Genomic DNA, 69525 nt, shown 5'->3' on the forward strand with positions numbered 1-69525 from the left:
CCACACACCCATCCCAGACAATACATTCTCCACCAATTTTGATCAACCTAAGTGGACAAAATCCCTCCTTGGATTTTAAAGCTTCAAAATAAAAGGTCAACATAAGTTAAAAAAAATAACAATTCTTATTTTCAAAATGATATTTTTCAAAGTTTAAACATAACAAAGTGATTTAGAATAAGATAAAATTATAATTGAAAAAAAAAAATCAATGGGTGTATTTTGTCCGAGTAAACAAGAGCTATTACTGGAATGATGATGCTGGACAACAGTTTTAAGTTTTAAATCCATTTCTATATAATAGTGATAACAGAGATTGAGTGAAAGTGCATAAAAAATTTAACCATATATCCATTATTTTTTTAAGTCTTCTTCTTCTTCTTCTTGGCGTTCACGATTTTTTAAAGTAAGAATGGAACATGAGTCATTGAATATTTCTGCCAGAGTATTTTGTGTTAGATAATGGCAGTGATGCTGGAATACAAATACAGTTGAAACTGCACATCTTGAACCCATCACGAAATTCTGGTTTTCTTGAGGACAGTGTCAAGTCACATCCCGAAAAAACACATACACAAAATATCACTAAGTCGTATTATTATTACGGTTATCTCAATCAAAATGCTTGGTTTCTTGGAATTTGAGGTACCTGGTGAAGTTTCAACTGCCTTTTAATTCTGACATAAATGTACTGATTAAAATCCAGAGATACAGTGAAAGAGCATCAACACATATTTGAAGACTTTTCAAGAAACAAATAACTGTAATCAAGTGAAAATTATGAAATCATTTTTTCGTAATACTGCATCAGGTTTACTGAAACTAAATGTTAGTACACTGATATTGGTCTTGATCAAATATTATATATTTCTAAGTAACTGCTTTGATATAAATTAACCCTTATCATGCTGAAATCCTATAATCAACTTGTCCATCTTTCAATTTGGACAGTACCATTAACTGTAGACCACAGACACTTGGGGGTCAGCGCCCCTCCCCCTCCCATGCCGCCCCTGACAACCTTCAGTCAATACATTTTTGTTTTTTAAAACAAACTGAGCACATGTCTTGATCATCCAACGACTTCTGTTACCATTTCAACATGTTTGAAAAATTCCCATACTCTATCAATGCTCAAAAAAACTAAAGACAACTTACTTCGCAATGTAAACACGATTTTCTTGTCTATGGAATAGGAGAATAGATCCCAGCTTGATGTTGTGCAGTCAAATTTACTACGCAGAGCCGGGACACAGACGATATCGTTAGCGGTTAAAATAAAAATACTTGCTTAGAGATTCTACAGCCGCGATGGTCGAGATAGTACAGACGCTAGGTTTGAAAGAACTTTTTTGGGAAGGGCCACGGGTTCGCACCGCACTTCGGGCATTCTTTTTTTCTTTTTCTAATATAATATTTTCATTTTCTTTTTAAACAATATATTCTCAAGATATAAAAAAAATACCTAAAAAAGGAAAAAAACAGATCGCCCGTAGTGCGGAGCGAACCCGCGGCCCTGCCCAAAAGTAAGCTCAAAGAACCAGCGTCTGTACTCTCTCGGCCACCGCAGCAGTTAACGTCGTAGGTGAGTATTTTTATTTTAACCACTAACCTTATTGTCTGTGTCCCGGCTCTGTGTAGTAAATTTGACATCAAGCTGGGATCTATTCTCCTATTCCTTGGACAAGCTAGTTTGTGTTGAAAACGCTCGGAGTAAGTTGTCTTTAGTTTTTCTGAGCATTGATAGCATATGGGAGATTTTTTAACATACATGCCATAATTTTTCAGGACATTTCCGGGATTCTGAGTTAAAATTTCCGGGATTTTTACCCTTTGTCCGGGACATACACCGTGACATTAGTATTCGTCTGTTTCATGCATAAATATCATAAAATTACATGTAGTTTCCGGAGATAAACATTGTTCACTCGCTTAGGAATAATTTGCTGCAAATGTCGTCTAGCTTTCTAAGGGAGGTAAATAGGGTAATTCACGTCTATAGTTCGGCACGTGAATTGGTTGCGTTCCCGAGGTGACTTACTACATACGAAGAATTAACCTGGTCATCGTGATTTGGAATCCAGCTTATTTGGTATCATTTTAAAGCTTAAACGTTTATCTAATCATTAATAAAATGGAATCCTCAAAGGAATAAAATAAATCTTGTAGATAAAATCGATATAAAATATTTCGGGTTGGGTCAATTTTCATGGATCGGTCGGCAAAGGCATTCAACAGTCAAAATTTTAATTTAGAATATGTGTGACAATCAATCTACATTTTAAAAGATTACAACCTTTTAAAATAATTATCGTTTAATTGAACGTTTTCAGCCATTTTTTCCATAAAGGCTACATGTAGCTTCACCGCCTACGTGCTAAAAACAACGAGATTTTCGGCTATTGTTCCTAACATCAACTTACCATAAAACTGTTATTGATTGCATAATTCTGTCAATTCATAATCAGGGTCATCAAAATAGCTGACTGTAAATTAATCTGGGTCATCAAAAGATCGCGGGGCGCGTTCAATATATGAGTGTTGATCGGAGCTGGCTTAATCAACATGTGTCCCGCTCGAGGGCATGAAACTGATATCGGATAATTAGGAATAGACAATGTGACACCGAGGACTGTTTATTGTGGTTTATTAATGTAAAATTCAACAATTTATAGACCAAAAAAACTAGTTTTTTGGGGGGTTATTTTTGTTTTCTGTATTTTTAAATTTCCGGGACATTTCAACACTGTCCGGGACACCGGGACGAGTATGTCATTTCCGGGACAATCCCGGACAATCCGGGACGTATGACATGTATGTTTTTTAAACATATTGAAATGGTAACAGAAGTTGTTGTATGATCGAGACATGTGCTCAGTTTGATTTAAAAAGCGAAATTATATTGGTTGAAGGTTGGCAGGGGTGGATTGGGAGGGGGGCAGGTTCTGACCCCCAAGTGTCTGTGCTGTAGACTAGCTCCTAGACTATGATATATATATTTCTGAATTTTCATTTTTGAAATTGTGAATACAGCCAGTCTATATCGTATGTCCAATATTATAATAATAGAATCAGTTGTCTGAGAAAATCTGTAAATTAGACTGGCATTTGCCACATAACATAATTACAAAAAAATCACTTTTTTTTTTTAATTTTGTGACAAATTCCTTATTATTAGTCTAGTGGCTAGCCTGTATAAACTGTTTAAAGGGATGCTTACCAAAAAGATACTAACTGAATGGCTAATAGTGCAGATCTTGATCAGATGTGCAAGCTAATCAAACATCTCAAAATCTACACTGGTCGAAAGGGCTGCATACTGGATGCATACTGGACTCCTAGCATGTATAATGCCAAATTAAAAACCAGACTGAGAGGTAAATCTTGTCACCTTACTTTGCTTCGAAGTTTGAAAAACGTATACATCTTCATAAACGTAAAGCGAAAAAAATGTATTTGAAAATATTTATTAAAAAAGCTGCTCGTAAAATATTCACAATGACTATTAAATGACTACTAAATCGTTTGTTTCAGTCTAAGCTCACCGATTTATATATTTCGGATGTATTGTTTTGCAGAAAAAAAAAAATTACGAATACAAACTGTTCGGCAGTACAAAACCATACTGAAGAATGGTAGACAATCAAGAATGTATTCAATAAGGGTTAATAGGCAAACCGGAGTTATTTTTCTTGTTCCCCCCTCTTCCGAGAAATAACGTGGTAAAGTTATAAATGATTTTCATACTACATTTTTCAAACGCTCTGCGCACTACTTTATCGGCGCTGCGCACCAAGAGCAAGACAAAAATGTGAAAGCATATTGTTTCTACTTTCTGAAAAAAATATAGGAACAATAGGAAAAATTTAAGAATCTCGTATTTGCGTTCTAAAAATTGGAAAAGTAGGTCAATTTCGAGCTAAAAATAGCACATTATTGATAATTAATTAGACTGTGACACAATTCTGAGATGCAGTAAACGCTTGGTTTAGGAGTTCTCTATGAAATACATTTTGTACCAGTCATTTTTCGATATAAACGGAGAACGTATACGAATAAAACAAGCAGTTACAACATCGATCCTGTCAGTGACCAGACAATATATCGTAACTTCAGCAGGTTATAAAAATGATAACTGCTATAAGTTACACCCCTGACTGTATTAGTTCTCAGTTATGATAACTATTATATTTTGGAGGATTTTGATAAAATGGAATAAGGTCAAAGCATAGACTGAAAGGTCAAATTAGATTTCAGATAAGTTTTTAATTACTCGTTTAAACTTTGTTGTAGACTCTACTGTTGTAAATGTTTGAAGAGAACCGTTTTTGTAACTGCGTACAATTCTTTTGTCGCCTCCAAAAAAGGAGAGAAAATACTAGATTCACTTATGATGACCTATAAATTGTTCTTATATTTAACATTTTGATAGCCACTCTGTAAACATAGCAGTGACTGTTTTATTAAAGAGTGTATCCGTGGTCAAGTGGTTAAGGTAGTCGACTTCAAATTACTTTCCCCTCATCGATGTCTCACTTGAGTGGTAGAATTCTTCATATACGTAAACTATCCAGCTGGCTTACGGAACGTTGGTGGTTCTACCCAGGTGCACGCCGGTGATGAAATAATACACGGAGGGACGCCTGTGAGATTACCTTTCATGGTATATGATAATTTCTAGCACACAACGGCCACATTATATTTAATGAATTATACAGGAAATTCACACACATCTGGTAAAATCTACTAACTCCAAAGGCAGATGACCATTTTCCAATAGACTGTTATTGTTAACTTCTTTCTTCCTCCATCATTTTTTTTGGTATATTTGCAATGTTACGTACACAACAAATACGTCAGCCGTCTCGAAAACAACGTCCATATGTGGAAAGATTGTGTCCATTTGAGATTGATAATTCAAAGAAAGCATGTAAAACTTTATTTAAAGCAATGTAAATGATAAAAGAAATAAAGAAACTAAGCGTACATTTAAATCCCTCAAAGATATAAGCTGCAAGTTTATGATGCAAAGTATCATCCATTTCACTGTATAAATCAGTTGACTAAGTTTTCTTCGACTTTGCAATCCGGATATACTTGGTACCTAAATTGAAGTAAGAAACCAAAATTATATCAATCGACAATAAGATCTGTGAGCATTCTCTTTTTTTGTTTTGGGTTTAACCCCGTTTTTCAACAGTAGTTCAGTCATGTAACGGCGGGCAGTTAACTTAACTAGTGTTCCTGAATTCTGTACCAGTACAAACTTGTTCTCCAACTTCCCCACATGAATTATCAGAGGGGGAATGATTTCAGACACAATGTCTTCTGTCAAATCGTCACGGAGAACATACGCCCCGCCAGGGGATCGAACTCGCGACTCCGCGATCCGTAGACCAAAGCTCTAACTTCTGAACTAAGCGGGCGGGCTAAAAGCATAGAACGCAACTAGGAAACAAGAGGTTATGAAATATGCAATAAATCTCACGCCCTTTACCAATTCTTTTAAAACAGAAAAAGTGGAAACTCCACAGGTCGCTCAACACAACAAAAACGAAAATGTTGCAGGCTCGGTTTGTTTGAGCCTGTTCATGGACGGTAGTGGAAATGCATGCTACCGTCCACGCCCTCTAGCCCCGGGTTGAGCAGAACTCAACATTTACACATGCTAAAAGTACAAAAAACAATTTAGAGCCATCCGCAGATGTGTTCATACGGCGGTGCACATGGAACCTTCAATGCTACACTAGTGTGTAATTCCATGAAAAGCGGCATATGGTCCCCAGTTAAAATAATGGGTTTGCCCTAAACGAGAAAACAATGAGCAGAACTAAACAAACTGGAATTTAGAAAGTGGATCTGAGGTTATGGAGCCTGCATATCACAGGAACTGCCAAAAGACAAAATTAAAAAGCAGGCACCATATCCAAGGGGTGATTAAACAATACCCAAAGCTATGAAAGCGGGAGTATTGGAACCACCAAGGCCGAAATGTTTATCCTGAGAAACTAAACAGTACCAGTAACACGACATAAAAGTCGTGCTGAACGATCTGAGAAGATCGAAATATAACAGCCCTGATTAAATGTAAGGGGATACTTTTTTAAAGTGAAATAGAATGTACTCCATGGTCAAACACTGTTCTTTTCATTAAATGGTACAACAGTTCAGAAATGCGGGTTCGAAGTTACCTCACTGAAATGTTTTCCTTTTACTGATATGTATAGATTTATAAACTTGGAAATTTTGAACATTAAACAGTGAATCTATTGAACTATGTTATTTGATCCAAATTACAGACGAACCTTACTTCATACATCAGTTAATAAATATATGCATATCTAATCAAAATGGCGTTAAATTTACACGCGGCATGAACAATGAAATGAATTTCTTATATTCAAATGATCGTTTAAACCAGCATACGTCACGAGATGTATCTGGTTCAGGTTTTACGTAACAAAAATTCTTTGAAGCGTCACACATTAAACAATGTTTCAAGGTATTAGCCATCTATTAAGGTTTATACATGGTTTAAATATAATAATAGTATAGAGTAGAAGATAAAAAGTTACTGGAAAATATGTGATTAACTGTAACGAACCAATAATAACTACACTAAATGTTTTATACATATATAGTTATGGGAAGCGTCTCTATATATTAGAAAAACACAATTCAAGACTGCCCATGCAAAGTTAAGGATAACTTTTATAGTTTTAAGGCTAAAAGGAAAGACTGTAGCAAGTTTATAAAGTGGAGTTTCTGCAGGACTGTTGTATTATCAGTTTAACTTCTTTTATACCATCACAGTGTGTACACAAAGAAATGGTAAGACACGAAGAGAAAAGTAGACTCCGTAAAAACAATAATGTCGAAGCCGTGTCTACTCGTATATTTTTGGAAACTTGCTTGTCCAACGTTTATCTATCAAATGATATTTACAGCAGCGTACTCATAGAAATGTAAATGTTACAGGCATAATCCATAGACAAAATGTGGTAAGCTTCTCTAAATATGTAAACCACTACTAAATACCTTAGCTAACTATTTTTAAAAACATAATGACAGAAAACAAAATGTTTCGACATATACAGAAGGAGTTACATTTTTGAGGGGCCGGAGTTAAATGTTAACCTGTTAATTTCTGTCAAAAATACATTAAACTGATAATGTATTTCAACGTTAAGGTATTTTAAGCTTAAAAATTAAATCATTGCTTCTCATCTCTTAGGGCTGGAAACACAGCTTTAGAATACGAGGAAGCCATCCAGATGGCTCACTGAATATTATACGTTCTACCAAGGTAGCCGTTCCTGCCTTAAGTAATGCAAAAGTAGCACCTTGGTTTTTTGTCATGCAATTTGACCACAATTGAAATAAATAAATACATACCATAAGTCTTCCAAACAATGGTATGTTATAGCAGGTACGTCCAACCCGTTAAATGTTGAAGCCGTACTGAGAGTGTAAGCACCCATATCCTCGTAGTAAAGCCTGTCGCCGACCTCAAGGTTAGGTAACATTACTGACGAGTTTATGGTATCTCCGGGGGCTAGTGTAAATCCAATCACTGTACTCTCACGGTACGCATTATCTCCCGTAGCTTGAAAAATAATGTTTAAGACAGTACCGCCGGTGAGATGATTAGTGCCCCTTTTTTATTCTACTATGGTTTGGATTGGTTTTTTTTATCACAACATTTACACGGATTCCTTCTGGTATAACTATTAATGTGATTTAAAACAGGTTTGTTTCCTTTCATTTCTTTGTTTCCTTTCTTTTCTTCGTTGTTTTCTTTGATTCAGTTTTGCCGTTTTGGTTAAGCTATATATCTTAACATTATCGTATCGTCCGTTAGCGTTTGCTATTTGAACAGCGAACATGTTAAAGTCGCGTGTGACATAAGATGCATGTATTTCATATTTCATGAGCGACATATATAAGCAAACGAATGGTGTCACCCTAGGAATGTTTCGCCTTTACATGTACATGTAGATGAATACATACGTACAAATACTTTTCTTTAAACTTTGTGAAAATATGACCACCCAAGAGTAAAGAATTGATGTTACAAAAAATATATTTACAAAGTACATGTAGATCAATAATAATTGATGAGTTTTAAAAATATCAATGTACGTCAGGCCAAAAATAACATTTTCTTGTAAAATATCAAGTATATAAATTACGACTGGAGACAACTAGTCATAAAAAAGCTTCCATTGTAAAAACAAATATGACGCTGCAGAAAAATGACTTGATTGTAAAGTATTATTTATTCGTACTTTGTTTCTACTTACGAAAATAAGACCCGTACCTTAACAACCTTAGGAATATGTATCACAGATCCTGGCATGTACAACCGACCATACATAAAGTTCCCAAATACACTGTCATTCAGGAAATAGGTTGCAACATTTCTTTTAAGCTGTGCACTGTCTTGACCATTCACATCACCTGGTAAAGTTCAATCGCAGACGTTTTATTTACATGTATAAGACAAAAACGAACTAGAATGAAGAACAATTCTAAAGTCTGTCTCACCTAATCTTGGACCTCCAATCATTTATTTAGACAGTAGGTAAAATTGTCTAATATCTCTTCACATCATTTTGTTGCTTTTTCTTTGAGAGAAAAAAAGAGTAAAATGTTGTTAAAAAAATTATTTTGTGATTTTCCAAAAAACTAACGCTGTAAAATTGAGTGACGTTCATTCCAAGATTGCGCCATCCATACACAAATCATTTGGGGGTTTGATCACAGTTTGCGAGGTCTGATCTACTTATTGTTGAATATCAGACATGAAAGAATAAAACGAACTTTGTGCTTTACTTACTTGTCTTCAAAGTTCAATGTAATTAATGACTGAAAATGTACGGTCTCAATATATTTTAATTGACACAATTTGCCGTGCTACTTGGTTGATTCACAAACAAAAGCTTTCAACGAAATTGCTGAAATAAAGGGTTACTTTTTAACAAATTAATGATTGCATTTTTTCTTTATCGTTGTGGAGAAAACGTAACATCTATATTATTATTGCTGGTAGACATGGTAGATTTACAATGACCGTTTGAAGCGGTATGTTATTCTTCATGCATAATTACGTCAGTTACTTTTATTTCAGATTGACCGGTATGAAACATACCTGCGATTGTCCCGTCCCAAAAGTACCAATACCAAATATTTACTTCTGATTCCATTACATACAATCAATATGATGGGGGCAGGAATTGGTTACATTGAAAATTCCGCAAAAACGCGAAGACTGTGACAGTGTTGCCGTTAAAAGTGATTTTTTTATATATGACCAATCAAGTAGCAGTATCGATATATAATAAAGGAAACAATAGTAATTTCAATTTGACTTTTTAATATCAAAATGTTAGGCGTAAAATGATAAATCTGGGCTCAAATTGCCAATTTTTGGATGATGGATTTTCAGTGTGAAACTTCGAAAATTGAAATGGATATCGATTTGAAGGATTTAAGAGTTAAAGAGAATTCCTATAGTTTTTTTCCTTTCATAGAATTGTTTTAAATTCACATATATGATAGGAAATTTTGTGCTGAAAATAATGAACAAATAAAAACAATAGGTCACCAGGCTTGTTTTTGTGAAAAATTGTTTTGAACACACCCACTGTTGCTGACACTGCCAGCGATTTTTCAACATTTTTATAATTTTCTGCTTTTTTATAAATACCAAACAAAATATACATGAAGACAGCACAATAAGGTTTTTTTTTTTCTTTTACAGATTTTATTATATACTTATTTGATATCATAGTCATATTTGTAATACTCTATCCTTACAATAATAGGTACAAATGAAAAAAAAAATATTGTTTCATATTTACTTTTGTGAACCTTTTTCAGTGAAAAATACACACAGTGAAGAATATTTTTTTAAATTTTGAAAAAACTCTTTCATGGTATTTTTTCCTGTTTTTCTTGTGTATAGATAATTGTATTGTGAGCATAAAAATGGCTAAAAATGTATGGGTCACCAGGCTAAATTTTATGTTAAGAACGCTATAATACAACACCTGTTCGGACGGAAAATGGAGCGAACCTGGCCAAATTGATTACATGTATGTCTGCTAGAAGTTAAAAAAACGTTTTAAAAATTCTTAATTCTTTCTATAATTGAATACTAAATAATCTGAAAGGTGATATTGTCTTATCAGTACTAAGTCAATTATCTTACATTATATGAACAACACTGTCTTTGTACTAAAAAGCGATGTAAAAACACAACCACTAAAATAGCAAGATACCTGTCAGGCATGATACTTGTCAATACAACATAAACCAGTATCAACATTTGATTACTGATAAAACTTATCAAAATGTTATTTCATTCAAGATTCCTCATATTTAAGACTGTCTGTAACATGTTTCAACAAATGTTGACTTCAGTTCAGTTTTCCATAGAAAGTGTCGGCTGCGCAGAAAGATGCGCATAAAAAACTATAGGAATTCCCTTTAAGGGAATTATGATTAAAGGAATTTATAACAGCGAATAATTAGTGACAGGATACTTTCGAGTAAAGTAAAGCAAAGTAAATTATGTTGCTAATTTTCACTTATGCATTTTTCAAAAAAGAATTATATATTCTGTTTAAAACATGGGCGTTTTTACGGAAGGAAAATACCAGAGTGAAAAAAATGCGAAGCGTCCCAACGACTATGTGTATATTCGAAATATAACACGTGTAATTTCCCGTAAAGTTTCAAAACAGAGAACATTTGGCAATAGTGACCAGAAATAAATAGCAGCGACGACTGCTGTTGCAAAAATCCTTGAAATTCCCGAGGGTGACTTTTTTAATTCAAAGAATATACTTTATTTTCTTGTATCCAGTTCCATTTTTTTCATATCAGCCCAAAGTTTAGGTCCGAAATGAGATTGGACAGTTTGTTTGTTTTGTGTTTAACGCCGTTTTTTGAACAGTATTTCAGTCATGTAACGGCGGGCAGTTAACCTAACCAGTGTTCCTGGATTCTATACCAGTACTAACCTGTTCTCCGCAAGTAACTGCCAACTTCCCCACATGAATTATCAGAGGTGGAGGACGAATGAGTTCAGACACAATGTCTTCTATCAAATCGTCACGGAGAACATACGCCCCGCCCGGGGATCGAACTCGCGACCCCGCGATCTGTAGACCGACAGACTTTAGTTAAATAATCGCACAGTAATATTTAATAGTACTATTATGAGACTTCATAAAAACTTGTGTCTTGAAGCTAAGCTTCACTGTGTACATTCCTTTCAAAACAACGTTTATGACATGAACAGTTGTTTCTTAATTTCTTGATGCAATGATTCATTTGGACAGTTTCTCTTATATTGTGAAGAGCATTCAGTTATTTATAACACCAATGTAAAATTAGGAAAAATTATTTCATAGAGAGCTGGACCTATATTATTAGACTGAAGCTAATTATTGTTGCAAGAATAAAAGACCTTACATTCTTCGATAAGCAATGAAATAGCTAAAATGTAATCGGGAACAAATTCTTGACATGTTTAATGATATATTTTGTTGATGAAACTGGTTGTTTGTTCTGTGGAAGTCAAGTCCAGAGATTTTAAAGATCATTTTGACTACCAGGTTTAACAAATTGAAATATGTACTGATCATTCATATTTGTGTAAATTAACAGCTCGCCTGAATGCAAATTCCAACATAACCAATATGTAAGAAATAACATATGGAGCTTTTCATTTAACCCATCTGAAACGAGCTGTCTGATAATTCATAGATATAATGTAGGATAGGAATTTTGTCTACAAGGAATATATGTTTACCATTATATTTAAGAACGTCACGCTTTACTAATAAAAAAGGTGCTTATGGCCGGGGAGTTTTAGTAGTGGAGTCAATTGGAAAATCATGCATTTTATGTTTTTTATGCTGACTGAAAAAAACAACTTAATTTATTTCAAGTTTACTCCTTTGCGATCTTATGATCGAATGCAATGCTTACTCTTGTGATAGCTACCCATTATCAAAGACGACTCCAACTTTGAAGCTGATTTCAGGATATGTTTTATAAATATGTCACGTGTAAACATATATCTATACAACATCTATACAAGATTTATTCAAACCAAAACAAATGTTATCATTATCAGGAAATATATATTGTATGTAAACTGAATAACCCTCTCCATTACCATCAGCACTGCTTTGATAGCATCTTTTGCTCATGATACTGGCAACTACTGTAAAAGCAGAAGCTGCTATATATCGACCGGGTTCAGCAATTATCTCAACGTTGTCCTCCGGCAGGAATAAATCGAGCAAGGTTTTGTTAATGACCTCAGTGATCTGCAGTTTACAAAACAGAATAATTATCGTGCGTAAATGTTAACTATTTTCAACAAATCTAAAATAACGTAGGAAGTAGTGATTTTCAGTCCTATTTGCAAATCAATATCCTAAGAACAAAAATCCTTACCACATAATATTGTATTGAACTCTTACTGTCATTTTCGCCTTGAGTGATACAGATGTCTTTTTTTGTAATTTTGAAATGTTCTATGTTCGTTCATACACAGGATAGTAAGTATCGTAAACAGGATGCCAAGAAATATCATATCAATGCAGTCTTCTTTGTCTTTTAAAGGTTTCGAAGCGAGTACCCAAAGAACAATAAATATCCAAATTCTGGCAAAAATAAAGAGGTATTTAACTGTAGTCAAAAGAAATGAAAATGCACAATAAAGTTTACAAATACTTTTACAAATTTATCTTCTTCGATGCATACTCTTTTCTGCCATGCTATACGTACTTGTACCACAAGAACGTGAAAATATGACTTTTTTGGATATAATATCTTTCATTTTAGACGACACGTCATCATTATCATAATCAAAGGATGAAAGCCATTGACATCCGCATGAAGTTTATAATCTTAATAAGGCAAAGAGCGCTGGTTTCTGTAAAGGCCTATCGGCATGTCTAACAGGTTATTTTCAAGTAGATAGTCCTCAAAATACATTGCCGAAATGTACAGAACAATGTTTAAAAAGTGTATAATGAAAGTGTAATTGGTTGAATCAGCCAATGAACATTATCGAAACAATTTAACACGTATGTTCATCAGAAGTGTCCGGCGTCTTGCTTGATTTTGTAACAAATGATAACTAAGCATATATATATATGATCTAAACTGTTTTTCAATACATTGTGAACACGTTGTAATGAATTATTAAGACATGAGTTCAATTTGCAAAGTGTTAATAACACTTTTTTATTTACAATTTTTGTAAGAAATTATGAATGTTATATATTATGTTTGCAATATTACATTCACTTTGGTCTTGATATAGTATTCAAATACTTTGGAATTAAAATAAGCTCACTGACCTCTTTAAATCGTTCAAAAGTGTTTTGTTCTCCAGGAAATCCTCCGCCAATATCTAGTATATTCATATTAAATCCCATCCGACGCGCAATGTCAAAAACAGATCTGGATTGTTGCAAAATTGAAACATAAGCTCTGGGATCTTGTATGTCACTTCCAACATGAAAGCTGAAGTATTCCCGAACAAGATAATAGCTTAATTTCATAAACTAGTATAACGGTTTTGGCAATCAACATGAATATAACAAAAGACTTTTTTCACATGCTAACTCCCTCCGCACCATCTCTAACAATAGTGATAACAATAATGAGTCTTTTTCTGGGATTGACAAACCAATATATATATATATTCTTTAAATATAACATAATAATTGTTTAAAAGTGCATTCTCTAAGATCATTACGCTAAGTATAATGAAATACCTTTTATCAAACAAAGACATCCGCTTATTCTTTTTTGGGGGGATTTAACGTCGCACCGACACATGAAAGGTCATATGGCGACTTTTCAGCTTTTTAGTGGTGGAGGAAGACCCCAGATGCCCCTCCGTGCATTATTTCATCAGAAGCGGGCTCCTGGGTAGAACCACCGACCTTCCGTAAGCTAGCTGGATGGCTTCCTCACATGAATAATTGATGGGCAATTGATTTGAAGTCAGCGACCTTAACCACTCGGCCACGGAGGCCGCATATTCATTTAAGGTTTGAATATTGAAATATTATCTAACTAAAGCACTATTTTAGCGAGCAAATATAGTACACGTCGGAGTTCCATTAAACGAACATGCATAGGGGTTAGGAAGAAATGATTGTATTTACAGTTTAAGGTATAATCTTAAATTACCTTACTCCAAAGATGTTAAGCTCAAGATCTTTCGCCGTCTGAAGTATGTACCTTACCTCTGTGGAAGAGCAACCATATCTGCCACTAAACTCTAATCTCGCATTGAATTCTTTCTCTGGTAGTAATCGTAACAGTAACCTAAATGAAATCAATATCAATATGTAAATGAATCAATATCTACAAGTGAATTTTACTACAGGAGTGTACGATCATAAATTTCAAAACGACAGACCAGAGAGAATTCCAGTCGAGTGTCCTGGAACTCCGAGTTCTGTCACAACTGACGACGTTTCTTCAACAAAGATGCTGTGAACCGCAATCTGACTGAAGTACATCTCCTATTACGCTACGCATAGGATCTGACAACGAGCTATTGATGGCCTCGTTCTGACAACCCTTCCGCTAGCCAATCGAAAGTTAACTTACAATATTCTGCAAGCTTTAAAAAGCCTTGGTATTTGATATTAAAAATTTTTATGTAGAAATATGTAAGATAGCCGGTTAGCTCAGTCGGTAGCGCATTTGCTCTGTAAGCGAGAGGTCTCGGGTTCGAGCCCTGGATTAACTACAAATTTTTCTTACTCTTTGACATTCGAACAAGTTGTCTGATTGGTTCAAACAAAAATAGATTTGCGAAAATAAAAATAGCAATCTTGGAAATCCAAAATATACAGAAGACGAATGTGAATAGGTCGTTCTCAGATCTTCGTTTAGAAGATCAAGTACTTTAGTCAGATTGCTGTGAACCGTATCTCTTGTACTCATTAACAATCTTAATGTTTAAAAGCAGTTATGTTTACCAAGCATTGTTATTTCTAAGATCAAATAATCGCTTCATCTTGAAAATTTGTATACAAATATATGTCTGGAGGACTATCCTCAACAATTTAATTTATGCACACAACTTAGCCATACAAGTTCCAAATATACTTGTAAACCCAAAATGTAAACGGACGCGTAGCCAGCTACTCTATTCAGTCTATCAGTCAGTTTCAAGCAGACCATTGTTATTTTGTAGACTTGTGTACATTCCTACAAGTTCTAATACAAACACAATAGTAGCACTGTAATACTTTAATATTTCTTATAAATCCTTTTTTTTTTTTTGTAAAAATAATGTACACATAATTTTGTGTGTATCAAGGTAAGAAAACAAAAATACCTGGCTGAAGGATAAGTCTCCTTCACTTTCTGAAGTTCATTTACATTGTCGAAAGTCATCAAAGATACATCACGGCTTTTCGCAAAATTCAAACTCGATACAGGTTTACATGGGTGAGCATACACGATACGGGTAGGAGATACACCAAGGTTTAAGACGGCTTCGATTTCTTTCTAAAATATTTACGACTTATTTACGAATGCATCACAATGAAGAATTTTGCCATACAAATAAAATTCAAGTTTCTAATCAAAGATAATGTAAGTTTTGTTATCGTTATCATACAAGTCCCTATTTTTATATTTCTAGGTGAGAAAGTAGGATTTCATGACTCGTCTACTATACTTTTATCTACTTGGTTGCCAGCCTTGCTCTGGCTTATTATGGATTTGACATGCCTGAAGTGATTAAACCTTTATCATATTGTTTTCAGTACTAAACGTTTATGTCGCATTTGATGGCTTCCTGAATAAAATGACAAAGGTAGGTTAATCCTGTAGAAGTCAATGCATGTTATTTGTAACCTTTTTAAAAGTATAAATAAAACAATAGAACATACTTTACTAATGTTCTCATTGCATTTTGTGTATTTTTGTCATGGTAATCGAGCAGTACTTAAAGTTAATGCATACGTATATTTACATTGCTAAATAATTACCTTGCTTGCACAATCAAACGACGCCCCCATATCTGACAGAACTTGCAGCAATGCTTCATCTGTATTACACTTCACAGCTGTAAGACAAATGTTTAATAATTATGTACATTACGTCTACTAGACGTGTGTTTTAGCATGTGTGTGAAGGGTGGGGGTCCTGTGCGCGTTCATGCTTACACTGTTGTAGCTTTTGGGAGATTATGTGGCTGTTTAATATTCATTTCACTTTTTCCTGACCCACAACCCTACCTGCCTTGTCGGTGCCACATTAAACCTATCGATAAATAAATAGATTCTCTATGTGTTGACCTGTCCTCGCTCTATCCTTTTAGACAGGTCGTTTTGCATCTGTACTGAAAGAAGATGAATTAGCGCCCCGAGTGCCGGCCTTGATAATTATGTAATATGCCCTTGAACGTGTTTATCATTAAAAGAGCGCTTTATGAATCTGGTATTTATTATTCTCAAGTTTAAGGCTTTCATACTTTCTAATTTTGGATGCCCGTTTTATTCTTTTATTTTCATTTCGTGAAAATCGACATCTTTATAGATATACCATGTCACCACAGTGTGGGAGCTCTCATTTATAGCATTTTCAATGTAATTTGGATAATAATGTACACGAGACGGCATCAAGACGAATTTCAAGATACAATTCAAAAAAAGGTTGTTTGCAATTTAAGCCATTGCAAGAACTCCCATTGTAAAAATTGGAACTATTTCAGTCGCATTCATTTATGAACCCTTGCCTAAACGGGAACAAAGCAACTGTATGAAAAATTTTATTTGGCGCAGTCACTGAAAGTATACCTCATACCAACACGTTAGTATTATTAAATATGCCCATGTCATATATGATTGAAACGTGTTTGACCCATTTACAATTTAACCATGTCACGTCTTATATGGATATCTGATATACCGACGATCGTATATCTGAATGAGATTTATCACTAATCCGAATACGAGATTCATGGTTGGTAGTTATATTTCAGCTAGAACGAAAAATAGCTATAATGTATACCTGTATTAAATATGCAGAGATGAAAAGTATACACATTAAGGAAAACATAACATTGTTCATAAAATATAGCGTTTTTAGACATCTTGAGTGCAAATACAATACTAATTCAGTTATTCCTTTAGAGCTGATGTTATGTTAATTGTCAATGAGTTAAAAACAAATTAAAAAAGAAACAAATAAAAACGGAAAAATACACACCGTAGAATAGTTTAATCCTTGGCATTAACGTAACCCAATGCTGAAACTTCTGTATGATGTCTCCAACATCACATACAACAAATCTGTCGTCATCTCCCTTGATCGAGAAAAAAAATGGTACATGAAAAATTATAGTAATCGTATATTACTGTCCTCTCCAAGAATTGATTGTAAAAAGACACATGTAGCCAAATGAATATACTATTAGGATAGCAATGATTAAAGCTAAGACATAGTCTTTAGAAACACGCATATAGCGTTCATGTTTTTCTCCTGTTTACACTAAAATTCAGAATTTTGTGATTGTATCGTTTCACGCGTGCTAACGTGACAATATGAAACGAACAACACGACATAACGAAACATAGAACATGCGCGCCCTTAAAAACATTTATTTTGCGTGATCCATTAATTATGAATATGCATTGACACTATGAAAGGGACAAAACATATTTGTATAATCTCGTTTAAAGACTTAATTTTCTGTTAAGATAAACCTCATCATAATATGTACTTTTCTTTGTTTTTCTGACACTACATTTTGGATTATTTCGTGTGTTGATCTTCTCTCTGGATGCAGGTCAACGACACATCGATCTGTAAGTCTTTTTTTCATTGTATTGACAGTATCAAGTTTACCAAAATATTCTAAAAAAGAAAATCAACATTAAATACGACATATTTTGCCATCCATTACGGATTCGAATTGTTTTATATGAACAATGTACACTCGTAAACAAATGTTAAAATACCGGTTTAACATAGGTTTAATAGTGTACATTCAATGCATGCGTCGACCAAATGAGTTACTTTACCTTTTCTTTACGTAAACACGGCAAAAATCACTTATAATCTAGCTTTTCTCATTTCTGTAACAGTTGTTTTTTTTAATCGTTATAGAGGTAAATTCCTAAAGAATCTTTTTTTTTTCGTCTGCCTGCAAGGCAACTATCATATCAACCCTTATAAAGTTACCTTATTTAGTAAAAAGAACATAGAGATACGAGTATTTGCAAATACCTTCAAATGAACTAAAACATGCAAGTCACATTTTGAATTGATGATATAAACCTTCCGATATTCATCAAAATTTGTTTAAAGCCCAGCGTGTAATAGAATATTGAATATTTTCAGTCTATATTATATAAATTTGTGATTTCGTGTGTTAGCTATATAATATGGATACTTTCTTGTGTCTTATGTCATATATTATGCTGTGTGACTAACGCAACTATTTCGGACTCCTAATTACGGGGACATGTTTGAAGAAATATCAGATCTCGACGTTTCAATCGTTCAATGAAGATGCTCCACTTTTTAAACTAGTTCAGTAATTGATCAAACATTTCTGTTGCATATGCTTCTGGAGCTCTGAGATACGATCAAAATAACTGTACTTGCCTAGTGCAGATTTTGGTACTCCTAGTCCTACAGTTTAGTACATATTTCACAACTGTCATTCATATAATAATTTCTGTTGTAGACGCGAACTTTGACTTCACTGTAAATGCTTTGTGATACCGTGCTCGAATGTAGATTTATATCAACACAAATTTTACCACTATTACAAAAAGTGACAGGTTAACATAATTTGATATCCTTTCATGATACTTTCATAATTCAGACATGTCAGTAAAGAAACTTTAGTAACCTTTAAAAGATTTACTAGATATGATACTGAATCAAGATTAGCGGTCAAAAAGTTTACTGAATTAAAAAGGACAGTATATATTATCAGAAACATTTGTATCATAATCTAAACATTGCTGTATGAAAAAAAGTGTCTACAATACTATGGAAAAAATGGTCGGAGGAAACTGCTTTTAAATGTAAATAGCGAAATGAATACCGCAAGGTAAGACTCTTTACCATTTCAGTTAATTTGGATCTCATTACTGGGTAATATGAACATAAGTTGCAGTGTCCTTGCATTTGTATAACAAAATGAGAAAAAAATCTCTTGGCAGCTGCGTTTGAATAATATAAACAGACAGAAACATTAACTCTGTATATGTAAGGAATTTAAAACAATACAGGAAAAAACAACCTCTTATGTCAACTAGAGATGTATATATATATCCACTTTAAACATTTAATATTCGATAGAAATTATAAACTTAAATTACTCAAATTTAGAATTTAAAACAAAAAAAAAACAGCAAAACTCATTCGGTCAGACGTGTTGAACCTTATAATAAATTTTGTTACACGATCATACATACCATTTATATATTTACCATACTAAAAAGTATATTCGTATAGTTAAGCCTTACACCTTTAATTACATCCATAATGTATGACTCAAATGTACGTCAAACATTGTAGATACAAGGCGATTAAAAAAGCGATTAATAATTATATCAATTATAATTATATCCTTCCGTGGCCGTAACGTAATAAAGTTATTAGCGTCTAGTGGCCCTTTCACGCTTTTCTAGAATCAACATTTTATTACACGAAATACATTCTGAAAATATTTCTGAGATGTCGAGGTTGCAATTGTCAAAGCCGGAAATATCCGATGCATATATATATTGACACTTTTTGACAACAGTATAAAGGACCTTTTGCACGATTCCACAAAGTTCCAAAAATCTCTATACACCCTTGCTCCGTTACGGACCCCTGTTGGATTTTTGTTTGAGTACAAATAGTGTTTCGTAGAATGATAAACTGACATGTCATGCTAAAGCCCAGGTATTTTCAAATAGTTAGAAACTGCTGAAAATTTATTCCCCATAAGCAAACCAAAGTCCACTCGCAAACATGTAGACGGGGCAACCACTACGCGTGAACCCTGCTTATAGACCAATGCAAATGCGAGTTTAGCCTGAGTGCTTTCATTTGTTTACTTCCGGAAAAAAAAACTGAAGGAAAAGTGACGTCATTTTCCGTGTTGTCAAAATTATACGTATACCTACTGAGATTGTGTAAAACGTGCCGGCCGTCCTACGGATATGATGTTATGCAAATGTCACAACAATAAGATATTTCCTTATGGGCCTCATTCGTTTTCATCCAAATTTAATAAGTATCTTCTACTTGCTTTTTTATTTAAACAAAATCAACACAAAATAAAGGAAACAAGAGGGTAGATGTGACAGTTAAACCTAATATATATAAGTTTGGTAAACATTAAACCAATACAATGACAAAAATATTCAAGAATAAGCTATTTTAGTAGCAACAAGGGAATAAATCTATATTTTGTCCACAAAGAACTCCTTACCAGGTGGAGATACTATAAAATGCTCCTAAAATGTGACAGTAACGTTGTACCACAGCAAAGTGGTCTTGGATTTTCCTTACGGTCAGTTATAAAAGAATATACAATAAAAGTTATTTATAACAACATCAAAGGGAAGTGAAAAAATTCTACGTCCGCACAAAAATCCTGATCAGGTAACGATAGGTCAAAATACACCTACATATTGGATGCATGTTGTACCACAGAAAGGGGGTCTCAACTTTTCCCTATGGCCGGTAATAAAAAGTTACAATATAAGCTATATGTAATAACAACAAAGGGAAGTAATTCTAAAATTACGGACCTGGTTCCTGCGCATGACACTCCGTCTCATGGTGGTGAACATTTGTGCCAAGTTGCATGGATAAAGACGAAATTCCGTATAAAGTCTTGACCTTTGACCTCTAAGTGTGACCATGATCTGAGACCTAGGGATCAGATACTTGCCAATGACCTAATGGTGAACAATTCTGCTGAGTAACATCCGGACAAAGTCATTGGTGTATCTGACCTTTGGCCTCTAAATGTGTCCTTGACGTTAGACCTACAAACCTGGTATTTCCGCATGACACTTCGTCACATGTGGTAAACATTTGTGCCAAGTTACATTAAGAAGAAATACTCCGGAAAAAGTCATTCTTGAATTTGACATTTGACCTATGTGTGACCTTGACAATAGACCTAGGGACCTGGTTCTTGCACTTTATACTCCGTCTTAAAGTGGTAAACATTTGTCACATCATAACCCCTCCATGCATGAAGAAGATACGCTCCAGACAACGTCTGCAGACGCCGCCCGACGACACTTCCGCCCGCCCGCCAGGGGCGTTCACATAATACATCACGTTTTTCAAAAGAGCGTGTAATAATTACAAGTTGCTATATAATTTTTCCTTAAACATGTAAAAAAATAGGACAAATGTGAAAGATTCCGGTTTCATTTTTATCACTTTTTTACATTTACGGTATCGTAAGTCAGGCTCAACATACGAGGTTGATAAGGTAAGCTATGAAGTATCGAAATAGTGTTACCTTAGTTTAACCTTAACAATACCGTAAATGACCTCGTAAGCTCAGCGATATCGTAATTTTCGACTTAGCCAACCTTAAATAGTTGAAATATTGTTTAATCCAACATGCTCTGTACGCCCATTCAATAAAGAAATGATGGAGTGATGGCTTATAAGCTCCATACACTTTTCTCATTGAATTAATAAAGTTTGTGTTGTATTTAACTTGCGACAATAATAAAATCCATAAACATACGCTCTCGAAGCACTAAATGCAGCAAAGCAAAATAGCAGCAGACTTGATTTGACTGATTCTTTTCATGATAATTATGCAATAAAAGTGAAACTTCGAGTCACTGCATATTTCATATTCTTTATAGTACCTTTCAATACAAAACTTTAACCTCGAGTTAAAACCCAAAATGAATAACTACAGTAAACATAATCAGTAACTTAAAAAGTTTAATACTTCGAAAATCTTAATTCCTTTAGTTAAATTGCATGTGGCAATAATCATACAAACTGTGTCAATTCACTAAAGTTGAAAAAAGATTTTCACATAAATATCAAAATGTCGAATTTGTATAATTGAAACGGTTAATTACATCGCAAAATAATGTTAATATATAGTTACAGTATTATCTTTCTTTCTTGCCTGACTAAAAATAATATGTCAACATTTTCAAACCGTGGCCTTACTTTATACACCGTGATCATTTCAGATTACTCGTTCGAAAAACAGAAAAAGTATATGATCGTTTTTTATCATCACCTTAAAGCTTCTTTAAAATAAATTTAGGCGCTTGATATTAAATGGCATTCACAAAATTGAACAGAATAACATATCGAAATATGCTTTTTCTATAAAATGCAACTTTCACTTAATAAAATACACGAAAGATACAGTAGCAAACATGGCAACCAGTTTGTTTTAACACCTACGAATTGCAATGTTTCATATTTCTGTCTCCAATTGTTTTTTTTTAAATATACTAATATGAATTAAGGCACCGCCTAGCATGGGGATTTATCTTTTATATATCTACTTACAAAGAAATATTTAACGTTCAAAAGAAAGTGAAACCTCACTCTGAAGTTTACATTTAGTGTCATCATACCTCTTACAGTGAATATCATACTTTGCAAAATTTACGGGAAGCCGTGACGGTGACGTCATTCACCGCGTTCTCGCACTGACTTTAGGATTATTTTTTTGTTTGTTTGCACTCCTCGCAGAAACTTGACGGCCTTTACACTTCCTTGCTGTTTTAAAAGTGTTTTTCAGTCGCATGTACAGTTTTTATTACGAAAAAAGAAGTAAAAGAAGCATGTTGGCGCTGTTTACGAATTTCTGTGACTGATTCGGGGTGCTCGGGTGTTCATGCAGACAACCAGTCTGCGGCGTGTACATAAACCGGAACCGGAAAACATCGAAAAAAAATTGCCTCAGTATATGCAGACAACAAAGACGAATAACTATATACGGACGTTACCGTCTCGGTGATTTTCATCCCCGGCGCTTTGCGCCGTGCATATATCCCCTATTATAGTAGATGGCCTACTTCAAATGAATAAGATCCTCTGATATGTACGGAAAGCAGGATGAAGTATTTAATTTGTCAAAACGCATTTTAATTTTTTATTTGCGAATTAACTGAGACAAAGTATTGAAAGTTACTTTCATTCTGACGCATATTTCCATCTAACATAATGTTGTTTTTTTAGAATTTTATCTTTAGAAATATGATATCTGGAATAAGATATTATAATATTGAAAAGTCAAAAATATAAATTATATCGATATAAAAACAATTCCGCTACATATAAACTATGTTTAGGCTAGACGTACTGCATTATGATCAATTTTAAAATAAATGTTGTAGTTGCTATTGTACATGTAAATGCAACAAACCTTAATAAAATGAAGACGATTACATGCACGCTATCATTACAGCAATTAAAAGCATTCATTTAATATAAAATCGTATGTGTAGTAATGGTAACCAAAAGATAAATGTGCAAAAAATTTAATCAAGGTCGAAACGGTTATTGGCATAAACATAATATTTATATGTATACAAGTTTCTCGCCATAACAGATCCCTTGGCGGTTTGTTTAACAAAGCTAGGTGAATAGGAAAGTATGACAAAATATAACAAATGTGGCAATGCTATTGATAGCATTAAGAGAAGAAAATATATAAATATATCAAACACGGTCATTTTAAGCCCTCATAGCAAGATAAACATACTTTGCGAGCTTAACGCGATAATATTATAACTATGATATTAAGTACACGTGAACTTATCAAAAACTTAGTATCGTATAAGATTGTACAGTACCTAGGTCAATACAAAGTTCAACAGCGTGACGAATGAACACCGAATGAACATAACAAGACTGAATTCAAGCGCGGCAAATATCCATCCATGGGGGTAGTTTTTTATTTTATGTAGTCAGAGTCGCTCGACCGATTCTTTGATGATTGCAAAAAGTCCCAATGTGGTTTATACTCTATAAACGCACAAATAATAACATTTAATACTTATATTTACATTTTGAAAGTAGTTTGCTACACAAATGATTGGTTTACTTTCCTTGATTATCAGAAAATCAAAATAAATATCATGATATCGAGCTTTTAAACATCTAAATAGATTTCCAAAAAAGACCCGCCCAAGTTAAGTTTTAATTCGCCTTCTGATAAAATTACACGTCTTGTTTTTTTATTCAAAATTAGTTAAATACAGTGAAAAAGTATATACACGGCCTGTAAACACTGGCTCGTCCTCTTTAAGGAGATGAGTTGAAAAAAGAGCCAATGATACTTCCGAGGAGGCGCCAATGACCGGAACTTTATGCAGAATGTAAACAAAGAAGAAGGGTGAGTAGATTGTTTCCTTTCTCAGATAAATGTAAGGCCCTATTTAAAAAAATAGTCAATGTAGTTCCACTCAGAAATGATTATACTTTTTATATATGCAGGCCATTTTGCAAGGTAAATGCATTCCTTGACGTGAGAACTTTTGAAAGTTGGAAAATGGGGCAAGTTCGAACCAAAAGTGGAGATTTATCAATATATTTCGTCCCAATTTACACATATAAGAGTAAACATACATTGTACCAATTTTTCCCATAATGGTATGTTAAATCTGTATTATTTATGTGTTTTAACGGCGGGTTTTACCCCTCTATGCTCAATTTTGGCTAAGAGGAGGAGCCAAAGCCTTGGAGGAGGCGCAAAAGTCCAGAGTCGGAGCCACTGACCAGTTCATTTCCTGGGTGATGAACACTCGTATAAAGCGTTTTCGTTCTCGCAATGTAATATCTATTCCATTTTAATGTTTATAATTTGATGCTTGAAATTGTATTATACTACCCAAATGCACATGATCTACCTAAAATAACAAGAGCTGTCCATAAGACAGCCCACTCGACTTTTCTCAGTACTTGACTCTGAATTAGAGCTTTGCCAGTAAAACTTTATAAAACTTCAAACTCTAAGTTAAAAAGGGGCATAACTCTGTCAAAATTCAATCAAAGTTATAGAGATTGTTTCTCCTGGTGTAGACTTTGATAGTAAATAACTGTTTTAAGTTTCAAGTCAATAGCTTTGATAGTAACAGAGATATTTGACTTTATAAAAAAAATAACCAACGGCGACGCCGACTCCGACGCCGACACCGGTGCGAGTGCAATAGCTCTACTTTTTCTTCGAAAAATCGAGCTAAAATATATGTGTATGTATCAACGCAACGGCTACAAAGTTTAATGTTAAATGGTCAATTTTATTTTAAATGTTTTAAAGGAATCGCAAAGAAAGGTTGCTCAGTTCTGTATGATATTATTACTTTTGTTCTTTCCAGATGGGTCTGTTTAAAGGCAAACGTAGGATAGGGTTTTCATTGACAACCAAAAAGAATGATGTAACATACACATTTAAAAGAAAAGAAAATAAAACACTGCAAAATACAACAACTTTAGACGAACAGTTTAGAAATGTAACCACGAGCACCTCAAATAAAAAGAAGCGCAAGAGAACGATTGTCACCAGCAATAAAGTCTCATTTGCACAAAAAATGTATTATCACCAATCGTTCGCTTGTACAATACACACCAGGACCGAAAATGGTAATACTTCTTGCGGAAATGATGGCGATTTATTCTGCAAACCATTAATCAGCTTAGTATGTGTGTAAATTAAACAAAACAGTTGTGCTATTTGGCATTTGGTTTTATACTTGCTACTAAGTAAAATGTTTGATTAAACTTTGAACAGCTATTTCTTGGTGCATACATGGCGCTAAATACAACGTCCACGTGACGTAAACACAATATCGTTTTGACGATTTAAGCATTACTAGTCATGTTAGAATGTACACTTTATTTATAAAACTCCCTCGATATTTTTCCTAATTTGTTTTTTTTTTTAATCTTTTCAGTATATTTATGTCTTTTCTAATTCATTTAGAAACAAATTTTTTAAGAGTTATTTGAAAGCATAAATAAAATCGAGAAAGGCAGTGATACTATATAATGTAAATATAAGAAATGATATTTTTTTCGATATTCCGCAGAATAGGATCGGCAAATCAATGAATCGCGCTAGCTGGAAATTAAGTATCAACATACATGTTTCCTTACAAACGTTATTTAAGTAAAATTAGAAAACTGTATTTATAATTCTGTAACTGTAAGCTCAGTGACGGTCAATACCCATTCTTACTACGTAGCATTAATTAAAAACAAATCTGACATCAAATATTGCCTCAACAGATGACACCCTCCCAGTACTAAATAATAACTAATTAATATGACTTTGACTGCAGAACGACGACTGACAAACGGACAAGGATAAGACAAAAGCTATATGATACATGCGGTTCGACAGGGGAATAAATATCTAACGTTTTCAGTTTCTTTGTTATCGTTAGAACATCTGGGAGAGGTATTTTGAGTGTTAGCATTTTCATATGCGTATATGTAATCGAATTAAGCAATTTACAAGTAAACAATTGTATTAATTTAGCATTTGTAAGTACCTAGTGAAGGACATATTGCAATTGCATTTCAAGACTACCACAAAGTTAACACTAACTATTAAAAAATCCAAAATGCGTTGGACATGAAAACCGTTGTGCATTAAGAAATGTCCCTTTCACAGAAAATATCATAATTATACAACATGATAGCCCATCATTAGGCAAGTGCAAAAGAAAAGAGAAGTGCAAATATCTCGTAATACATTCTAAGGAAATGAATAGGATGTTGTTAAAACATCATCCATCAGATGTTTGTCACAATCCAAGGAAATCATGATAAAGCTCTGGTATGTGAGAATTGATGACACATTAAAAAAATCTCAATTTCGAAGTGCTTTGGCTCCCACTCCGGTTCTTAGCGCCTCCTCTGCGGCGGTGGCTCCTCCACATGGTGATAAATGCACATGTACGGGATAAACACGCTAGTAAACCACGTAAGTCATGCAGTAATAAGATATGCTTTTCAGCAAGGTTGATGCAGGGACTATAAAATTTTTAATTTGTGTAAATTAGGGCGAAATATATGGGAAAATGTCTGCTTTTGGTTTGGACTTACTGTTTTTTCCAACTTTCAAAAGTTCTCACGTCAAGGAATGTATTTACCTTGCAAAATGGCCTGCATATACAAAAAGTATAATCATTTCTGAGTGGAACTACATTGGCTATTTTTTGAAAAAGGGCCTTACATTTATCTGAGAAAGGAAACAATCAACTCACCCTTCTTCTTTGTTTACATTCTGCATGAAGTTCCGCTCGTTAGCGCCTCCTCGGAAGTATCATTGGCTCTTTTTTCAACTCATCTCCTCAAAGAGGACGAGCCAGTGTTTACAGGCCGTGATATAGTTCTGTCGATTTTATATTGGGTTTTAACATTAGAAAATTAATTTGGGCTATACTTTTTTAAATAATGGTGACCAGTTAGGAAATACTTTACTAATCAAACCCTTTAAAATTTCATATTATATTATTAAGTTAAATATCTAGTCATAAATACATTTTGCAATTTTGTGACAAAGAACTTTTTTCCATAGTATAAATTATTACACAGACATGGTATTTACACGAATAATGCACCACATGGCAGTGTGGACAGCAGAACAAATAGATGTTTAAATTGAATCATAGGCTAAAATGCCATGTTTAAACAATACAATGTATTATTTATCACTATAACTAGAGTTTTTCAATTAATATTTTCACTAATGATTCATTACTTTAATGTCCAAATAGCTGATACTTATAAAACAACTATGCATCAGTTTGGTCATTTTCTTTATTTACCTATCATGCTTTCCCTCTATTCAAAATTAACAAGTCTCCTAATTTCAAGAAATATTGCAAAGCACTAATTGCTTGAACAAGAGGTAAATTATTTGAATAATGGGCCCCACAATATTTCCTTACGGGGCTTAGTAATTATACGGTACACACGATTTGATAAAATATTAGACATATAATCACCATATACCAACGAAAGGGGAAAGCGTTTATTAATAAGGATAATCAGAGTAATTTTGTATATATTAATCTCTGTCTTGTTATATTGAATGTTCTTGGCATTTTAGCAGTCACTTTAAACATCTGGGTGGGTCCTATGGACTAGAACATAAGAAGAAAACGTACAAGCTGATTAAATTAACTATATATTGTGTAAGGAAAAAACAATGTTCGCATTTTCGTATAAACACCATTGGCGTAAAGGTATCAGGGATGGCTCTTCCCGCGAAATTACACGAGCAGTCTGACGTCAATTACCAAAATACTCGGCATCATTTGAGATATTCTTTCAAATTTTGACGGCAAAATTAAAAACAGAACAGAAAATTAGTCAAATAGCTAAGCATATTTCTTCTTACATTAAAGACCAAAACTGAAATGACACAACTGTATGATTTTTTCACTGAGTTTAACGATAGTTTGAATATTAACCAGGAACTGTATTTTTTTTTGGAAAGGATAAAAGATAAGGATTGATTTTTCGGAAGCACAAAGCAAACCAAACACAGCCATAGAGCATTGCAAAGTAGGCCCACAACAAAAAGATACTGTTACGGAATACTGTAGACGGGATGCTCCAAAAAATCCAACAAGTAAATTTTAATCATATGCAAATACAGATAAAATGGGGAGGGGAAGGGGTAGATAAAGGGTCGGGGGTTGCAAGGAAAGTGGAGAAAGCACTGTGGGGCATCACCCAAGTCACACACACGCGCGCATTCTCGCACGCGTACATGGACACATATACACGAATGAATGCACGCACGCATACATAATCAAGCAGATAAAAACAACAGTCGGGCACCACATTAGAGCGGTCGGCAGCCAAAATTATGGTAGGCACGATAACTTACTCATAGTAAAAGGGGCGCAAATGCAAGGCGAAAGGATGGGAGGGGAAGGTAGGAATAGTGAGGAAAAAATCCAATAACTTCAAGTTTTGAATTGTGAAGCAAAATATTTCTGTCAAAATTTGCCTAAATCAAATTATTCTGTAGCATTTCTTTCTCAGTATTATTCGGATAGTGTTTGTAAGAACTCCACGAGAATTACTATATTTTACGCAATTACATCAAAACATACAATATGCTGCTCATGATTACTTCGGTTTAGTTTGTGTTAGTTTTTTCGGTAGTTCCGTCATTTTGTGGAAGTAACGCTTCATTTTCCTAATACCAGTTCATTTGTATCTTTAAAGTTAAGCGAAACCTCATATGTATAACATCATGATGACAGATAATGCTGTTCTATGATATAACTTGAGAGACTATTTTTTTAATTATTGTATCATTAAAGAAATTTAATATTTGGACGTTTAAACACCACGTGACATACGCTTGAGTATTTGTTCTGTAAAAGCACGTTTGGACAAGAATGTCAAGAGAACATTCATCTCAATAAGGATGACAATCGTACTTGTTTCATCGCCGCTGTCAATAAAAGTTAAACCTTCTATATCAATTAAGGCAACTGTGAGGTAATTGACCCGCAATGACAATCGGCAATATCCATTAGATTACGTGTTCTCTGAATGCGAATTCGGCATCCTTCGGCCAGACAATTATTGTTATGATTATGACAGCCGGAGAAAGCCGAAAATTCATTCGGAAAATACGTGAACGAACGGAAAATGTCGGTTTTCAGTACAGGTACGCTATGTAACAATGTGGTAAAAGCTACAGAACCATTTCCACCGCATCCTTTACTCAATAAATGATGATACCCTATAATAAACGTCATTCGAGCTTAAAGCAATTGTTACTATTGTTTCAAGTGGTCTTTACATAGTACGTTACGTTTTAACCAAATGAATGGAAAAGAACTTTTATCGGTATACGTTTTGTATTCTTTGACATTAGCTTTTTACACATGGTAAGCAAATTTGTTGCCTGTTGTCTGACGAAAGGGGGGAATTTGTTGATGCTTGAGCCCCGTTATCACGGAAAAAATAATGTCACTACAAACATGTGTATCGTAATATTAACAAGGCATGACCAACGATTTTATATTATCGAAATAGAACAATTGTAGTTTAATTGTAAGATTAGATATATTGACATATATTTTAATGAATCGCTACTCAAAGTCATACCATGTGTACCATGCAATTGAATTCGCTACTCAATCTAGATATAATTCCCGAAAAAATTCTCGCACATTTTCAGTAAAGTTATAGCTACGCCACAAGAGTAAAATTGCGACCATCGTGTGTGAAAGTTATATTTCCTTGCTTTTCTTTCTATTTGAAAAAAAATAACGTCAAATTCTTACCTTTAATAATATTTAGAAGGTTTTGCTCGATTTATATTCCGCTGTAATCCATAAAACGAAAGCTAATCGAGACGAACGCTGGACTCCTTTATCATCGACCTCAAGTCAGCAATAAAATCAAATAACAAAGAAATACGATATTTATTAAGTTAAAGACACAAACTTTACATGACTTAATCACAGGCAAACTTAGTTTGTATATTACCTTCATCCAACCATAACTACTACTGCCACATAAGGTAAATGTACATACCTTTAGAATTTTACGAATCAATATTGATGTTCAAAATTTAGTTAAGATAACTGACATTTCCCACTTATTCAAACGACATACTCCTACATGTTTAAAAAAACGACAATATTCACAATGGAAACAGCAAATCGCGAATTCGTATATCGATGTAAAATATACATACGTCTAAGTTATTAACAAATTAACAAATTATGTTACAGATTTATCACGGTGGGGAAACGGACATCGGATATAGCCAAGAACCAAGAAAGGGATTAATCTAAACACGCTTGATTTTGGTACACGGTAAGTTTTTGATTTTTTTTCTTGTATTTTATGAAGTTATACGAAGCAATGTACGACTATGATGGAAATGTGCCTCTTCTCTTATATAATGGCACAATTCTCGCTGAAAGCTGCTTGATCGCTTACAAATGTTCAGTAAGGTATATAACAAGAAATAGATAATAAAAATAAAAAATGAATCGAGCGATTTTATTGTAATTACACAGTCCGAACTTGTGTAAGACAACTAAATGGAGATATTCATACATTTTGATGGCCTGAAGGTGTACTGGGGATTGTCGAAGCAAATAAATTACGGCACAGAGGATAGCTATTGACCGAGGATAGTAACGATGTATTTTGCATACGTCACGTAAAGTCAGAGAGATATGATTTCGGCGTTGTCCATATCGAGGAATCAAAGCAAAACTGTCCTAGGTGCTTCTTTATCTATATTTCCTAAGAACACTTTCGGTCTGACCTTTTCAGTCGCTTGTCTGTGTATTCGTCCTTCCGGAATTTTGTCATATTGAGTTGATATCGCATATACAGATGCTTGGGGTTCTTATAGTCTAAGTGACTTAATGTCCTCAGTTTCTAAATTGAAATTTTCAATTCAGTGTAAAGATAGAATGGTTTACATATTTCCCTTAACACAAAATTAAGTATACTTTTATTTCAAATTAGTAAAAGTATGTTTAAACAATATTGAGTTCGTATGGAAATAGTTAACTAGTGTTTATTTACTAATTTAACCTTTTCCAAGCATCAGCTTTCGACACATGAATATTTGAATGGCACATTCAAATATAGTTCTGGATACTAAAACTAAACTGGCGCTATTTTATATGACCCCACTTTTGGTGGGGGGTGAGGGGGCATATAGATTTGCCCTTGTCCGTCCGTCCTTCCGAGAATGTTGTGTCGCGCCTTGCTCCAAAAGTATTTGACGTAGAGTCACAAAATGTTACAGGAATGTTGGTCAGCATGTGTAGTTGTGCACCTGGTGTTTAGCGTCCGGATTCATTCAGTCATGTAGGAGTTATGGCCCCTGACTTAGTACAAAATTGGTCATTTTAATGTTGTGTAGCGCGTAGCTGCAAAAGTATTTGACCTAGAGTCACCAAAGTTTACAGGAATGTTGGTCAGCATGTGCAGTTGTGTACCTAGGGTTTCGCGTCCTGATTCATTCAGTCGTATAGGAGTTATGGCCCCTGACTTAGTTAAAAGTTGGTCATTTTAATGTTGTGTCGCGCGTAGCTCCAAAAGTATTTGACATAGAGTCACCAAAGTTTACAGGAATGTTGGTCAGCAGGTGCACATAATTAGCAACATATTGTTTTCCCAAAGTTGATCTGTGTCTTTGTCATGTAGTGTCCCATGGACACATTTCTAGTTTTCTTTTCTAATGGTCGCGATCATTATATCAGAGATCCAAAACAGTATATAAACATCCCTGAAGCTGATTTTAGCTGATTCAAATAATTGGAAATAAATCATTTTAAATATGTTTCCACCATAAGCATAAGTTAATTGTTTCCTAAGATGTGCTTGCCTGATTGACTGGTAAAGGTATGAAGTCTGAAATCACATAGGCGAGCCCAAAGTCGTGATTTTTGAAGTGTTAAATTGCTATCTTGTAGTGACTTGTGCTTTGATGATGCATTTTGACTTTTTCTTTAAACTAATTTCCTACACTGCCTAAACTTGTTAAATTTCGAAAGCTATGCATATGGAATGATTTTAAAGAAAGATAAGTTGAGTGAGATGTTTCATAGGGTCCAAAGTCGCTCACCTGGCCTGATTGAACCAAAGTGTCTGTGATCACATATGCATACATAATCAATCTTTGAAATTGTTTATGATATTTACGCTAACAACGCCTATTTGAAACTTGTTGATGGAAAAATCTATTTTCGGCAATTAAGCCCATCCGTCTTTCCGTTCATCTCAATTCAAATCTAATAGAAGAAATGTTAGCTTGTCGAGGGAAACGCGGTCTTTCAAGTTTAAATCAACACAAAATGTCTGACCCTTAGAAATTATGCGGTAGTTTGCTATACATGAGTTTTCTTTGTAAATCACATTGTTACGGTTTTGCATCTGTACAGCATTATTATTCTGAAAATAAAGTAATTTGGTAGGTAATTGAAAAATAATCGAATAACTGGTAACGGAGATGACATAAAAAGTTGTTGCTCTTGTCTTGTCAGCCCCTCTGGCGAGTGGATTAGAGTTGACCACGCTTCCTCATGAAACAGTTTCATTTGTCGCCAAAATACCCATGAAATACGGGAAAACTATGTTTAAAGAAAGAACAACGTATCAGCCATTGGAATTCGAACAAACATACAGACTGCAGAAAACGCTGCTGCGGGCAACTTTAGAATAAACAAGAATTGTGTCCAAAGGACCCTACATACTGTGCCATCCTCTTAATAGCAAAGTGTTTAGTACAGACCATCTTCACATGAAAAATGTTCAAATAAAAGTTGGAAGCAAATGGTATTCAGATACGGTTGTGTATCTGAACAACTTCGAACCATTTCTTCAAAAAGTGTATGAGGAGTTGAACTCACCATACTTCTCCACTACGGTCTATTTTGTGAAATTAAGAAAGGGCCATCATTCTAAATAATATCGCCACAAAAAAAGTCCATTAATTTATGGATATTTGCACATCATGGGTCCTTCATCTGTGAAACCTTCAAGCATATCCTTTCAATAATGTTTGAGGAATTGAACACACAAGATTTTTCTCTATATTCCATATGGCAAAACTATCAAAGGGTCATAACTTTGGTAAAAATGGTCGAAGCAAATGTTATTTCTAAAGGCCATCTGCACATCAAGCGTGTGCATCTATGGAAGTTTGAAGCAAATCAGGCTAAAAGTGTGGGAGGAGTTGGACACACAATATTTTGGGACGGACGTACGGACAACAGCAACGCTATATGCCACCACCCCTTAAATGTTTAGGCATAAAAATAAACGCTTATTTACAAGGGATAAAGATTTCAATCAGCAAGTTTTTCAAAATAGTACGTATTTTATCTGCAGTAAAAATCAATTATTTGTACCACTGTCAAACGTAAAAGGTCTTGCTACACCCAAACGAAAACAACAGGGTAACAACCTATCAAGCTCAATTTACTTGCACACCATTCGGACACTAGTGACAGACATACGTATGAGAAATATTTCCAAAGCCTAGAGTAAATGAATAGCTTGAAATAGACATAATTTGTACGTAAACAGTGTAACTTTCAATCAGAATACTGGAGTTTTGTCCTTTTCACATGCTATCTTCAATACACATTTGTCAAATAGTTCATAATGCGGCTATCCCCAATATGGTAGGGTAAACATTCCAAAGAAAAAAATCTTCAAACAGTTTAAAAGTTACATAGCCAGTTTTATTCAACAGAAATTGTTTGGCCACTGCTAATGAAAGCGTACGATTCAGACATTGTCTTTATTCAAAACATTTCATAATTATAAATAACAGTATTTGCCGAAATTCTGTGAATTTCGAGGTGATCATCTCAGACTAGAAGTGACATTTTTTCATGCTCTGCTCTGCTTACTCGAAGACATTATATTATACCCCATAGTCCAAATTCAGTGTTAAGCTGTAAGTTTAAACACTGGTTTCAACTGAGGATACGGTAGATAAGCGTTTATACAGCAAGATCTTACCAGGACGGGACATCTCACGTCCTTGGCTATATCCGGTGTCCATTGCACCACCGTGTATATAAGAATTATTAAAACCTTGCTTTGTAAAATGTTAATACTGTTTGTTGTATGTTATGGAACGGTTTGTTAAAAAAGTTAAAACATCTGAGTTTGTTCTTTCACTGATTTTGTTTAATATTACCTCATTCCTTATTTTGTTTATTACCGTATATAATCGGCAGTGTCTTAAAATTTATAAATACGGTCTTTTATGGCTAGATAATGAAATAGAAAGTGTAAACTGATACTGAAAAACTGAAACTGAATAATTTGTTAAACGCCTATTTCTATAAAATAACATTTTCAATGGCGTTGTACATAGATATTTTTGTTTGTTTGTGTTGGGTTTAACGCCGTTTTTCAACAGTATCTCAGTTATGAAATGGCGGGCAGTCAACCTAACCAGTGTTCCTGGATTCTGTACCAGTACAAACCTGTTCTCCGCAGGTAACTGTCAACTTCTCCACATGAATCAGAGGTGGGGGACGAATGATTTCAAACACAATGTCTTTTATCAAATCGTCACGGAGAACATACGGCCCGGCCGGGGATCGAACTCATGACCCCGCGATCCGTAGATCCTCGCTCTCCCTATTGAGCTAAGCGGGCGGGCAATGATAACAATAATAACAAAAATGATAATGATAAACAAACAGTGCTGACAGCACACAGCACCCTGAGGCCATTTACCCCTATTGCCGAATACCAGTGCTTAAAGCCTTACATGGTACGCCCAGGCGGACTGCATATAGTGGTCCAAATCCCCTTGTTAATGGTGCCATCACTTATTATTTTAAAAAAAAGCAAATACTGCACACTACCCTACACATAGAGCCTGTGTCAGTAAGTACATTTAATTTAACAAACCTTGAATATATAAATGTTGAAATGTAAAAACTTTCATCAAATTTGAAAAACTATCACCTGCTGTTATCGCATATAAAACAATTAGATTTAAAAAAAAAAAAAAAAAAAAAAAAAAAAAACAATGCCATAAAGTCTCTGAAATACAGTGTCTTAAGATTTTTTTAAATGTATCAAGTGATTTACTTTTGCGTAGTTCTAACGGCAGTTCATTCCATAGTTTGGACTAAGAGTACAGAAATTCTATCATTAAATGTTTTGCACTTGTTGTATGGAACAACATAATGGCATTCGGAATTTTCTGACGATCTCAAACCTTGTCTACTAGGAACATACTCTGTAAGCAATTCTGTTAGGTGCTCTGCCAGTGTGACAGCTATACATGAAAGAAAAAATCTTTAACTCAATACTTGCTTTCACCGGCAACCAGTGTAAGTCTTACAATGCTTGTTTGGAACTGTCAAATATTTCCTCCTGGACAAGTTTTGTACAAATGTTTTGAATAGGTTGCATCTTACGCACCTCACCGTTAGCTACACCATACAGTATGACATTGCAGTAACCCAGATATAAATAACTACAGACAAAACTAAAATTTCAATGGCAGCTTTTGTTAAATATTTTCAGATGTTTTCAAGTCGTAGATAATTCAACATGGCTGTACGAGATTTGCGCTATACATGATCTTTAAAGTTCAAGGTTACGTCAAGAAATGCACCAAGACATCTAATTGTGCTTTAACGTTTGATATAATCACCAACAATGTTAATCGGATTTATAGAAAATTTGTTCAATTGATGTCTGCTACCAAACATAATAAATTCAGTTTTTGAAGTGTTCATTTTCAGTTTGTTTCTATTCATCCAGTCATTGATTATGACTGCGCACCGTTCGAGGTCTCCGACCGCTTGTGATTCTACGGAATCAGATGTGGGACGAAAGCTTTTATTTGCTATATGATTATCAGAAAAGCAGTAGACTGATAAGGATTTTGGAATGACATCAAAAAGAGTTCAAACGTAGGTGAGATACAGACACGGACAAAGGCAACTGTCTTGGGGCACACTACATTCAAGATGGCGGTCTGATGAATATGCATTGTTGATATTAACCTTACAAGTACGAGGCCTTAAGTAGGAGTCTATTTCACTGGAAAACACCTTGTTGTACTGAGAGATTCACCAGTTTAGTTATACTAGGGAGAAGTTCATCTACAGGTTATTTCAGAATACATGCTGGTAATTCACTGATGAGTTTTTTCACTTCATCTTGAGTCAATTCAGTAAATTGGTCTAACTTTTGTACATCCCTTCCTGAAGGTTCAAAGTGTTGGTGTTCACTTTGAGGCAGTGGGTTTTCAGATTTGGAACCAGTTAGTTCAGATACTAATCCATACAGAGTCTTGGAATCACCTTTAGTGTTATCTAACTTTTCATTAAGTGGGTTTCTCTTTTGATGTTTGATTTCGAAAATGTATTTGTTTCTTACTGCTTTACACGACTCATACTGATCTGTTTTACCGTAACGCCTCTATGTACGGTCCGGATTTCTAACTTGTTGTTTTAGATGTTGCAAATTTTCATTGAACCATCTACTTTTCGGATTTTATTTAGTGCTCTCTGAATAATAGTATTTCCTTTTAGAGGAGCGCTCTTATTCAAGACATCCTCTATTTCTGATTCAAACTCATGCACAAACTTGTTTATATTCCGTGAATCAACGTTTATTGCATTTAGGTCACTGGAAAATTCTGATTCGTTCAAATGTTTGAAGTTTCTAAATAATACTCTCCTACTAGCAATAGTCTTTTTTAACATCTAAGAGAACCTTAACACTGATCATATAAAATTGTCCAGGCTCACATTTCTCTACATGAACACCATTAAATGACTCAGTTATAACTAGATCTAAGCATCTAAGCTATGTCATCCTGTATGAGTACTGAAATCAACATGTTGTTCCAAGCTCATTGCCACAAGGAAGTCCTTGAAGTTAGTAATACCACTTGTGTCACTGTTAAATATGCGAATTGAAACAGCCTATTATAATTAAATTTTCATAATATGGTAGAATGTGTTCGGTGAAGTCAAATAATTCAACAACGATCTAGTTACCAGTCGATAGAGCCGGGGGCTATACACACCCACTACGTGTATGGTCAAAGTTTTGTAAACGACTTTCCAAATACCATATTCAAAGGTTCGAACAGTACCGTGAGTTACCCTTCGTATATTGATCGTGTTTCTACAAGTGATCGCAACACCACCACCTTTTTGATTTTTATGCCCCCGAAGGTGGGCATAATAAAATCGCACTGTCCGTCCGTCTGTGCGTGCGTCCGTGCGTGCGTCCGTGTAAACTCGTGTCCGGGCTGTATCTCTGCCATCCTTAATGGGATTTTGACATAACTTAGCAAAAATGTTCCCGACTTAACTTTACGGTAGCCGATTACATAATTGTGTTTGCCATTTGTTGTTCGACTAAACAAGGTAATTTGATAAAGCGCAAACATTACTCCCCTTTGTTTTATAAGACTTTTTGCCTTTCAATTGTATTCATGAATCATAACAAACACGAATTCTTCTTGAAATTGTATTGGTAACAAAATTACTTCAATGATTACAATATAAATAACGAAAGAAAATAATTCTTATCACCCACGGATATATATGTAATTGGTGTGTTCACTGTGTGAATCATTTGATCGACTTTTCGTCCGACTTGCAATCCGGATACACTTGGTACCTACGATAAAAGAAGAATAGAAAATAATCGTACAACATTGTTCTGTCTTTAGACTGGCTTCAGCCATTAAATTCAAGTAAAGTAGATCACACTACCATGAAATCCCCTTTAATACAACTTTCCGAAAATGTTTACAGAATATCTTATAAGCTAGACAAAAAGTGCATTTTAATGGACAAACTGATTTAAGTTTTATAAAATGGAATGGTAAATGTTTACCTACATACTCTGTGAGTTTATTCTCTCTTTAAAATGATAAGTAACAACCCATTAGAATTGTGACTTCGGTAATTTCATACGTTGTGTGTTTAAATTGAAACATTTTGAATATAAAGGTTCAGGACAACAGCATATGGTCAAAATATATAACAATACATACAAAAACTGTCTTCCTTATTGACCATATATTTAAAACGGAATACAACAAAAATAGTTACAATTGTTGCATGCAATATCTATCAACTTGACTGTAAAGTGGCATGCTAAATGCATTATTAACTCCTTTATCTTTAGAGGGGTGCATGCCAAGAAATATCACCTAATGCATAACATTTAATAAGTTAGATGCATGATTTAAATGTACAATGCCATTGAAAACATACGAAACCACTGGATAAATACTAACTAAAGAGCCGAATCACAAATAAAGAATAGCTAATATTTGAACTTAGTCTGACGTTCATACACAAAACCAAAGACAACTGTTAGACAAAGGAAGGTAATTCAGTGTATAATAGATATGAGTTTAGCAATAAGGAAATCAAGGTAAAACTGTACAAGGAAAATAAATGTACCAGTACTTATGAAAACTAAAAAAGTACCCTTTTATTAAGCGAGCAGACACATCTAGAAAAAGTACTGTCAAGAAATATATTGACTTTACTTAAAGCGATGTCTATCCATATATGATTAGAAACTTGCTTAACTTTGTCCAGAATGTAAAATTCGACACATACCAAGAAAGGTTACTGTCACATGCATTATGCATATTTTAAAATAGCATTTGAATTGTACCAGTGGTGAACGATATATTATACATTGTATGTCCTAATAGATATCTATATGTTTTATGATCAATTTCGTTTGGTATTAAAGAATCATATCTATGCCCCCTCCGAAGACGAGAGGTACATTGTTTTGCTCATTACTGGTCTGTTGTCGTTCTTTCTATTGGTACACCATTTGTTTTATATAAATGACTACATAATGCTTGGTTTTACAAGATTCAGACTTCACTGAATGATTGCCTACGTTCAGTATTGTTCTTGGGATTAGAAGGCCATAGGCCGAGGTCATAGTGACATTGGGACTAAATCAGTTTCGTTCAATAATTATATATCACTTTTACTTACAGTTATCGAACTACAAAACAAAAGATCAAGGTCGCATTGATCTCGGGACTAAAACGGTTACCGATGGTTAAAATGATATGGCCTACGGTTTTCAAAGTCTGTGGTTAGTAGATGGCTCTGGTAGGTTAAAGGCCAAGGACTCATTGGTTACAAGACTGACAGCGGTTTTCGCTCAGTAACTTAAATGTCATATTGCTTGCTGCTTTTGAATTTTAAAAGACGATTGTTTAAGGTAATGTCAAGGTTTAAGGTCAAACAGCTCCTCACTATTACGAAAATGAAAAGCGGTAAATTTACTTACATATTAGTACATTCAGTGAACTATTTAGCCAACAGATAACTATATAAGCAAAAATCAATCTTAATTTTGGTATATCTGGCAAAATACTGTAAAATCATTTAATGTCGTGGGCATGAAATTTCGTGGTTTTGGTCAAAACAGCAATTTCGTGGGGATATGAATTCGTGGATTTCAACTTTTGAACATAAAATGAAAGTGAATTTTACTTGGTTCGTTGGGATTAAATTTCATGGATTGGCTCGACCACGAAATACACGAAAATTAGTCCCCCACGAATATTAATGATTTCACAGTAGATTAAGAAAGTACATTTGGGTATCGAGCTTTGGGTTGTTTCTGTAACATGATACAATCCATTTAAATTAAGTCTCAATGTGAAGTTAATAACACTACAAACCACAACTCTTCCAAGCAATGGTATTTTATTGCAGTTGCGTCCAGTCCGTTAAATATTGTAGCCATACTTAGAGTGTAAGCACCCATGTCCTCGTAGTAAAGCCAATCACCGACATCAAGTTCGGGTAACATTACTGATCGGTTTATGCAATCTCCGGGAACAAGTGTAGACCCTAACAATTTACTCTCATGGTAAACCTGGTCTGCTTTAGACTGGCAAAAGGTAATTAAAAGCAATTTGTTAATGCTAATGAAAAAAAATCAAGCATATATTTCAGATAGTAAAAAGCAACGTTCCAAGGACGTAACAATCCAGTCTGTCGCCTTCTATCAGTGCATGTATGAATGTGTACGAATAATATGTGCACATGAAATCTTGCATAAAGTAATCAAACACACGATAGCTATTTTCATTTGATCAACATTAAACCCAGTGAAACATTAAGACCGTTTGTGGTCAAATTAAGAACTAAGTGTAAATCAGACAGTTGTAAGCAACATGTCAGACACTTTTGTTCGACAGCAGACACTTGCAGTTCTCTTAAGATGGCGTTGCAAGTTTGAAACAAGCAGTATTTAGAAATTAATTAAATTGGAGTTTTCAAATCATTTCATATGAAAAAGGAGTACGGTGTGTTTTTGATTTTTGGTTCCGTCGACGAATTTAACTTATTTGTCCTCTGGTCAATTATCACAATTGGCCTCTAAGGAAAAAATACTTTCGACTGCAATAAAAGTTCTGCAATGCAGCAAGTAATCAGTTGTAGATTTACCTATGTTTCGAACAATTGGCCAAATAAAATTATGTATCCATGTAATGATCTTTTTTCACAATTAGCCAAGTATCAAGTCCCTGCTGCTTATTTATTGTCAAAATTTACCCTCAAAACAGCAGTAACGCGGACTAATGAACACATAATATACAAGGAAAGTAACAGCTTCCCGGCAGTATTTATCCTATCATTTAATCAATGATTAAAAATATTGATGTTCCCCCGTCATTTCTCAATTAAATGTTAAAGGCTACCTTAAACCCCCAAATTAAGTCTCTAAGAAGGGTTAGAGAAAATTGTCAAATCTACTTTTTGGTATAAAATGCATCTATTTAAATTTTTTAAATCTTTCCCTGTATTAATGGAATTTAGAAAATATAATTAATATCGTATCAGTCTTTATGTGTTTGGAACCTTACCTTTATAACGTTAGGGCTATGTATCAGAGATCCAGGCCTGTACAACCGACCAATTAAGAAGTTCCCAAATATACTATCATTCAGAAAATAAGTCGTCATATTTCCTTCTATCTTTTTCATACCTTTCTACAAGCTTGGAACCTATAACACATATACATAGAGTTCGTATCAAACCACGAGTAGAACCGTTGCTGATAAGACACCCATACGCTGCCTAGTGTTACTACCATATACAGGAACAGAGCTATGCTATTAATGCATGCGTATATCTAGCATTGGTTTCAACAATATTCTTTTAATATAAAGTATAAATAGCAGTCTGACCAGAGGGATAGAGTGATTACACCGGTCTTGTGAGAAACCGGTCTTTTTTGAAATCGGTAAACGTCCGCTTTGGAACTTTTGCACTTCAGCTTAAGAATTCATTATAATTCGTAAGTATCATATATAGTTGATGCAAAATACTTTTAAGATACTTATTCTAATCAAAAACATTCTTAATTGCATATATAATTTTCGCTATAAATATTTAGTACATTACCATCTCTATCTACATCTGCAGGTTTTTTATAGCATCGTTTGCCAATGATATTTGCAACTAATGTGAACGCCGAAGCTACAATATATCGACCGGGTTCAGCAATTATCTCTAAGTTTTCTTCTGGTGGGAATAAATCAAGCAATGTTTTGTTAATGACTTCAGTGATCTGCAAAAAATGACGTGAGCATGTCAAAATTGATCAAATATTATGTTGAATGTATGAGGACATTATATGCTTATCAACGAACGTAGATAAATTCTTGAACTTGAACATACAAATCGTATTCCAATTTTTTCCTAAAGCCTGCATTGCAGTGACAAGGTTGGTAAACATTACATTGATACCAATTTTGCTGTTATGAAAACCTCTTCGGAGAACAGGGTGTATATTGTTTTGTTCAATGTCGGCCGATCTGTCGGTCGGTCAGCTGGTCGGTTTGTTTGTCAGTCTGTCTACCGCATGTCTGTCTGTCTGTCTGTCTGTCTCTCTGATGCATTTTTGTCGGTACCCTTTGGTTTCAATCAATAACTACAGAATGAGAATGTCTACAGTGGTCATACTTATGACGCTGATTGCCTGAGGTCAATAACTGACTTGTTATGAGGGCCAGAGGAAAAAAATGACTAAGATCAGAAAATAGTTTCTGTTGAATAGCTTGAAAAGGCTTTTGCATACAATTGTCTTATAGTTAGGGATATTACCTGGCGATGAGAATGACACATATCATTTTGGATTTGGAATATTACAGTTCAATGTCGCATTTATATCGAGTTTGAAAATGGTTCCACTTGATAACACTGAATCTGTAATCGTTTGAATGTCAGTTTATCAAAGATCCAGGTCACAATGATATCGGGTCTGAAAACAGTGTCTAATTAAAGAGCCCATTAACGTACTGACTTTAAACCTCATTAAGATGCCACGTTTAATTTTTTTATGTCAGTAGGTCAGAGATCAGGGTCAACTTGACCTAAAGGTTGAAAACAATTAACACTTTAAAACTACCGCCTGAGTGTGCCTACTGTTGGTCAACATATGAACCATAATGTTTTTGGAATTAATAACAGGTCAAGGTCATTGGAATCTTTAAACCGAAAATGGTTCCTGATAATAATGTTAGAACTTTACAGCTTACAACTGTTAAGTTTCTTATAGTCAGGAGCTAAAACCCTATTGATTTTGGGGTTGACTACCTGGAGAGGCAAGATCACAGTCATCTTCAGATTTGAACCTGTTTGTGAACGCCAGTATTTGTTGCATTCATTACACTTGAAATGATGATGCCTGTAGCAAGTAGGTGACTCAAGTCAAAATTCCCATTAGCCTCGGAAAGGCCATCACTGCGACATTATTTACATTTAAAACCAGTTGCAACAAGGACAGTTTTATTACTTTATTTTCAGTCGTATTATTAACAAATGATAAAACAATAGCATCACAACATGTACAATGTGCAATGTCTTAGAAGTTCTTTACCAAAGAAGATTGTATTCCTTGGTGGTTATTTTGTGCTAGATGTTGTTGAAATAGTGACCTTTATTTTGCAATTCATGCACGTTCTACAAAAATACATAAAGCTGATTGCGATCAAGATAATCTTCAGCTCTGCTTTGTAATAAAGAACGTTCTAAAACACTAGTCTGACGTGTTTTCCTTTGTCAAGGTAAATAGATTAAGTAGACTGAGTGAAAATAACCTGTATGATTCACGGAAGTAAAAGATAACTCTACGAGATGAAAATACAGGAAATGAAAATCTTGTTTAAAGACACTGTTGAAATAACTTTTCTGTTATCATTAATCATACACATTGTCAAACAATTATATTCCTTGTTCTGTTTAACGTTTCTAGAAATGATAACTGATCCTCTGTATTCTTAAGTCAGGTTTACATGGCATTGGTTAACACCTTCTATTGTGTTTATCGAGTCTGATTTTAAGATTTTACCGTACTCAAAATTGTTTCAAAATACTAAAACATTTACACACATTTGCTAAATAGGTTACTAATGATAATAAATAAGTAGTCAAACATTTTGTATGATTATTGTTACATAATTCCGTTGCTTTGTATAGATATTTGTAAGTTTGGAACAGAAAATGATTTCACTGACCTCTTTAAAGCGTCTGACGGTGTTCTTTTGTCCTGGAAATCCCCCTCCAATATCTAGTATTTTCATGTTAAATCCAATCGTTCGGGCAATGTCAAAAACCGTTCTCGATTGTTGCAGAATGGAAATAAAAGCTTCGGGATTCCGTATGTCACTTCCAACGTGAAAGCTACAATATTAAAAGTCAATAAACAGTATGATGTTGTAAACTGAATTTAAATCAACAAACGTTTGAACAGACAGCATAAATTTTAGGAAGGCTGTATACAATTATATGCAGCAAATCAAAATTACTTGATAAATAAATAATTTCTAAAATAACCCAATGTTTAATCTTTTTCTCTTTTTTTCATACGTATCAGAATATAGAATACAAAAATGATGTGTAATTAAAATAATAGAATGTAAATGTTAAAAAAGTTGAAGTCTACAATTACCATACACCAACGACGTTAAGATTAAGATCTTTGGCCGACTGAAGAATTTTCGGAGCCTCTGTGACAGAGCAGCCATATCTACCTTCAAACTTAAATCTTGCATCAAATTCTTGCTCTGGGAGTATTCGTAGGAGCAACCTTACATATAATGATTCAGCTATATTAAAATACAATATGAGCGTCTTCAGCTGCAACTTCTACACGGTTTAACAGTCAGTGTACTATTCATCTATAAAGCAGTTCAGACTTATTCATCAATACAGGTTGCGCAAATAGAATCCGTCTACGATTGAAAACGGTAATGTTCATTAGGTATGTTTTACTTCTGATAATAAAGAAACATTACTATCTACAACAATGATACACAGATGGACAAATGAAGATATGCTCTTAAAGCTACAATGCTGGGAATATTAAGAAGGCTGCAATTCATCAGACAATTACATGTTATTCATACAATGTAGCCGTACACATTGAAATACACTTGTAAATCCTAGTTCAAAAGTTTTAAAGTGTTAATTTATTATTATTTTGCGAAAGTTGGAATATACTAGGTCGGCATTAATTCTTCCGCATTGTGTGTACGCTCGCGTTGGAAGTACACTATTAAACCTAGAGTCAAGTTACCAATGCTCGGCCATTTTCATTACATTATTGCTAATATTGTTTTACTGAAGTTGTTCAGTTTCGATCAGAATCGTTTTTTAAACAGTACACCATTGTAGAAAATAGGTCAAGTGATCAAGCGCCTGATTGATCACAGATTTCGGAGTAAAATAAGTGCGGTGCAACTAAGGTCAAACACCACTAATTTCACCAGATACGAACCAATGCTCGACCACCCATTTATAGCGGTTGTGAAAGGTATGTGCTTTGATTTTATTATATTTTTATGTTATTAAACATGTTTCTAGAAAAAATTATGAGTAAAACAATAATATTTCAATATTTTGAAATAGGTAAATACACATATTAAACCTACATGTATTTCGATTAGTACATTTTTCTTTCAGTCAAACTAAAACAATGAAACAGATCAGGTAACAACAAATGCAGCAGCAATTAACTCTAATACAATAAAAAAGTTTATATATTAGAATTTAAATGAATAACAAATAATTTAACTCATTAACGTTGGGGGGCTAGTGCGGTGCGGTCTATTATCTACACTGATAACACCGATGGTGTTGCCGATAGAAGCAAATTTTTGCAGTAAAAAAACATAAAATATAGTATATTCTGTATATAATTCAATAGAATATATATTTTTGTATATATTTATGTAAGAAAATATACAGATGAACGTTTTTACCATAGATTGCGGTGATCTTAACTCAACTCAGAAAACGCAAAATGATAGCTGTCACTATTGACCGGTTTCGTCTGCTATAGAAAAAACAAGCGCCTGGCCGAAACAGATTTGACCCCATTTTGAATTGGCGTCCTTACATCGAAAAATAAACAAACACTAAAAGCAAGGGTTTGAAGTCCTATTTTTGATAAACAATAAAGAATATTAGGTGGCCGAGCACTGGACTGGCCGAGCATAGGTAACTTGACGCTATGTTAAACCTAACCCTAACCTTTACATTAAATATGTACTTCGAGGGCCTCCGTGGCCGAGTGGTTAAAGCATCTGACTTCGAATCACTTGCCATTCAAAGATGTTGGTTTCGATCCTCACTCAGGGCGTTGAATTCCTCATGTGAGAAAGCCGTCCAGCTGGCTTACAGAAGGTCGGTTGTTGTACCCAGCTGCCCGCCCGTGATGGAATATAAAGAAGGTTGCAATTCATCAGACAATTACATGTTATTCATACAATGTAGCCGTACACATTGAAATACACTTGTAAATCCTAGTTCAAAAGTTTTAAAGTGTTAATTTATTAATATTTTGCGAAAGTTGTAATATACTAGGTCGGCATTAATTCTTCCGCATTGTGTGTACGCTCGCGTTGGAAGTACACTATTAAACCTATGTTAAACCTAACCCCAACCTTTACATTAAATACGTACCTCGAGGGCCTCCGTGGCCGAGTGGTTAAAGTATCTGACTTCGAATCACTTGCCATTCAAAGATGTTGGTTTCGATCCTCACTCAGGGCGTTGAATTCCTCATGTGAGGAAGCCATCCAGCTGGCTTACAGAACGTCGGTGGTTGTACCCAGCTGCCCGCCCGTGATGGAATAATGAGGGGCACCTAGGGTCTTCCTCCACCATCAAAGCTGGAAATTCGCCGTAAGACCTGTAATTGTGTCGGTGCGACGTTAAACCCAACAAAAAGCAATACGTGCGTACATCCAATATGGGCCATTTAATGTTGGCGGAATATACTACACATAGGCGTACACGTACTGAAATACGACATTTGCATCCTCTTTAATACGAAAGTGCTTGAATGCTTAATGCTTGAATGAAAAGGTTTGTGACAATAATCTCGTTATAAAGTAATTTTCTAACTTGTTTACTGCACTTAAAATGTTAAACTACGTACTTTGTTTTGGTTTGTACCAGTTAATTAAAGGATAAATCTACCTTGCTGATGCGTAAGACACTTTTACTTTGTGTAGTTCATTTACAGTGTCAAATGTCATCAAAGACACTTCTCGTCTTTTCACAAAAAATAAACTCGAAATAGGCTTGCATGGGTGTGCGTACACAATACGAGTTGGAGATACGCCAAGCTTTAAAACTGCTTCAATCTCTTCCTAAAATAATAAAGACCAATATTACAAGGGTAGGCGCGAACGTCGCGCGCACCTGCTCTATGGAAATAGTTTAAACGGATTTACATTATTTCGAGCTCTGGCGGGTCGTTCCTAAGTTATCTCATAAAAAGTAGCCTACCCCAATAGAAATTACTGGGAATGTTTCTGATGTTCCGTGCGTCCTGAATTATGCGCAGGTTACACATGCACAGTGAGATTTCTAGCATCTACACAGTTTTCACGCTAAGCAAAAAAGCAACAGACATTACCGATTTGGCCCTTTTGTTGTACGTATTCAACGTGTGTTCAATATAAATATGGAGAGGAACACTACGAAAATGAAAATGTTGCATACTTGGTCCGATTGAACCTATTCATGGACGGTAGTGGAAATGTATATTACCGTCCCAAACCTGGGCCGAGCATAACGAAACATCTACAAACTGGGTGTGCAATAAGCGTTCTAATATAACGGAGGTAAAATAAGAAAAAAACATTGTATTTACATGCCGCTTATACTCATAACGAGCCAGTTAAAAGATGAATTTCTTTGTTCGATATTTAAAAACTGTTAGCATGGAATGAAATGTTATCTTTAATTTAATAAAGAATAAAAAATATTTCTATGAAGACACTCAAATTGTTTGTGTGTATTTATAATAATGTCAAATACCGTGTTCATCTTGGTGAATCTCTTCAAGCAGAGGTCATACGTAATGCAGATTTATAATATCTATAGATACATTTCATGTTACCGCTTGGACGAAATGAGCAAAAGTTTGAGTCTATGAAACAATGTATATTTATTCAAAACATTGTGCAGCTTCTTTTCATTGGCGTATACTTTTATAGTACGCATTGAAAATTACAAGTTTAAAGGAAAAGATGTAGAAAATGTTTAAAAGAGAAAAGCAATATTTTACTTTTACATTTGTTATGTTTACCGTCCCACTGACACATGTTAGATCTTATGGCTTTGAAACAAACAAAGAATTGTACACGTGAGTGACGGAATGATTGTCTCTCTACCTACGCTGAACAGAAGGTATATTGTAAATAAGGTTTTAAAATGACCATTTCTTTCATTTCCTTGACATTTTTGTCTTGAGTGTAAAATGTTGTTATGCAGAAAACATAATAGTGAAGAGGTTAATCTCACATTTGGTGCGCAATTGAGAGTTGCAGAAACATTTAAGTTAAACTCTAGTGAATAGTGTTTCGTGTAAAATTGTCTAAAGGACTCAAAATACGACTATACAGAGCTCGAAGAGGCGTACTATCTGTGAAAACAATATCCATGCACCAAGTGCGCATGTCGTATGAAACTACAGTTGTTTTAGAATTATATGATTAAATATGAACAAGAACGAAAGTTAATTTCTTATAATTGTATTTATTAGGTCTACTTTAACCTCTCTGACGTAATCATGGCTTTTTATAGTTTGATCGAACATCAGAAGGTCATAGCTTGCCATTAATATACTTTCGTAAGGTGTGTGATTTTGTTTGCATATCATATCCAGTTGTCGCGTAAATATCTCTGTGTTTAAAAGATCAGTAATAGCATTCAAAGATCAGTTGTTGTATGGTATGACATTTATGCAGCAAATGTGTATATGTATTCTGAAAGATGTTTTCAGACTAGACTCTTGGCACAGTAGAGATTTATGTATGTCCTCTGCCCATTGTAAATCACGTTCAAGTAAAAATGTGTTGTTCTGTAAGCACTTCAAACGACACTGGTTACATTAATGGAAAATAAGTCTTTTTATAGTGCTATATAATTACCTTGCTTGCGCAGTCAAACGAAGCCCCCATATCTGCCAGAACATGCAGCAATGCTTCATCAGTATTACACTTTACCGCTGAAACACAACTGATACCTGTCTGCATTTGCAATCTTTCAAAACTTGAAAGATTGACTGGTGTCTATTTTTTGTTGTTGTTTTAAGTAATTGAGAAATGACTTTCAATATAATTTTAAAGTGATCAGATATGTTTGCACTTTTTCCGAACAACAAGAGACCCATAGTCTAAACATTAATAGTGCTACAGGTTCCATTCAAAATTTGGTTATACCGTACACGCCCTCTAGCACCATGGCTGAGCAGAACTCAATATTTACACATGTTAAAGTACCATAACCTAGAGACATTCGCAGATGTGTTAATGCAGTGGTGTACATGGAACCTTCAATCCTTCAATGATACACTAGTGTGTAATACCATGAAAAGCGGCATATGGTCCCTAGTTAAAATAATGCTGTCTCCCAATCTTACATTTCAAAACCATTTACATATACCTTTTTTAAAAGTAATTAATATTCACTTGCATTTTTAATTATATATAGACTTCTACTTTCAATTTGAAAAAAAAGTTAGAACGATTATATACGTATATAATAGCTATAGAACCTTTCCCTCTGGTGATGCTGAGATACCTGTTTACAAAAAAATACGTATCAAAAAATGCTTAGTCAAAATAGCGACATAACTTTATGAAAAGGCAGGAGAACCGTGGAACATTTGCACTGCTGTCGGATCACCACAATGAACAAGTGTGTTGAATTTCAATTCACTCTTAAAATTGGTAAGAGAGGTGTTTGCGAACATAACAAAATAAACACAAACATTTTATCACGTGTAGGCATCAGGATAACTGTGTAATGGGACAAAAGTCTGACTTACTGAGCCTATACGTGGCTTGCAAAACATCACAGCGAACAGATGTGTCAAGTTTCTATCCATTCCAACTAATGGTTTCATTGTACTGAGTAACCTTTTTAGTTCGAAGTTATAAAATTGTTTAATCGAAAACGAGACATAGCTTTACTTACCGTAGAACAGTTTTATTCTCGGCAATAAAGTTCTCCAAAGCTGAACCTTCTGTATGATGTCTCCTATATCACATACGTAAAACCGTTCATCATCACCCTTGGCAGAAAAAAAGTTACATAATATTTTATGTATAACACATTTTTATAGTCAAATATTATCTGAATAATTTGAAAGTTTATAAAACTCTACACATAGTCGGAATATTCACAAAGCATTTTTTATTGTAGAAACTCTTATACACCGAACGCAGGTAGATGTTTCAAAACATCAAACAATATCTTACTCTAATTGTGACCGTGAATTTCTCTTTTCTTTCCAAAATAAATACAAATCTTCACAAAATTTGCATTCAGAAGAAGTGTAATTATCAAATACAATATAAAAGATAACATTCATGAATTGTAACTTGAAAGACAGCACAAGAATTGCATAAAGTAAAAGCTGGAAATATTTACATCATCGTAAAATGACTATTCATTTGGGAAATAAAGGGATCCGAGGATGCATGCTAAATATGATATTAGCAATGTCTTTAAAATATTTCAACCTTAATACTCTTTCATCAAAGGCACAAAAAACACAACTGCGTGTGTACGGGTTTTTATGTCCTTTTCAACATTTTTCTGTCATATAAACGACAGTGTCTACTTTTAGCAGTGACTTTTTAGTGTTGCCTCACATAAATATCAAGCCGTAGACACATGTCATGATACCCCACCCAGTCACATTATACTGACACCGGGCTGCCCAGTTCTTGCGTTATCCTCTAAGTTGTGAGTGCCAAGTGAGGAAGCTATAAGTAACATTTTTTACGTCTTGGGTATGACGCGGCTGGGCCTTATGGCCGATTTACTCGGACGGCGGACATTGATTTAAACAAATACTACAATGCCTGTTAACAGAATATGTGTTTTACTAGACTGGCAAATTATATCTTAAGACATTTCTTTCAAAGTGCTTATGCTATAAAACAGCAGTTGTACATTGTTGACCTTTTTTGATGTGTATATCATTGTGTATATCATTGTTGTTGCAGTTTAAAAAATCTAGTCGACGTGGTAATTTCCTTTGTTGCACTAAGCTGTACCTAATTAGTCAATGTTTGATAATACTATTAGGTAATTGGGACATTGAAAAATAAAAGTTCAGTGCACTCAGTAAAACAAGAAATTACGGATACATAAAATCAATGAATTGATGATTTTTATTGTCGCTTTAGAGCTTGTGAACTATATTGATCCTTTCTTGAAAGCTATTTCATTCACTAACTGGAAACGATGTAAACTATAGAAATTAGTAAATGAAGCAGTAAATGATGTTTGTTTTAATTGAAAATTATTGATGATTTGAGTAAGGACACCTTTATGTATTTGGGTATATATTTGTAGCGAAAACATCTGTAATAATAATGTACCTATTTCAGTTTCTTTACAAAATTAAAGCACTAAAACTTCTGAAAAATTCAACAGTCTTTATACTTCTCTATTCTTTGCTGAAACAATTTCTTCGATGATTTCACGTGTTGATTTTCTCTTGGTGTGCAGATCCACGATAGATAGAGATGTAAGACCTTTTTTCATTGTGTAAACGGTCAGGCTTTGATTAAAATACTCTGCAATGATAATTTTTATCATTATATAACTTTAGAGAACAGAAATTTTATTGAAATCTGATTTGACATTGTAAAGCATATTGGCACATACAAGGAATGTAATACATGTTCAGCCAGTGCGTTGTTGCAGCCAATGTGAAATATATATTAATATGCAAAGATATCTTATTTCGTGTAGACATTTGAGTTTGAGTAATGCTTGCTAGGTAAAGATATCAAATAAATAATTCTAACACTTTTCAGATTTTAATTTATATAAACAATGAAGGATTATATCGTGCATTGTCTTGTCGATTAGAACACGTTTCGCAAAATGACATACTTTTGGCTATTCCAGTTTACTCCCTCTTATTTAAAACCGCGTTTTATTCCAGCTTAGTATTCCTTCCTGGTGTAATTCGAACGTGTAAGAATGGAAAAAGATTTTAGTTACGCGTTGCTTTGTTGTGGGAAAAAAACAAAACAAAAAAACAAAAAAAAAAACAAAAAAAAACACGTTGTTTCGTTCATAGGCGGCCTCCGTGATTATATTATCGTGATTAGATTACGACCGATCTTAACTCAAAATCGTGTTTTATTTGCCAACAAAAAACCATGCACACCTAAAATCTATTTCTCAAATAAATAACACTGTTTTATAAAACAATTCTTTTGTCCGCACTTTTGTGTTTCGCACTTTGTTTCAATTTTAAACAACTTTTACTGTGCCGTTTTTTATAAATTTTGTATTATTTATGGTATTTCCTCAAGCTCAAGTAGAGAAAAATTTCAAAGTGATGGCCACTTTCCAAAATGTTTGCAGAGAATTCATTATACCATTAATTTTGATAAAGAAACAACAAACTATTGGTAAGCAATTATAAAATCCAAAATAAAACTGTCAGTATCATTTTTCTAGGGTGCCTCAAGTAAATGGATTTAATAGAACAGAATTCTAAACTTCAACATTGAAATATTAAGCTAAAAGCCTGCGGTTCTGTTTTCAATTTTGCTCACTAAAGTCAAAAATAACCTTGGGGCAGAAGTAAAACCTACCTACATTTCTACCACAATATGTAATCTAAAGAGTGAAAGCAAGAGTGAAGAACTTTTACCGGATGTAACTCAGTATCTTTTTAAAGATGTCTAACTCTACCTCTTCTGTTTCAGAGGTAAATTCACTATAAACAGCAAGAAATCGCTAATCAGACATGTGTCAAATGATATTTTTCCACGTTTGTACAATAAATCAATAATAAGTTTTGAAAGAAGTAAACTCTTACTAGGCAAAAAGGAAAATAGGGGAAAAAATGGTCCCAATGGGGTTTGAACCTACGCCCTCCCCTGAAAATTGCAGTTAAAGTAGGTTTATGGTAGGAATTGAATACACTTCAAAGAGGAGGTACTCTATTACGGGTCTAATACCTTAATAGATTATCAAATGTTTAAAATATTTGTGAGTATCAGTTAAAGCGATAACTTCTTGTTTAAGGCGTGCATGTTCTTTATCGTAAAAATCTGTATAATGTGAGTGCTAAGACAGCGACCAGTGGATAACACTCATTGACACATGTAATTTTGCAAGGTATCAAAAAGTATGTTCAGAAGGGAATAGACAGTTGTAACGCTTTTTGAAATCATGCGGATAATCAAGATTCGTCTTGTACTAATATGTAGCATTTATTTTCAGTTTCATTAAGGTTTAGCAGTATACCACAAAACAACAGAAATGTTCAGTAAACAAACAGCATATTGACAAACAGCTTATCTGTCCAATACATGTTTTATTGTTCTTTCCAATAGAGTTGGACACTTAAAATATTCTAAAGGAGCAGTCCCCACTTTAAACAAGAATGCCTTTTGTAAAGAAATAAATGTAAATAATTGTCCAAAACGATTTTTACCTAGTTATGTAAAGTTTAAACACCGGTACGTTGTTGCAAGTGCATCAAAACGAAGACATGTAACAGCTTTTTAAAAATGGTGAGTTTTTAAAGGCGCTGAACTGTCCAAAAGTGTTGCCCCTTCATGCAGTCCCTTTTCGGAATTCAATACATATATGAGTAAATATTGACAATGGTTTTGTAGAATTATATTAATGTTTTATACGCTGTTAAATTTTCATGTAAAGCAATGCTTTCTTTCTATGACTTGATGATGTTCGAACGTTTTTCTCCGAAACATGGACCTAACTCTAAATAAATAAAACATTTCACAACAACTGTGAACGTGTTAGAAGAAATCTTTTAAACTGAAAACAGGAAAACTATGAACAATATTCATCGACTTTCTTCGATGTACATATCAGAAAAAGGATCTACCAAATCACGACGTATTTCTTTAAGTTATCAAAGACAAATTACATGTAAAACAGCATTTTTGCATTTTAGTTTAGGTAAATCCAAGACTGGATAAGTGTTCGTTCATTCAACAGACAATTAAAGCCTCTTTCGCCAGTAAACAATGACAAACAAATCATGGAAATATATAGTACAAAAAAAACCGTGAAATACGTTTAATAGAATTTTTTTAAGCGTAAAAGTTAAAACAATAAAGTTACACTATATTTCGGTAATGTAGGTATTTTAAGGAAACAGATATAACATAAAAAATGAAAACGCACTAATTACTGGCGTCAGGTGAATTCTTATGCACAAGAAAAACGAGATAATTGATTCAATACTTTCCTTTGACACGATTTGACTTCCGTATTATAGCGGTCGTTCTTGAAATAAACACGCTCTATAGCTTTGTTAAACAAGATTTTCAGTTTGCCTTGCGAGAGTTTGTTACATAAAGGTGTACGCTAGAATTCTCTGTATATTTCAAGGTCGAAAGTTTTCCCAGTAATAGAATTTCTTCATACTTTGAATATCGAAGGACAATTATCGAAGAAACAAAAATATACAATTAAAGTCATAGGTCACCGTTATTGAAAAAGAGGTACCTGCCCATGAAAACGGCATTGTCGGGAAAAATGTCAGGGAATTCTAGAGTATGTCTTTAAAATATATACCATAAAAGTTCAGAATAATATCATTGTATTTAGGGAGAAGCATAATATTACAAAATAACTTAATAAAATATTTTCTTAAGATAATAAGCACATTTATCAATAAAGTCGTAAAGCTCTATCTTATATTAATGATTACAAACTGATTCAAGATAATAAATCATCTCGTTTGATTTGATAAAGCGATATACCCAACTTACGTAAAACATTCGTAATGATTTGTCGTGAAGAAATGACCGAAAAGGTAAAATCCAGGCCGAAATATGTATTTTAACTTCCTTTTCTTCCGTTCCCTGTCCAACTCGCATATAAACAGAGAAGTTAAGGTATGTTCGTATACCTTTAGTGAACTTAATTTAAATTCGACGCTCCATTTAATAGCGATTGTAGGTGACACGTTAAGAATATGATATGTAACGACTCGTCTTTACTACTTTGAAAACGATTTCATCATGTGGGATGGTCGATAAATGAAACTGGTGACATTTAATACATCGAAACAAAAACTTAATCCTTAATACTGTTTGTAGTCTTCTCCACGGCTTGACAGTGATATCATTACATACTACAATGCTTACTGACAAACTTAGTTCAGTAAGTGCATTAAGCATTACAATATTATTTTACCAATACCCTCAGCTGGTTCTACAGTTTGAATGTAAAATCGAGTCTCAGATTTGTAATTTCATTCTTTTCTGTTTGCGTTTTTATTTCTCATTTCGTTTCATTTATTGCCCGTTTTAGCTTTGAAATTAACAAAGCTGGTTTCCAAATCTACTCTTCATCGTTCACAAGGCGAAGGGCGAAATAGCAACAAGAAACATCAATTTGCTAATATAGTTCTGACTGATCTTGACTAATTTCTAGTTCAAAAAACTAGAACTTGACAAAGAAATTCGAAATTAAAACTCGTAGGATACTGGTGCCCCTACTTCCTGTCATTGTACATTCATATAATACTTGTTTCCTTTTGATAATGAAATAGTGGCTGGAATCAGGGCAGTGAGTGTGTACGAATATTAAGAAAAATCTTTGAGAAACAGAAACACAAGATAAAGGAAACTGCAAGGTTATTTTAGAGACTGGTAGGAGTGGCTTATTCGAAATAAAAGTCTAAAAAGTCTCAAGGTCGAATACTCTTTATCAGGCCGTTATTGAATATAAGGGCCTTAACAAAGACGTCCAAAAAATACCTCGGGTATACAAACTCACATGCTGTATTATATTCTTATATGGTTTCATGAATCAAGGTTGTTTGTACCTATTAGGAGTCATAACTCTGGTCTGGCTGATTAAAATGCCAAGAACAACTTTACATACTAAATAATAATCCTATGATGTTTGATGTATCTAGATTAAAATTAAGTTTTAGATGCACGAAATAAAAAGACGAACGGAAGGACGAACAGACATATTGAAGAAAAGCAAATTTCAGTGCCAAAAATAGTGCGAAGAAAACACACACCCGTGATTTAAACAAAAACTATATTCATGTATATTATGAATGCAATTACGAATAAAATCCCGAAGTCCTTGCAAACTGCGCTATGTTGTTTGTTGATAGAAAAATGTTGCACTAGATACAAATGACAAAATTGCCAACCTAACTTTTGGAAATAACAATTCACACTCTTGATCAAGCTTAAAATGTGGCCATTTTGGATCACCCACTTCGACGCACGTATGAACCTATGTCCTGTTTCTCCTGGAAATACATATAATGAAAAGACGGATATTTACTTTCTCCTTTTTGGTCTTCGTTATTTCGCCAATTTGTAAGGATGTCAGTACGCTATTACTATATGATGTACGATGTTAAGGTCGAACTTTTGTTCTTTTTTGAATTTCGTCCAGGTCCAAGAGAATACAGTGCGATAATATTATGCGCAAATGAAAAACAATAAAGCGACGTTCGACATGAAACATCGCACTATCGTACTTTCGTAATATCACCATTCAGTTGGAGATACTATGCTAAACACTGCGAAAGAACAATGTTAATCGTTTCTTCTTGCTTTCGCTTCTTGTAATCTTTAGGGCGAAGGGGCATAGCAAAGATTGTCCTAACTCTGAACACTTTAGTTATTTATTTGCTGAGACAATGAAAGTGTAAAAAGGAAATTAAGAAATATATCCAAAAAGTTTGGGTTTACTAAGTACCAAGGTGACAATATATCAGGTATCAGGTATCTTCCAAGCAATGTACTATCGTAATAACTGTGATTCATGGATTAACTGCGGTACTTAGACTTGCTGCACTTACAATACTTGCTGTGCTCACTAGAATTACTGCCCAACCTGGACTTGCTGCACTACATAGGTTTGTTGTGCAACATGTACTTGCTGAGCTACTTAGACTTGCTGCGCAACTTTGACTTGCTGCGCTTACTGAATTTACTCCTCTTACAGGACTTGCTGCATTACTTGAACTTGCTGCAATACTTGGACTTGCTGTGCTTACTGGATTTGCTCCTCACACTGGACTTACTGCAAAACCTGGAAATGTTGCATAACCTGAACTAGCGGCGCAATTTGGACTTGCTGCGTAACCTGGACGTTCTCCCCTAACTTGACTTGATGTACAACATGGAATTGCTGGGCAACTTTGACTTGCTGCGCTTACTGAATTTACTCCTCTTACAGGACTTGCTGCATTACTTGAACTTGCTGCAATACTTGGACTTGCTGTGCTTACTGGATTTGCTCCTCACACTGGACTTACTGCAAAACCTGGAAATGTTGCATAACCTGAACTAGCAGCGCAATTTGGACTTGCTGCGTAACCTGGACGTTCTCCCCTAACTTGACTTGATGTACAACATGGAATTGCTGCGCAACTTGGACTCGCTGTGTTTACTGGACTTGCTCGTCTAACAAGACTTGCTATGCAACGTTGACTTGCTGCGCTGACTGGACTTACTCCTCTTACTGGACTTGCACCGTTTATTTGACTTGCTTCTCTTACTGGACTTGCTGCGCAACCTGAACGTGCTGCGCTTACAGCACTTGCTCATCTAACTGGTCTCGCTGCGCAACCTGGACTTGCTGTGTTAACTGGATTTGCTCTTCTTACTGGACTTACTATGCAACCTGGACTTGTTACTTGCTGGATTTGCTGCTTTTCCTAAAGTACTGCGCAACTTGGACTTGCTGCGCCTGGTGGACCCGCTGAATATCTTAAGTTTCGTAAGTGACAATACTGGTTTCTTTCTGGACCGAAGATTTTTTTTCTTCTTTATTTCTAATCCATTTCAAGTATAAATACTGAACGCGCGGACCGGATAGAGAGACGCCATTGTCACGCTAATAAAAATAGCAAACACGAAATGGTTGCAAATTGTGTGTTTTCGACAAATAAATTGGTTATTTTTGACAGTTATCGATATCAGTCGGTCTGCTTTATTAGATATTGATATAACAATTACGTTTGTCAGGAAAGAACAGTCTACAGTCAATCACCATATACAAATTGCATTTCACCTAAAGCAGTGCAAGAGCATTCTACCATCAATCACCATACTGTCTCACATTTATTGGCGCAACTGGTACAAGCACTGAAACGGTTTGGTATATCTTATGTACTCGTGGACTTTACTAATTAGACCCTTTAAAATCCACATATACGAACATACACAGAACACCTGTAACAGAACAAATTATAGCCTAATTGTAAGATTAGATATTTTTCGATATGCACATTTTTTTGTTGGGTTTAACGTCGCACCGACACTATTAACGGTCATATGGCGACTTTTCAGCTTTTGATGGTGGAGGAAGACCCCAGGTGTCCCTCCGTGCATTATTTCATCGCGAGCGGGCACCTGGGTAGAACCACCGACCTTTCGTAAGCCAGCTGGATGGCTTCCTCACATGAAGAATTCAACGTCCCGAGTGAGGCTCGAATCCACATCGATGAGGGCAAGTGATTTGAAATCAGCGACCTTCACCACTCGGCCACATATTTTAATACGCAGTTTAATTTCCCACTCTGGATATAATCCGAATATTGTCGAACATACTCTGTATAGGTACACCACTAGAATACCTTATAAAAGAAAAACATGCAAATCATATTGCGTAACAGTTATATTTCCTGGCTTATCTTTCTGTTACAAAGATTTCTTACCTTTATCAATATCTAAAATCCGTATCGCGAAAGATTTCGCTCCTTTTATATTCCGCTCTTCTTATAACAAAAGCTAACAGAGACGACCGCTAGACTCCGGTAACACTGACTTTCAGAGAAGTGAGAAATAAAATTAAATAATAAAGAATGCGAGATTTATGAAATGAAAAACACAAATTTTACATACCTTAAAATCACAGGCAACCTTAGTTTCCATAATACCTTCATCCAACCATAACTCCTGCATCCATTTAGAATTTTACGAGTTCAAAATTAATTTTAGATCACATTTCCCATTATTTATACGACATACAGATACGTGTTTAGAAAGAAAAAAAACAGTATTTACAATGGTAACAGCTCGTACTGATATCTTATATCGATGTAATGTATACTTAATCCAAAGTTATAAACAAATTAACAAAGTATTATACAGATATATTTCAATTATTAATATATTTCAATTATTCGCTATTAAATACCATTTGGATATTTCCCTACACATGAATTGTTTAAGATTTTTGATGCAGTAGTGAAACCAATTTTGTGTTACGGGTCTCAGATCTGGAGGTATCAGTATTCTCATAATATTGAAACTGTGCATAACAGCTTTTGTAAGAAGCATCTTCGTGTAAATAAAACTCAGGGCGTCCACTGGGATTTTAAAAGTTGGAGCCACCGGTTTAGCGACTTTCAAAATTGTAGAGCCACTTTAGAGCCAATCCAATTTTTTGAAGCCGTGGTCTGTTTTTTATGCATAAAGAAGGGATATGTGTATAAAATAAACAACATAATACTTGTTACACTTTCTATGTAAATGTAATATCTTTTGTGTTTTATATTTTCTGATAACAAATACATGTAAATAAATAACAATTTTAAGTCTTTTTATCAATTAAATTAGCATGCTTATTAACAACACGATCTCATATAATATTCATCATATATATTAACTTTCAACTGACTCTTTTAAACAGAAAGATATGCATTTATAGGGAGCTCTTAAAAGGGTAGTGTACTGTTAAAAATGGGACAGGGTGCATTTTGCACGTTGCACACATTTGTCTACAACAAACAAAAGGTATATTTCCAAGGGTTTTTGGTTATGAATGTCTCTTTTGTAAGTTACTGCATTGTTTACTACATGGTGTGCAATACAACCTTTATGCAGAACCTAGCATTTTATGATATTACTAATAAAGAAAACTTGCAAGACAAAAATAATGACTGCAATCATAAATCAGACAGTAGGTATTTATTAATCAAAAGCATGTTATATAAACAAATAGGAATAATGTTCTGTTTCTTTCTTTTTCATTTGAATTCAGAGAAAGTTTCTTCTAGTGCAAATCTGAATACATTTTCAATAAATGTCATTATACTTTCATCATATTACTGAACATACCGTTGATACTCATGTAAAATGTACACATTTATGACCTCCGGGACCACCCACGAATCGTGAGGGCGTAGTAGTCACAGGTATACACAATTTTTCAACTTCAAAATAAGTTTATTTACGATTTTCGCCATTTTGGTAAAGGGAAACTACTCTCCGCGCTAATTGTCTACGCTAAAATTTAAGATTAACGTTACATTCCGTAAAAGATCGAGTGTTTGTTTGTTGTTGATTTTTTCCTTATACAATTTTAATTTCATGTAAATTTAACATTATTTTGCTGAAAGAAATATAAAAATCATAGATATTACGATACTAAGTAATTAAATATCGAGAATCAACTCCAACCGAGATCAAACTGTGAACAACAAAACTGACGCGAGGTGTCATGCTAAAATTACAAAATACGGCGGAAATTGAACGAAAAGTTTGAAATTATTTAAAAATGTCGGATAATTATCGCAATTACCGTAAATATTATCTCATTAAGTTAATCTCGTACAAAGAACCGAAAAAATCGTCGGGAAAACAGCGTGGAAAACAGCCATTCAAAACAAATGGGTCGCCGCTCATTGATCAATAAAATTGGTTTGGTCATCGATAATTGGATCAATTAAAATAAACATTAGCGGATACTTCAAACATTTCCATTGAAAACGTGCTTTCTTTCATAATTGATCGCATCCGTTTCCCGCTCCAGTTAACTCGCACACAAATGTCACAACATTATGTAATATACACACCTGTCAAAACATGCGTCATCTAATTACTTGCTATCGGTTTTATCTACCCGGGAGAATATCCGAGAGGCGCGAAACGGGAACCACGTTTCCGGATCAAATACACAATAACATCGTGGAGAAAAAATGAAAATATATGTGGAGCCATAATGTTTCGCCACTCAAGATTTTTTGGAGCCACTTTAGTCAAAGTTTGAGGCAGTGGCTCCAAATGCGATAGGCAGCGGACGCCCTGTAACTATTAATAATTGTATTGCTCTCGGGGAACGCGGTCGCCTCCTTTTATGTATAACATACTTTACAAATTGTATCAGGTATTAGTGCAAATTATTGCATATGGCAGAAAACAGATACCATAAAAATTGTTATCAGATGCTGCAATCACTGGATGAAGCAGGGCGGGTATGTTGGGCCACTAAAGTAAAAAATATGCTGTATACATATGGTTTTGGATATGTCTGGATAGAACAAGATATAGGTGATGTCAGTATGTTTATTCAAGTGTTCAAGCAACGCTTAATAGATTGTTTTAGGCAGAATTGGCATAATGATATAAACAGCTCAACCCGCTGTGAACATTATAAACATTTCAAAACACTACTAAATACTGAACGACACCTGTATCTTGATATACCTTTAAAATATAAAATTGCTTATGCGAAATTTAGATGTTTAAACCATAAGTTTAGAATTGAAACAGGTAGACATATGAATATCCCTCGAGATGCAAGAATCTGCCAGTATTGTTTAGAAAACATTCATATAAATGTTGTAGAATGTGCATTTCATGTATTTTCCCAATGTAGAGATGGTACCTAAGGCTACGTATTCAATGACAACAACAACAAATCAAGTGCAAAACTGAAGCTCATATCGCTTTTCTCACACTAGCAATATTTTAACATAGCACCGCGCAGTAAATACGGGATCTTTTGACAGCGACATCGGCTTCGTTGTTTTTGTGGATTAGCTAAAGAAAGGTGATTGTCATTTCTTTTTAACTAACACAAGCATTTTATTTAATATACTAAAATATGTCTGCTTTATATTAACAGAAGTTTCTGCAACGGTAGATTCCGCAAGGTAAATGCTGTTCCGCAAGCCTCGGTCAATATGCAAATTAGGTACATTTGTAAACACAAGGTGCGTGTCATTAAAAAGTGAAATAACTTCCTTCGGCAGTTTTCGGTATGGTTTTAGTGTGACCGTCAGAATATACATTTTCATATCGCTCTGTTTTAACTCGTACATTTTAAGGCCTTGATTATTCTTGGCAAACGAATTTTGTAAAATGTTGAGAGATTCGATGTCGTAAAATTCATATAGTCTGTTTATATTTTTTCCCACGAATAATGCTTTCTTTCATATGATCATACCACACCTGTAAATTATCGGCAGTAATAAATAAAATTTATTGTCTTTGAATAAATTCGTTTGAAAATGAAAGATAACGCTCATTTTTTCTGTTTGAATGATTGTTCATAGACCTTGAAGTAAACTATATTTTTGGAAAACACATCCGAATCTATGCATACTTTGTTCACATAACTAATTAGCCCGAGAAGAGTTATCTGTCACTGGCTTCACTTTTCCAAGCAGGACTAAATTTTTCAGATTAAATATAGCCTTTCAGCATGAAAAATGAAGTATGAAAGTGAAACCATTATATAATTGAGGTACTCCAGTATAAGGTTTTCAACAGAAAGTAATATCAGATGCAGTTTGATTTTTAGGTACCATCTCTACCCAATGTCCAAGATTCGATGCAATTCGTAATCAATATCTATACAACTGGTACACATTGGGTACTACTGTAAACGACCTTTATGAATTGTTAAAAACTGATAATCCTGAAAATACTTAAGAGAATAGCAGTGTTTGTTCAAAATTTACTGAATACATAGATTACAAAATATGAATGTTAAAGGGAGAAACGCACTTTGTTTAATATGCAGTACCTAAAAGAGTTGTCTTTCCGGGTACATAAACTACATTTCTATACTTGAAATTAGAAATGAAACAGGCAGACATTAATATACCTCCTTACACAAGTATCTGTCAGCACTTTATAGAAAACATTGAATTTCACATTGTTGTTGTAAAATGTGAATTTCATGCTATTTTTTCCTAAAATCCAAAATTTGATTCAATTAGTAATCAGAGTTTATACGCCTGGTACAAATTGGTTCTACAATAATTCTTTTTTTCTGAAATTTTTTAATAGCATAGCAGTGATTGTTTAACATTTACTGGATACATAGATTATTGATGTGAATGTTAAAGAGAGAATACTCACTTTATCTAAACATGCATTACTTGAAAGAGTTGTCTTTCTCTGAAATGCTGGGTACACAACCACATGTCTTACTTCTTGTATGTTTATGTATTGTGGGTCGGTGGCCTTTAATTACAAAATAAAATTGTTGAGTTGAGTTGAGTTATATACGAGTTAATTTAACTTTGCTTTGTAAAATGTTAATACTATTTGTTATATGTTATTGGCCGGTGTCCTTCAGGGTTTGTTAGTAAACTTAATAAACATGTAAGTTTGGTTTGTTTTTTACTGGTATTGATAATTATCTCGTTCCTTACGTTTTTTAGGCCGCAGGTCGGTATTGATTTCATCTTTACCTCCAGTTTATATCTGGGATGAAGGTAATTTAAAAGCTGATTCAAACATTTTGATTGGGGGATGAAAAATTCCGCAGGTTTCCGAATGGTAAAGATATTTTATTCTTAAAGGATGTGTGCAGATGCTCTGAGCTGTATTGTTAGACAGTATAGTGCGTTGCGATTCTATTGTTGAAATAGCTTGTAAAACGTCTTAAACCGGAGTTCCCTGCGATAACTCTGCCACTCTCATACGGAGTGATCTCCCGTAAACGATTAACAGTCATTTCGTCCACTAGTCAACTCATCTCCAATTCACCTCGTCTCTATTTTGGACATTTCGTATCTCTTGTCGATTCACTCACCCGCTCTACACACACATACACACTTTTCGGCTCCTCCTTATTAGTCTTGATATTTGTCAAAGCTTCCTGGAATATGATTAATATAATTCTGTGAAATATGTTCTAAATAAACAACATGAACATTTTACATTAAAAACTGTATTTGTTTTGCTTTATAAATGTCAGATCGTATATAAAAGCGCAGAGTGCATACACATTTCGTAGCATAAAGTGTGCATTGACTAATGCGGCCGTGAACCTTTTTTTAAAGATATTTCTTGTTTCCAATAACTTATTACCGTATATAATCGGCAGTGTCTTTAGATTGATAAATACTGCCTTTTGGGACTTGAAAAAGAAATATAATTTGTAAGTGTAAGGATGCAAAAAGCTGATCAAACTGCGTTTAAATTAAAACATCATAGATAGGTACAGCAATGTAACTTGGACAACATTTTTGTGCATCTTTGTACATTTTCTTCCTGTACAATATACACATATAATATGTCTTATTTTCAGTACCTCTATTCCTCTGACAATAAGCTGCTGATGAAGGTATTCTAACTGCTCGTCTTTACTATTTTTCAAACAATTTCATAAACATATTGTGGGATAGACGATCAATGAAAATGAATTTTAAAAACTGGTGAATAATAAACTATGACATTTAAAACATTCAAAACTATATTTCAATCCTTAATACTGTTTGTAGTTGTCTCCACAGCTTGACGGTTATATAATTGCATACTACAATGCTTACTGACAAAATTCGTTCAGCAGTTGTATTAAGCATTACAATATTCTTTTATTAATAGGTAAATCTACTCCACGGTGCCTTTCACTTAAATTCTACTGTTTGGATGTAAATTCGAGTCTGAGATTTGTAATTTCATTCGATTTCGTTTTCTAATTCTCATTTCATTTATTGCCAATTTTAGCTTTGAAATTAACAAAGTTAGTTTCCGTATCTACTCTACATCGTTTACAAGGGGAAGGGCGAAATAGCAACCAACGACATCGATTCGCTAACATCTATCTGACTGCGCTTGACTATAATTTAGTTTAAATAACTAGAACCTGACAAGAAAAATTCGAAATTAAAACTCGTAGGGCACTGGTTCCTCTTTTTCTTGTACATTCATATAATACTTGTTGCTTTTTGATAATGAAGCAGTGGCTGGAGTCAGGGCAGTGAGAGTGTACGGATATTTAGAAACATCCTCGAGAAAGAGAAACACAAGATAAAAAAAAACTGCTATAGTATTTTGTAGATTGGTAGGAGCGGTTAATCCCACTATACATTCAAGTTGCCCACCTAACACCTTTATTTGCTGACGAAATTACTATAAAGTTACATGTCTCAAGGTCGCATACTTTTTTTCAGGCAGTTATTGCATATAGTTTCACGTGAGTTAAGGGCCTTAACAGAGACGTCCTAAACAAAACCGCGGGTGTACACACTCCTTGCTGTGTTATATTTTTATATGGTTTCATGCTTGATTCCAGGTTAAATACTCTGAGATACGTGCGACGCAACCTTTAGGCTATTAAGCAGTACTCAATCTTCAAATCGAAATAAGTTGAAGTCAATGATCCCGAAGGACCAGAAAATATATCAACATTGAGATGAAGTCGGGGCGACTTTTTACGGCCGCCACACAGCACTTAACACCCGCTGATGTGAAATAAATATAATCTGAAAAGTAGATCCCTCGGAAGCACCGAGAACAAGGCAAACAGTGAAAATTGCAGACTCGGGTTGATTGAGTCATGACTCTTGTCTGGCTGAATTTTACATGCTGAATAATAATTCTATATATACGAAATAAAACAATTTCCGGAAGGACGAACAGACATACAAGAAAGGCAAATTTAAGTGTCAAATATTGTGGGAAAACAAGCATACCCGTGATTTGAACAAAAACTATATTCATTTCCATTACGTGTGTAATCACGAATTAAAGTCCGAGGCCCTTGCCAATTGCGCCATGCTGTTGATAAAAAGATGTTGCATTAGATACAAATGACAAAATTTCCAACAGAAAATAACAATTCACACCCGATTAACCTTGAAAATGTGGTCACTTCGGACCAGTCACTTTCTACATACTCCTTGAAATACAGATAATGGTTGCAAAGACGGATATTTCCTTTTTTCCATTTTGGTCTTCCGTTATTTCGCCAAGGGCGACAGTAGGCTATTACTATATGATGTACGATGTTAAGGTCAGACTATTGTTTTTTTTAATTTCGTCCTTAGCGCCAAGATAATACAGTACGACAATATGATGCGAAAACAGAAAACCATGAACCATGACGTTCGACATTAAATATCGCATTATCGTACTTTCGTAATATCACTCTTACGTTGGAGCTAAGTTGCTAAAACACTGCGTAAGACGATGTTAATCATTCCTTTGTGTCATCGCTGTGCCTCCTCTTTCAATCTACAGGCCGAAGGGGCGAAGCAAAGATTGTCTAAACACTGAACACCTTAGTTGTTTGCTGAGACAATAAAAGTGTAAAAATTGAAATTAAGAAATATATACAAAAAGGTTATTAATATCGATCGTTGGCATTTGTCAGTCTACTTTATTAGATAATGATATAACAGTTACGACTCTACAACCAATCGCCATATACAAATTGTATATCACATAACACAGAGCGAGCGCATTCTACCATCAATCACCATACTTTTTCAAATGTGTTGGCGCCATTGCCACATATTCTTAAAGCACTGTAACGGTTTGACATATCTTATGTACTCGTGGACTTTACTAATTAGACCACCTATATTCGTAAGTTAAATATCCAGTCATAAATATACATTTCTTTTTCCCAATTTGTTACAAAGAACTTTTTCCATAGTATAAATAATTTACACCTACATGGAATTGGCACGATTCATAGACAGTTGGCGAACTAAGAAAAGAGGTCTGCTTAACAAACTGGTAGGCAGTGTTTTAGTATAATATGGTATCATACCTCAAAACGTTATTGTTTTCTATTCTTTTCCTCCAAGATGGATGCAGATGCAAAACTCTATTTTTAATTTTTTGTGAGATCAAAAAGGTGACGATTCGTCTTTGCTCCATTTTAAGGGAAATTAATGAACATTTTCATTTTTTTTTTCAATAATATGATGAAATACATTTGTTTGTATCTATAGGTTACTTTTATTGTAATAACAATAACACTGTTCATCACATTTATTATTTTGGAAATTGAGGCCCCTAAAGGGATTGAAAAGAAATATATTTTGAAATTTAAGATAGCATTACGCATAAATTAAAATCTGTTGTTTTTACACTATTTGTAGAAGCTGCATGAAGTAAGGTTGGTTGTTTAAGGTTCAGGTTTAAGGTAGTTCTTCACGGTTCGATCGAAAAAATTTCTACAATGTAGAATTTGATTAACCTTTCAGAACTTTAGAATATACTTAAACAGAATTCATCAAATAAAAAATATAGGGTCGTGTGCTTCATTTTTTGCTAGACTGATTTGAAAAAAAAAAAAAGAATTGGATCCCACTCATTTTTTCTTCATAACGGAGGTCTATGGGAAAGTCACTATTTTCGTAACATTTTCGGGTAAAGAAGTTTTTCTACATTGTAGATTTCTGTGAAACTTCTCACAGTCGTAAATAAACACATGTCCTATATTGTAGTGAAATCAAATGTATATGTCCATGTGCTTATTTTGAGGTATTTGAAAATGACCCGCACATTTCAAGCTTATTTTAAGACGTTAGTATTCCTACCTTTCAGTTGCCCAAAATTCGACGCCAAAATTTAAAACAGAACAGAAAATTATAGTTAAGTAGGTAAAACTAATTCTTCTGACAATAAAGACCAAACTTGAATTGACTATACTATATCATTTTTCACTGGATTTAACGATATTTTAAATAAAACCGAGAAACTGTATTTTCATTGAAGGTTAAATTACTATTGAACGTGATCGGTCGTTTTAACTGTTCAATTTTAATGTTAAACAGATCGATATTCTGACATATATTTTGCTTGTTTTAGTACTCATGTAAAGTAAACCGCTTATCTTTGAAGAAAGCTGCTGTAAAACATTTAGATATAAGAACTGAACGCTATTTGTGTGTGTTTATATGGATATTAGCCACAATAGGACTTCTTGCAAGTCATCCAAGCGCGATTCATGACTTTGCAGGAAGTCACAATGTGGTTTATACCCGTATAAACGCACGCAAACAGAATTTTTAATTCTTAGATATTAAAACTGGCGATGTTGTTATCGTTTATGTATCACTTTTATTTCATTTTGACTATGTTTTGTTTATTTTGATTATTAACAACACTGTCATTTGGTCCTCTAACATTAAGTGGTTAATGTAGCTGTATTAAAATCTTGTGCTTCTCACCGCTGTGGGTTCGAGATCTTGTTCAGACTGTAGAACCCTCCGAAGGTCGAAGGTTCTAATAGGGGTTTCCTGAACATAATAATATAGAAAGTAACTGATCTGCAATTGTGCCGATATAACTACAAACCCATCAAACTTAACGGACAATAAAAATTATAACAATATAACGGTTTTGTTTCAAGCAACAAATTAACCGCTCTTTTAGTATAAATATCATTTCAGAGAGCGATAAATGTGTAAGTAAAGAGCGGGGAGTTAATATGGCTTGCAGCAGATTTCTAAAACGTGTTTAGCTACAATTTGACAATGAATGATAATTTTTAAACTATTTGCGGTAATTAAATGCAAAACTTACTCTATGATTGTATATGTATATCGCATTAATTTTGTATAATCTTTCGCTTATGAAAACAACCACATGATGATATTGTAGGTTGAATCTAAAATATTTTCTCGAGTATATATGTTTTATTTTTATCCTTTCAAGTCCAAACAAATGGTCAACTTAAAAATGAAAATCTACATTTGTATATCAATAAATGAATGGTCAATGATATATGGTTAATAATAATATGGTTCAAGATCATACACAGTCTATTTGCAAACGGCACTAAAATTTAATTTTTCATTTTAATAGGGACTAATTTCTAAAAAATTGCATATGCTGTTTGGTATAACTAGTTGATGACCCTTAGTGACTACATGGTCCCTTGACCATGACCTTGACCTACTGATCTACTTTCTTCTTTCTTCAGATATTTCCATGTTCTATGAATGTTCTGAGATAGTGACGTAATTTTAATCTGTCAGATAAGTTTTCATTGTCGGCTAGACCAAACGCTGAGTGATCCAATTTTTATACGCCCGTTTGAAAAACGGGACGTATTATGGGAACGCCCCTGGCGGGCGGGCGGGCGGCGTCCACAGACTTTGTCCGGAGCATATCTTCTACATGCATGGAGGGATTTTGATGAAACTTAGCACAGTTGTTCACCATCATGAGACGGAGTGTCATGCGCAAGAACCAGGTCCCTAGGTCTAAGGTCAAGGTCACACTTAGAGGTCAAAGGTCAAATTCAAGAATGACTTTGTCCGGAGCATATCTTCTTCATGCATGGAGGGATTTTGATGAAAGTTGGCACAGTTGTTCATCATCATGAGAAGGAGTGTCATGCGCAAGAACCAGGTCCCTAGGTCTAAGGTCAAGGTCACACTTAGAGGTCAAAGGATACA

The 69525-nt window shown here is 34.3% G+C and overlaps 2 protein-coding genes across 2 annotated transcripts; both read right to left on the reverse strand.

The window, feature by feature from the left end:
- Positions 1-8299: 8299 nt before the first annotated feature.
- On the reverse strand, positions 8300-40380 carry LOC128548128 (probable ornithine decarboxylase). Its single transcript, XM_053522527.1, has 10 exons — positions 40250-40380; positions 29400-29494; positions 17783-17916; positions 17269-17365; positions 16047-16123; positions 15389-15561; positions 14227-14364; positions 13386-13551; positions 12191-12344; positions 8300-8460 (listed from the first exon to the last, which is right to left on the reverse strand). Exons 1-10 carry the CDS (start codon positions 40378-40380, stop codon positions 8300-8302), a joined length of 1326 nt encoding a protein of 441 aa, XP_053378502.1.
- On the reverse strand, positions 38045-55092 carry LOC123526648 (ornithine decarboxylase-like). Its single transcript, XM_053522997.1, has 10 exons — positions 54878-55092; positions 51552-51685; positions 49025-50169; positions 47064-47236; positions 44530-44667; positions 44096-44261; positions 41982-42147; positions 41441-41581; positions 40250-40461; positions 38045-38199 (listed from the first exon to the last, which is right to left on the reverse strand). The coding sequence occupies exons 3-8, from the start codon at positions 49127-49129 to the stop codon at positions 41517-41519; spliced, it is 813 nt and encodes a 270-aa protein (XP_053378972.1). The 5' UTR covers positions 49130-50169; positions 51552-51685; positions 54878-55092; the 3' UTR covers positions 38045-38199; positions 40250-40461; positions 41441-41516.
- Positions 55093-69525: the final 14433 nt, after the last annotated feature.

Source organism: Mercenaria mercenaria, chromosome 14, assembly GCF_021730395.1.
Source record: "Mercenaria mercenaria strain notata chromosome 14, MADL_Memer_1, whole genome shotgun sequence".
Classification (NCBI taxonomy): Eukaryota; Metazoa; Mollusca; class Bivalvia; order Venerida; family Veneridae; genus Mercenaria; species Mercenaria mercenaria.

Coding starts and splice junctions, on each gene's coding strand:
- LOC123526648 (XM_053522997.1), bottom strand. CDS start 49,129: ATGCAGACAGGTATCAGTTGTGTTTCAGCGGTAAAGTGTAATACTGAT. Junction 44,668..47,063: donor GTGTCTTACGCATCAGCAAG/GTAGATTTATCC, acceptor ATTATATGTAAG/GTTGCTCCTACGAATACTCC. Junction 44,262..44,529: donor CTTAACGTCGTTGGTGTATG/GTAATTGTAGAC, acceptor TTAATATTGTAG/CTTTCACGTTGGAAGTGACA.
- LOC128548128 (XM_053522527.1), bottom strand. CDS start 40,380: ATGTTACCCGAACTTGATGTCGGTGATTGGCTTTACTACGAGGACATG. Junction 13,552..14,226: donor CTTAACATCTTTGGAGTAAG/GTAATTTAAGAT, acceptor GGAATACTTCAG/CTTTCATGTTGGAAGTGACA. Junction 8,461..12,190: donor CTATCAAAGCAGTGCTGATG/GTAATGGAGAGG, acceptor GAACTTTACCAG/GTGATGTGAATGGTCAAGAC.